Source organism: Herpailurus yagouaroundi, unplaced genomic scaffold (assembly GCF_014898765.1).
Source record: "Herpailurus yagouaroundi ecotype Mexico unplaced genomic scaffold, PumYag 163, whole genome shotgun sequence".
Taxonomy (NCBI): domain Eukaryota; kingdom Metazoa; phylum Chordata; class Mammalia; order Carnivora; family Felidae; genus Herpailurus; species Herpailurus yagouaroundi.
Window position 1 is genome coordinate 23,671,935 of NW_024412404.1, and position 72,089 is coordinate 23,744,023.

The 72,089-nt window shown below is 43.0% G+C and overlaps 2 long non-coding RNA genes across 2 annotated transcripts; both read right to left on the bottom strand.

Annotated features, from left to right (window-relative positions):
* Positions 1 to 27,542: 27,542 nt before the first annotated feature.
* LOC121036885 (uncharacterized) lies at positions 27,543 to 37,340 on the bottom strand. The gene is made up of 3 exons (XR_005793519.1): positions 37,218 to 37,340; positions 30,835 to 31,051; positions 27,543 to 29,542 (listed from the first exon to the last, which is right to left on the bottom strand). It is a non-coding gene; the product is annotated as an uncharacterized LOC121036885 (long non-coding RNA).
* An 11,754-nt stretch (positions 37,341 to 49,094) lies between these two features.
* Positions 49,095 to 53,158, bottom strand: LOC121037519 (uncharacterized). The gene is made up of 2 exons (XR_005793803.1): positions 52,956 to 53,158; positions 49,095 to 50,319 (listed from the first exon to the last, which is right to left on the bottom strand). It is a non-coding gene; the product is annotated as an uncharacterized LOC121037519 (long non-coding RNA).
* Positions 53,159 to 72,089: the final 18,931 nt, after the last annotated feature.

Below are 72,089 nucleotides of genomic sequence, written 5' to 3' on the forward strand. Positions count from 1 at the left end.
CAGCAACGCAAGGAACTGCAGATAGCAGTCCTGTTAGAACACCTGTAGAACTATCTATTAATAACTACTGGGATCTGCAGGAACTATTTAGGTTACAGTAGGTACAGCTGTCAAATAATGAAAGGCTTGAAGAGCAAGTATTCAATAAATGTTAAGTTATTTTTCTCCCTCCTCTCTGTTGCACACTTTTGTCGTTTGATTGGCTACAGTGGTTGTTTTGTGCCCTTCAAGTTGTCCATGCTCTGAGCCACTGTCACTGGGCTTGTTTTCCACCGACAACGTCCAGCGCACTGTCCCGCTTCAGTTGGGGAAACAATTCATGGAGAGCCAGGACTCGATGCTGCAGTGTGGTGATCGGTGGCTTCCTGAAGACTCAGTGAACTGAACTTGTGTGCATTGTCATGTCTCCTTTCAGGCAAACACATAAGAGTTGTATTCCTTCAAGCTCTGGCAGCTACAAGGATCGCCCTTCTTTCTTGCCTTTCAGGACCACCCAAGTGGGCTGCGATGTTGCTGCAGCCTCCTTCTGCGATGGGCAGACCCTGGCCAGTCAGCTGTTGTTTCTCCTCCTCACTCTTCTCTCTTCTCCTCCGGATCGCCTGTTCGCTATGGGAAGGAGTGCCCCTCACATGCACTCTGCGGCTCAGACACGCAGCACAGGGGCAGTGTGGAGAGACCATCTTGAGTGCAGCCAATAAGCATTAATCCTAACCAGTCCCTGAAAGGTCAGTGCCAAGTCCCTAAGTAGAGGTGTCGAATCGTCTAAAATGGAGCCAAATGAAAGAGCTATAAGAAAAAGTGCTCTCGATTGTCCACCTTGACCAAGGAAGAGAAAGTCCAAAGCTGGTGTGTTTAGAACATTTATCCTTGAGTGTAGTGATTAGAAATGAGGAATGAAAGAATCCCAGCTCTGCAGTAGGGTGAAACCAGAAGCTACTCAGTCAGTCAGGAAGGGTGAGGGCCACTAAAGGCCACCCTGGGGGACTGGGGTGGGTGGGGACAGTGAAGGCAGGAGGGTGACAGCTACCCAGGAGCACTACGGGATGCTTGGCACTGAGAGGCAGGATCTTGACTGACGGGGCTTATGGGGATTTCACACCCAGAGCTAAAGTCAGAGACCACATCTCATGGTTTTGGTTTTCCAGCCTGGCTTGAGGGAAGGAACACTATTTCTGGCCCTGTTGGGTGTTGCCCCCTCTAATCCTTGAAGACGCCCCCCACCCATGCTTCAAGTGGTTCACACACCGCGCACGCGCGCACGCGTGCGCGCGCGCACACACACACACACACACAAATGCACACACATTCATGTTGATCAGAAGTCTGCTGAATACCTGGGGGGACCATCTGCACATCTCCAGGACCTCTCCCTGCCCCTCTGTCCTTATCAGCCTTCTGTCCTGTGAACTCCAAGCATCTTGGTCTTCCTTGACTCTCACTACTGTCTCCTAAACTCTAAGAGCCTGATGGGCTCTGTCTGGGCTTTCCTTTGAAGCTCTCTTTAGTCAATAAGCTCACTGTGGTGGTTACCCATCAAGGTACCACTGTCCTTCAGGGACCACTGTCCTTCGCAGTCAGATATCCAACGTCCTGAAAGCTTCTCTTTTGGTTATTTCAGGCAGGAAAGTAAATCTAGTCCATTATTCCACCTTTTTTCAGCAGCAGGAGAAACCAAGTTTGAACCTGAACAAAGTTCAAAGAAATTCTCTCTGGGATACACAGTCTCAAGGCAGGTTGACCAAGTCTGGGGAGCTGCATGTGGAAAAAACAGGGGGACATTTTGTAGAGAAGACTTTGCCTTTTTTCCCAGCTGACGTGTTTTCAAATGGCAAGACACCATCCAGTGAGGTCAGAGTTGTGGCTCATGAAAAAGACCTGCTTTCGTGGCCATCTTCTCCATGGGGGACAGAGAAGTGGAATCAGGCTCAAGGATATTTGGCATGATTCCCAGTGTCCAGGAAAATATTGGGAAATGCATTGCTGATGATGACAGAGCCAAGCTCTGGAGGGGTGAAGGTCGGGGAAAGAAGGCCTGTACGGAGTGGTGTGGACTGGGAGAAAAAAGGAGAGAAAGATGACAATTGTTTGTTTTTAGGCAGGGGCAGTGTAAATCTCGTACTATTTATGACATAGAGGAAAGAGTGTGACTTGTGTGTCAGACATACTTGCGTGTAAAGTGAAGAACATTTGGGCTGATTGCTTCACCACTTGGAGGCTCAGTTTTGCTATATGTTGAATGGGTTGCCTGCATAAGGAAGATGATGATGGGAAACACCAAGCTCAACACCATGTGACTTCTCTTCCTCTTCCCACATCTCCCATCTCCCTTCCATTCACAGAAGATAGGGGGAAAAGGCACCGGATTTATATGGTTTCAGTTCCTTAAGGAAATGATGACATGGGAGGGTATTCTCTCTACCAACCCATCTGGAGCCTTGGGGAATGGATGACTGAGCCAAGGTCTCCCTGTAACTGGCTGGTTTGAGGATGGTCAACCCAGAGGGGTATGAACATGAGCAGTTTTATTTTTCCCCAGTCACTTCTTTTGTCCATGGCCTGTTGAATCTCTTTCCCCTCCTTAACAGCATCTTTGTCAGATTCTGTAACTTTCAGGTCTCTTGCATATTAAAACTTAATCCAAATTTATACCTTCAATCTCAACCTTGATTTAAATCTCATCTCTTTGGAATATAGGAGATATTGTTAGCAGACACTCTAATCACTAATTCCTTGGCAACAGGAAGAATGTCACTCAACAGCGTGTTTGGCCCTTTGTGGTGGAAGGGCAGGGATGGGCTCCTCTGGGGCCCTGAGAGTGACTGCACTTTTCTAGTCACCTTCAGCTGCTGGTGACTGCCCAGGAGGGAGGAGTGGAATCTGTCGGGTGTGGTGGAGAGAGTACTGTCTCTGGCTCTCATGCTTCCTCCCGAGGCCTGTGCTCTCTATCCGGGGATGGGGGAACATCACTTAAAGCTTTTTAAAGTCATCTCTACCCCGTTTTTTAACTAGATAGTTCAGTTGTTCTTTTTTCCAGAGTCACACCTTCTGCAGAACCATCAAGAAATGTACTTACCAGGGCGCCTGGGTGGCTCCATCAGTTAAGCATCTGACTCTTGATTTTAGCTCATGTCATGATTTCATGGTTTGTGAGATTCAGCCCTGTGTTGGGCTCTGTGCTGACAGCATGGAGCCTGTTTGGGATTCTCTCTGCCTCTCTCTGTCTCTGTCTCTGTCTCTCTCTCTCTCTCTCTCTCTGACCCTCCCCCTCCCATGCTGGCATGTGCACATGCTCTCTCTCTCTTTCTCTTTCTCTCTCTCAAAATCAATAAATAAAAGCTTAAAAAATAAATATCCTCTCTCACTACCCCTCTTCCCCACTCACATGCTCTCTTTCTCTCACACACACACAAAAAAAGAAAGAAAAAAAAAGAAAAAGAAAAAAATCAGAAAGAAAAAGAAAAGTACTTGCCAAGTGGAGAGGTGTCTGGTTCATAGACCCACATCCCCTTTTTTTATCTGCTGGTAATTATAGGGGGTCCAGTGCTGGCTCCTAGGAGGCCTTTTGGTTCTCTTTTCTCTACTTCCAAGCACCCACACTCCTTCCTGAGCTTATGTCACCCATCCTGGCTATACAGGGGCTCCTGTCATTGTTCATTGTAGTCTGATCCATTCATCACTCTTGAGATAGTGCCCACTTGTCTGACCACCCCTCACAGGATGGACCCACAGTGGTCAGGGCAGATGCCTGGTCCCTGGGTCCAAAGTGAGTACAGCAGGAGTGTGCTGCATGGATCTAAGGAGGGTGGTTCAAGGGCACAGTGCCACAGGCACCATCTTCCAAGGGCAGGGAAGAAAGTGTCATTCTGGGTAAGGCAGTAGGGAGACTCCAGGGGTATTGGAAAAGGCAAGAAAGCTCAAGAAAATAAAAAGGTACTCTTCTGGTTCTATGCTTCAAGCTGTCTCTGAGACAAGCTGGTGGGGCTGGCTCCCTATAGCTGCCAGGGGATGCTGTTTCCCATTAGACATGTGTCAAGGATCTTTCTGCTCCCCTGGGAGTCCCAGGCCTTGGATAGGAGTGGGGGTCCCATGACTGTGGGCTGGTCTCCAGCCTTGGCTGAGTTCCTATTTCCCTTTGGACCTACTCACAGATACCTGCGCTGCCCAGATATGCAATGACTTCTCTCTAGGTCAGTTCTTAGAGGCTCATTACACTTATTTTTATTCTCAGTGTCTACACCAGACATGAAACAATCTCATTTTTTGTAACTGGAAATGAACATGCTCAGAAGCCCCCATTTCCTTTGAATGCAGGACCACCCCCTCTCACCACCTGCCAACCAACTTTAATATTGGTAGTGCAGTTTCTTCTGGTTCAAGATATCGTATCATAGATTTGGTTAAATATTCAGCCAGACTTGGAACTGACCCCTTCCCCTCGTCTTGTCTTCCTCTCTGGGGTTAAATAAGTTCTCAGTGTGTATTTCTGTGTTGTCCTGGCTTTGGAGGAAGGCTGCAGGTTGGGGCTCAGGGAACTACCAAGAAGGTGGGGTGACATAAGACATCACACAGAGTTGTCTATTTGTGGATGATAGCTGAGGCCTTTTCATCTTGGCCATGGGCATTGCTGCCACCAGACCGCTGGACTTCATTCTACCTCAAGCCACCATGGAGACCAGCTACCTGACCCTGAACCCTTGCCTCACTCAAGAACCAAGACCTTGTGGTAATACCTGATTGGCCACACTCAGGCCACGTGTCCACCCTAAGGGTCTGAAGGTGGGGAAAGGGAGTACCTTCCCCCTTCTCCACCCCGTGGCTTCAGAGGTAGAGCTGCCTCTCTTCTGTCTTGGGATTCCCCCAAACAGGCAAGATGTCTATATTTTGGGTAGCCAAAATGAGAAATATTTTCTGGATCCAGAAAGGGCCTGAGTTAGCCTTTGCCCTCCTGCCCCAGTATCTCTCAGCTCCCACAGAGCCTGGAGAAAATCCACAACAGTTTCTATGCCCCTTCGAGAGAGATGCAGATAGTGGCTGGGGTTTCTGAGACAGTGTGCCTGCCAAAGGTCACTGTGGAATGGCACATGGTCCTATCAGCAAATAAGGAATGGGTTGGGGACGAGGGTGGGCATGGCTGAGTCTCAGAGGGTTGGCAGTACAAGAACGATGGCCTCATCTGCAGAAGAAAATGGGCTAACTTCATGAAGCCAGCATAGACCAGGCAGATACTCAGCCATGATATCTGCAAGGGCAGAGCCCAAAAGGCAGAGATCTTCCAGCTGACCTCTCAGATGAGGCTTGCGTGCTTTGTGTCCCTTCTGTCACTCTGTGGGCACTCTGATACTCTTCTAATCAATGTCTTTTCTGGTTATTTAGCCAGAATTGACTTCTTCGTTTGAACCTGAGAATCCTGATAAATATGTTGACTGAAATTGGCGTACCACCAGCATCTATTCTCCTGGGGTCCCATGTAGCTTCAGAGCATCTAGGTGATAATATTCTAGAATTTCAGGCAGAGAGTGGAGCAGCCTCCTGCCCTCTGCCTTCAGGTGCCCCCCACCCCCGCTGCCAACATTATTCAGCTCTCTCAGTCCCTTCAAAGGAGCACAAATAATGTCCCAGTCCTTTTTTAAAAATTAATTTATTTGTAATTGTTTAAGCATAGTTGGCATATGCTTTATTTTAGTTTCAGGTGTACAACATAGTAATTTGACATTTATATACATTATGAAATGCTAACCACAATAAGGATAGTTACCATCTGTCACCATACAAAGTTATTACAATATTATTGACTATATTCTCTATCTATACTTTACATCCCTGTGACTTACTTATTTCATAACTGGAAGTTTATACCTCTTAATCCCCTTCACCATTTTTTGCCCTTCCTCCCATCCCTTTCCCCTCTGACAACAACCTCTGGCAAACCTATTCGTTTTGATTTTTAGATTTCACATATAAGTGAAATCATGTGATGTTTGTCTTTCTCTGTCTGACTTATTTCACTTAGTGTAATACCTTTTAGGTCCATCCATATTGTTGCAAATTGCAAGATCTCATTCTTGCACATCTTCTTTAGCCATTGTGTGTGTGTGTGTGTGTGTGTGTGTGTGTGTGTGTGTGTATGTATCTTTATCCATTCATCTACTGATGGATACTTAGGTTGCTTCCATATCTCGGCTACTGTAAATAAATACTATTCCATAAATGTAGGGTGTGTGTATATTTCCAAATTAGGTTTTCATTTTCTTTGGGTAAATACCCAGTGGTGGAATTACTGGATCGTATGGTGGTTCTATCTATGTTTAATTTTTTGAGGAACCTCCATACTGTTTTTGACAGTGGGCTGCACCAATTTACATTCCTACCAACATGCATGAGCCTTCCCTTTTCTCCACATCCTCATCAACACCTGTTATTTCTTGTGTTTTTGATTCAACTTTATGCTGCCTTCTCAGAGCTCTGGTTCCTGATTATCCAAGTCAAATGTATCCTTTGAAATTCAAAGGAAAACTGTTCCCTTTTAAGCACTCAGCTCTCAGAATTGGGCTCCAAGGTAAGAATTTAACTCTGTTCTGGTCTAAATTTTACCTCCCTCCCCCACGGCAGTGCTGGGAAAAGCCAAGGTTCCCAGAAAGGGGGGAGAAGGGTCGTTGAACATGACACCTGGGAAAAGTAGCCTTTTTAAATATCTGAAGATGTTATACTATCACATTTTACTTTTTGTTAGGTCACATTTTTATCAATTATCTCTGGAGGGCTTATTAAATTTTGAAGATTATGGTATGAAATTATTAAAGATGACTTTGTAAATGGTAATGCATTTTCTAGTCAGATATTAAACTCAATCAAAGACACTCAATCCCAGATGAAGATGCGTTTGTGGGAACGTCAGCTGGACACTCTACTTGCCTCTGGGGAGCAAACTGCTGGAGCCCAGTATTCCCACCCCTCCCCCGCTCCCTTGCAGCCCCCAAACCAGTGAGCTCATGGCTGCTGTTGTACATTGATAGGGCACTAGTTGCTCAGTATCCCTCCTCTCCCCTCCCCCAGAACCAGCCTCTGGGATTTGCAGAAGTGGATTCAACCTACCCAGCCACAGTGAAGCCACAGTGAGGAAGAGCAGAGCCCCTATCGGGGAGATGGAGGATGGGGCTTGGGCAGCCAGAGCCCATGGACCTGAGGACCCTTATAGGAAGTTTCTAAGCCTGCATCCTGTGCCCTCAAGCCACAAGTAGCTGAGGCCAGAATGACTCTCTGGGGGGAGTTAAGAAGCTTTTGGCGGTGTCCTTCCAGGTCTCCCGTTGAGGAATATGACTTACAGGGATCTAACAGTATGCAAGAGCTGGCATCCTAAACAACGTGAGCTGGCTGAGCCCTTGGTGACCTGGGATGATATGGCTGTGAAAGGCCTGGAACTGGGGTGAGGTGGGCAGAACTGGGCAGAGAGCTGGGGCTGACAGCAGGAGAGACACCTGATCCAGGAAGCAGAAGGGGCGAGTTTTCTAGTGACTGTGTCCAAACAGCTGGTGCTCCCTGCGGGTAGTGATCCCGATCCTGCTTTCCTCCCCACCCTGGCTGGAGGCACAAGAGGTAGGTGCCCAGGTGTGTGATCTCCATGGAGTCTGTGGCAATAGAGCAGATAAGAGGCACTGTGGTGGCTGACCTGACTCACAAGGAACAAGGTCAGAACTGGACAGGGAAAACTGGGCAGACCCTGTCCAGCACCTAGGATTTGGGATAGGACCTTCTGCAGGGTACAGGGCATGGGAAATGGGAAGAGGCGCATGTATTAGGGTCTGGCCAACCTTCTGCTCCCCTGAGAAGGAGCATGTGCAGCAGGCCAGCCCAGGGCCCCCCCATCTTTGCACAGAGGAAGAGGCAGTCACTGGACAGGTGGAGGAATCAAAGGTCGAACCCCTCTCTCCATTCCCCCATCCCTGGTGCCTTCAGAAGGTGGAAGCCCTCAAGAACTGTCCTTGGAAAGACCCAAGCAGGAGCTTCTTGTCTAGTCTTGTATTCATTAAGAATTGTTACAAGTAGTAGAGAGCCACTTGTGCCCATTTAAATGACAAGGGGGAGATATTTAAGAAAAACCTCTCCTAAGGGCCACCATGTCTGTTAACCCAGATGACCTTAGCTAGGAAAAAGGGAGGAGGTATTCTGTAAGACTAAACACTCACTCCTAGGATCTAATCTGAAAAAAGGCTGTTTTCTCTCAAAAGAGATGGACTCACCGTGGGCTGGCAAGCATTACACCCCCTCCCAACTCACCCCTGTGCCGGTGTGGAGACTCAGAGGGAGCTGCATCACTAGTGGGGAGGGAGAGTTCAAGGAAGAAGATGATGGAGATGAAAAATCAGAAGGCCATTTGGTTTTCAAATCTGAGTGGTGGGGCATAATTGTTTACCCTGATACATAAGCAAAGGGAAATTGTTGTTTTTACATAAGGCTGGGCTTAGGAAGGGATGGGGACCATGAGCTGAAAAGCACATGAGAAGAGCCTCCCCCCTGTGCCTCCTTCTACCTGTCAGCTTTATTTTCCTTTTGTAGTTGGTCTTTATTTGCTTCTTGGACCATAGGATGTAAAATATTGGTCAACCACAGTTCTCATTTACTTCTTCTCCATTAAAAGGCCAGACTCTCTTTTTCCTAATTCTGAATTCTCAGAGATAGAATCTCATCAGCTTATCTGACCTTCAATGTCCATACCAGATGCCACGGGCCGTGGACCAGTACGAGCGACGGTGTTCAGCTGATGAGGGGACTAGCGAGGTGGGTCCTGACTTTCATGGCCATCGTCTGTTCTGATTGGCTGGAACCATGTCATACCAGTGGTTAAATGTTTCAGCTGTCACTTTGGGGTGTGACCCTGAGCACACATGTGTGTGTGTGTGTGTGTCTATGTGTCACTGTTACTCTGCACACACTTGGGTCTCCAGAGTTTACCTCTGTGGGGGAGGGCAACTCATGGGATTACAGTGGGTTTTCTGAATTGTTGAAGCCTTGAGAGCCCGGGTAGACACATAGGCCAATCCCAGTGTTGGGAAACTGACAGACTAGGGAGGGAGAATGTAGCATGGATGCAGGACGACTCAGCCGCATTCCCCCTTGGCCCACTGCGTGTGGGTCCCTGCCTCCTGGTGCTGTCTCATAAATCCCTCACCCAGGTGACCCCGTGTCTGACAATAACACAGCACTTGTGGGTGGCTTTGGGAGGCCTGCTGTGGTTGTCCTCACTGTGCCTGGGGCATCCTCCCCACACCCACCCTAGTCTCCAGACAGACAGGCTGGGCTGGTGGAAGGAGCAAAGGCTGGGGCTCCAGAGGCCTGGGTTTTCACTGAGACTCTAGACCTTAAAGGTGTGTGGTCTGGAGATAGTCACCAAGACATGTGAAGCCTCAGTTTTTCAATCTGTACAAAAGGTCCAACACTATTCTCATGCCATGATTATGAGACACAAATGTGATGGCAGTTTAAGTGCTTCTATTACCACATCTGTCACTGCCTGAAAGCCTTTGAACACGTGCTAGTTTCCTCTCCCCTTGCTGGGAGCAGACACCTTTGTCACTTAGAATAAGAAATGGAAGAATACCATTGTGTGCTCACCTGCTCACAGTTGAGGGAGAAGAATGTATTTTTTTTCCTGAATGTCTTACAATGCCGACCTCTTATGGATAATAACGAGGCTTGCTCGTGGCGTCTCAGATTTGTGATTCAAAATGAGCTCCGTGGATCTCGGCCTTGGGGGGCACCCCACTTTCCACTGCTCTGCTCTTGAGCTCAGGTTGGCATCACCAGGGCCCCGTGGGTCAGCTGCTATTGGTGTAACTGCAGTACAGCTGAGCAGAGGGCATTCCTGAAGGGAAATCTGACATTCAGGACCAGAGGGCTAGAACCAGATTGTTTTGAAAGCACCCAGGTCTAAGGGGGAATTGAAATGCTTGAAAGGAAGCCCAAAGAATCAGACAAGGACCCGCTTCGTTCTCCCCAGAGCTGCCCCTAGATGAAAGAGGCTTTTTGTTCTGCATTACCGGCCGCCTGGAACACCAATGCCCCAGAAACCAGTTTCGCTGCATCAGAAAATGATTTATTCTCTGAAGTTAATGATCTGGAACAATAGATTGGCCTTGGTCAAAAATCAATTCTTATTATTTGAAGAAGGGGCTGGATAAAGTCTCCTTTTCATTATCGGACCCGCAGATGACAATCCTAAATTACGATTGTTCAAGGACAAAGCTTCATTTGGATTGTGGTTTGGGCACATTCGCACTTTCTTCCTTTCATTAATTCTTAAAGCTTAAATCCATAGCTGGTGATGACTTGTGTAACTCTCACTTAAAATAAATCACTTCGATTTGGTTTCCACCTAGAGAAGAGTGGCCGGGCACTCTTGGATACAGTCCTGACTGGATGGTTATTAAGCGCGTTGTTTGTTTGCTGGTGGCTGGCCAGAACAAATCAGTCTGGCTCGGGGAGCTCGCAGCAATGAGCTACTCTAGCACTTGGAAAGCACTTAAAAGTAGTCCCGGGACTCATGCAAACCACAATTCACTGGGTCCTTATACCTGGGGTGAGGAGGAGGAGGGGCAGGGTGGTTCCTGCCTACCAGAGGAAGAGATGGGAGCCCAGGAGAAGGTCACACACTGGCCAAAGCCCACAAATACAGAGCCTTTAATTCCCGAGGCTCTGTGTTCCCAGTGCTTCTGACCGAAGACACTTTTCCCCAGAGCCAGGAGTCCCAAAGGCATTCCTGATACTTTCTGCTTCATCAGGGCTCAAAGGTGCCCCTCACCCTTTCTCCCTAGCCCGGCCCCCTAACCCCAAAAATCTTTCATGGACAGACCATCACAACTGGGGGGTTTCTGTTGCTTCTGCGCCTCCTGCTTGAACAGTCCCTGCTCCTTTGCTTTATGCTTGGGACAACTGTCACCTTCTGAAGGCTCCGTGCCTCCCTCCCAACTCAGTGCCATGAATGGCCCTCTCCTGTGCTCCCACAGCCTCCTTTGGGACCTAAATCAGAGAGATTGTCATAAGTCCACAGTCAGTTCTCCCTATAAGGCTCCGAGCCTCCTGAGGGCAGCTCTGACTTTTCTCTGTTTCCCCAGAGCTCGTAAAAATGCCTGGCACACTCCTGGGAGGTGCTCCACCGTCAATGATCAGAGAAAGAAAAAACAAACAACGTTTTTCCTAAAATGCTTCTTGGAATACTGAGCACACATTACCCTTACACTTTTCTGAATTTCAAATTTCTTGCTGTCTGTGCTGTTTATTTGGCCTTAGACTATGGGCTGTTATGTGTGATTGTAGCTGGTCTCCTTGGCCAAATAAAAACTCTGTCTTTCCTGCAAGCAGCTGTGGCTTTGGAACCACAGCTCAGTGCTTAAGATGGTGCCTCTTTTCTTCGAATCTCCTCGAAGTGGTGCTTACCCTGTATGTGTCTGCGATCTGCACAGCCCCGAGGGCCCTCAGTAAGCAATTATAAGGAGAGAACTTGGACATTAACAACCAGAAAGCTGGTGGCTGATTACTCCCATGGCAAAGGTGGGTCTCAGCCTCCTAATTGTGCTGGGAAAGGCCGCAGTCCCTGGGGAGCGTCAGGTGTGCTCTCAACCCAGCCACTCACTTTCTTGTTCTCCGGTATCCTGGTTGGGTCGTTTTTGGCTGTCACTTTAGAGAGGTCCTTTGCCACTGTCTCCCCTCCCTGCCCTTTGTCAGAGCCCAAGTTTTGCTCTGACTCCTGCCTCCCAGGGCTCTCCAAAATCGTCTCTACAGTGTTGCATGTGTTTTATTCTTCCTGAATCAAAATGGGCCCTGTGCCAGGATGAACTGGAGGCCACACTTGGTGCTTCCTTCCCACCTCAGCCCAGCCTGTCTGGAGCCTCACAGGTGCTCATGAAAGCCACTGTCGGCTTTTACTTGTGGTCACTTTGTCCCTGCAGGGTAAGTTAGAAAAAGACATCAATTTAACCTTCATTCTTTCATCTCTACTTTTCTCTTTTGCCTAGAAAGCTGTGTGCCAATTTATGCAAATAGGTCCTAAGGCACAGAAGAGGGAGGAGGGAGCTGGCTTGACCAGGAATATTGGCCCGTGTGTGGTGAGGACCTTGGCTCTGTGTGGATAGTAACCTTCTGAAGCTGATTCCGTGGATCCCTTGGATTTGTTTATCTAAGCATTTTTTCCCTATTGCTTGAGACCCATGGATAAAATCATTAGGCACAAAGGAGGTTGTGCCAGGAAAAAAATGCCAGTTGGAGTCTGCAAGTGGCATAGGGAGGAAGGCCACAGGATGGGTCGCACTGGAGAGGTGGAGCTGGCCAGGAGCTCAACAGCATGGGGTCAGTGCCGGGGTGGCTGGATATGAAGTGAAGGACAGGTGTGTTGTCAGAGCAGGGGGGGCACCGCATCCCCTGGGGCCTGGTGACCTACCTTATGGGTCCACTAAGATTTCCTGTACTCCCTATCTTACCCTGAGTAGCTTTCATTTTGCTGTCACCTAAGATCTCTTTTCCATCACCACTGGAATTCCCATTGTCTTTGTTTTGTCCTCCATTTCCAGGGGGAGGGAATCTTGCCTACCTTGGGCACTTTCCCTGTGTCTGGATCTCTTTTCAATATTTATGTACATCATCTCATTCCTCATGAAATTGCTATGAAAGATAAGAAAGTTGGAATAACCTGCCCAAGGAACACAGCTGGCAAAAGGCAGAGTGAAGACATAGGGGTCGGCCTGATGGCAAAGGTCGCGTGCCATTACCTCCTCCTATTCCTGAGCAGTGATTATCTAAACTTTTATTCAGTGAGGCATAGACTGGCTTCCAGCAATAGTGCTCCTAGACTGAGGATATTAGGAGAAGAGTTGGGGTGCACACAGCAGTTGGCTCCTTTTACAGGATTTGGAAAGACATCTGTAACAGGTATGGGGAAGGAGGTGATAGGAGACACTAATCAAAAAAAGAAATTTAAATACATAGAAATTTTTAGGTTAAGTAATATGAATGGGAAATTTGTCTTGTCGGACATTTGTGTTCAGAAATATTTTGTGTATTATGCTTTTTATTAAGGGGTAGAATTAAGAATGTATTGATTTGCCTGAATCAAATATATCTAGGTCAACAAAACCTTAAGAGAGGCGGACATAAAAAAGTGGAAGAAACTATCTTTTATTTTTAAAAGTTTCTGTTATGAAAAATTTAATACCTACATAAAGCAGAGAGGAGGAACACATCTCCTCTATGTATCTATCACTTAGTTTCTGTAATTATCAACCATGGCCAAACTTGTTTATTCTATTTATGGATTAAAAAAAGTTTTTAATGTTTATTTATTTTTGAGAGAGAGAGAGTGAGAGAGGAAGAGAGAGTGGGGGAGGGGCAGAGAGAGACAGAGACACAGAAGCAGGCCCCAGGCTCTGAGCCGTGAGCCCAGAGCCTGACATGGGGCTCAAACTCATGAGATGTGAGACCGTGACCTGAGCCAAAGTTGGACACTTAACTGACTGGGCCACCCAGGCACCCCTATTTCTGGATTCTTTTGAAGCAAATCTCTGACAAATGATACAGACTTTTAAAAAATATATAATTATTACATCTAATAATTTAATAATTCCTTCAACATAAAAATCCAATTAACATTTAAACTTCTCTTAATGTTTAATAAGTGTGATTTTTTTTAATAGTTCATTTGAAACAGGATCCAAATAAGGTTCATATTTTGAGATTAGCTGCAGTCTTTTAAGCCCTTCATTTTTATTCATTGCTTTTTGTTATTGTCTCTTCTGTACAGTTTCCCCTCAGTCAGTTTGGGTAATGGCATCCTCATGGAATTGATTACTTTTTCCTTTTCCCCTTGCATTGTCTGTAAATAGAGACAGAGGCTTGACCAGATTCAGGGGAGATTTGATGGCAAGGCTGCTTCCTATGTGGCATTGTGACCACTGTTAGAAGGCATGGAGTGACTGGTTGTTTCTTTTTCATGATTAGCAGCCATGATGATCGTAGCCTAGGCCCATTAATTCATTAGGGTTTGCAATGTCATGTCATTATAACTTCATCATTTTCTCCATTTATAAGCTGGAAAACATCTACAAAGAAAAACTTCAATTCATTGGCCTTTGGATTACCCAGAAATCAAGTTTGTATAGGAAAGATAATTATGCTTAAGTCTTCCGTTTTCTTATAAGCTTTCAAAACAGTGATTCTATAACATCCTTCAAAGGTAACCAATGTAGTTTTTCCCTTCTATTGAGCATCATCATGGACTCAATGGATTGAAACATATTTTGTTGTAGCTATTATCCTTATTGATGCTCAAATTGTCTCATCTTTGCCTGTGAAAATCTATTCATATTGGCTTGAGTCCAGTTAATGTGACCCTACAAGTCACTGATAGCTTCCTTACTTTCTGATTGGATAAGATATAATAGAATCATCTTGTTCATGTTCTCATCTGGAGCCTGCCATTTCTCCTTGGGACTCTGACTCCATTCATGGGAAATGCTATTTAGAGACCACCACCTGAGTGCTAGAGATGCTCATTACTATTGGATCAGTTGTTGTTTTTAGACGTTTTCAGTAAACATAGCTGAGTAATGTGTATTTGTTTTTAAATAAAAGACACTGTGAATTCATAGTGCTACCTCCAATTCTAATTCAGGATTATTGAGTTTTTACTTAACCATATCAATCTGATATCTGTATCTCCTTTCTCTTATGCTGAGAATTCCAGGTCTCCTTGAACCAACATAATCTTTTAGCATTTTCCCACAAAATGTGCAACAGAGGCTGAGTTTTTAATTTTCTGGCAATTACAGGAGATATAGAAACTGGTAGAGAGTTTGAGAGGAGTCTATGCAAATATGTATAATGATTCCATATGTATGTAGGCAAGTTTGATTTGAGGGTAAAGGAAAAGGAGCACATTGGGCCTGAGATATTGAAAACTTTTGAGCACTTCCTGTCTATGGTTTATCCCACTGAGTGTTTCTGAATCCACCTGTTCTACCCATCAGCTCCACTTCATGAGGAAACTCTGGCTTGAGAGCAGTAGAGCTCATGTTGGTGGCGACTCTAGTTAGCATGGGTTGCTCATCATGGTGGTAGGTTGGCTGCCTCAATTAATCTTTTACTCCTTGTTTCCGCCAAAGGGAGTTGAATGTATTCATACCTCAGGGGTAGGATTAATAGGATGAACCTCCTTCAGCTACCATACAGACACACTGTCTGTTTCACATTGCCAACTTTTTCCTAGTGAAGCCATACCCTTGTTGCCTCGCTGGGGTCCATTCCAATTTTTACATGTGCCATATGTATTTGGGTCTCTTTTTATTCTATTAAAATAGCCGAATATTAAAGTGGGGTTGGGGAACACACAGTTACCTTCCCATGTGCCAAGGCTTTTCTCTGCTCTTCTTCTTAGGTTTTCTTTGAGGAAGGAGAAGCAAAGATATTGATTTTGCCTGGTTTACTAGGGGGCAGGGTCATCATTCACTACTGGTTATGCGTGGAATTGGAAAATTACCTTTGGCGTTTTCAGATTACACTCCATAAAATCGCCCAGTATCACTGGACTATCCTGATCATAGCTCCACATGATGGCCAGACAATGATAAGATAGTAAGTTTTGCTTTGTGGCATAGGAAAGAATTGAAGGACTAGCTTGTGCTCAACCTTAGTCAAATATTGGAGCCAGATTTATCAGAGCTCTACTCTCTGGGTTCTGGACACTGTCTCTGCCAATAAGAGTGTGATATTTTGGTTGCTGTCTTCTATTGTCATTATCTGGGTCTTCAGGATCCTTGGAGTTGGGCAAGACTTTCACAACTCCTACATCCCAAACATGATATTATTTATCAGTTTTAAAACACGATCTTTATTTTTTTTTTTTAACATTTATTTATTTTTGAGACAGAGAGAGACAGAGCATGAACGGGGGAGGGTCAGAGAGAGAGGGAGACACAGAATCCGAAACAGGCTCCAGGCTCTGAGCGGTCAGCACAGAGCCTGACGCGGGGCTTGAACTCATGGACGGGACCGTGAGATCATGACCTGAGCCGAGGTCGGACGCTCAACCGACTGAGCCACCCAGGCACCCCACGATCTTTATTTTTAAAATAAGAATCTGTAGAGTTTGAATCTTAAAGGAATTGTCTAGTACACATCAAGTCTACTTTATGGGTTAGGACATGATGAGCTATGGAGGTGATACCAGTTTGTCAGTAGGGTGGTTTGAAGTAGGATAGAACGGAGATGGATTCTGACACTGCCACTTACTAGCTGGAAGACCTTGGATAAATCAGCTGACTTCTTCAAGTCCCAGTTCCTTATATATACACAGAAATGTTAGTATCTACTTTATAAGGTCCTGAAAGTTCGAAGAGTCAATGGCATAGTACAATTGCATGCTCAGCAGATGTGGGTTTCCTTTCCCATCTGTATTGCCACCTGAATTATCAAACAAAAATAATAAAATATTGAACAAAATAGTTTCCACTTGTGAGACCACCCAAAGCACACTGACTTTGCCCTGGAAGAATCCAATGAAGGCACTATCAGTCTTGCCTCTTTATCCCTAAAAGTGCCAGGTACCATCAATGTAGCCCCTTTATCCCTAAGAGTTCCGGGCAGGTCTGGGAGAGGAGTTCTTCCACCCACTTCCCTTGCTCTGAAGCAGCCATCTTCCCCTCTATCCCTTCCCTCCTCTCATCTTCCCTGGCTCCTTCTCTTTGACTCAGTTATTTCCCTGGTCCCTTCCTTTCCCTGCCTCTGCCTCCACTGAAGTTGAAACAGGACCATATTACACACCATAATATGGCTCTTGATTAAAGCAATAGTGCTACAAGCTGTGGAAGTGCCCAGCTCCAGGAGTTTTCTGGAACTTCCAAGATGAAATATGATCAGTTTTCATCTGCTGTCTTTCTTTCTTAGAGATTTGATGAATTTTGCAGCATCACAATGCAGGATGTGCAGAAAGACCATATTCTACAACAGATCTACTTAGTTTGTGGCTTGTGTTCCAGACTCCCTTAGCTCTGTGTACAGGGATGGTGGCTGGAGGCCTGGAAAGGTTGCTGCCTAGGTTCTCCTGCCTTATTTCTCCCTCTTCTAGGAAGACAATTTTTTCCTCACCCAGCTTTCTAGGGCAAAAACTCAGAGGCTTATACACAAACAAACTGGGTGAAAACTAAGAAATGAACTCAAATTGATGTCTTCCCAGATTCAAGGAGCAGAAATTTCTTTTTAGTTTCCCACTTTGCCTACATAAGGTGTCTAGAGTCCTGGGCTTCACACTTACACAGGGATGTCTTTTCAAACACTAATTTGGGGCCATGCAAAGCTAAGCTCCATTCTTATTTATTGGACTGAAAGACGACCACATCCATCCATCCATCCATCCATCCACCCACCTACCCAAGTATCTATTTGTCTGTGTACTCACTGAATCATTCATTGATATATTTAATGAATATTTACAATGAATCTGTGTTGTTCAGGACACTTTCCTAGGCACTGAAAGTTAGTATAGAATAAAATTCACACTAAGCCTTTCCTCAAGGAATTTTTAATCCCGTAGGGAAGTGGGGACAAATGTACAGTTCTTTATGAGACAGGACCATGATAAATGTCACAGTGGTATGGACAAACGTAGGTAGAAGTACAGAGAAGGGAGAGATCCCTTCTGTCTGGAGTTAGGATCCAGTTGTGTGTCATAAAATAGGTACCCCTTGAGTTTGAAAAGCTGAGTGGAATTTCAATCGGTGGCAAAGGGATGAAGAGCATTACATACAGGGGAAATGAACTCGCAAAGGTGAAAGTGAGAAAGCACAGTGTATTTTTCAACGTGGTAGATGGTAGATGTTAGTGCAGGGGTGGGTTAGACTAGAGACTCAGGTCAGGATCTGACCCTGGAGAGTTGCAAGCATTCAGCCAGGGATTTTTGACCTGCTGTGGGAAGCAGTCCACAGCAACGTGTTCCTTTATTTCTCTTAATCAGGTTTAATTTGCCCCGAGGCCCCACCTGGCAGGAAGGCAGGAGGCCCAGCAGCAATTATAATGTGACTTTGTCCCCCCTCCCATGGTTTATCAAAGATTCTCCAGCTTATCTGGTATCAGAACATTTGGGAGAGGACCTGGGTCTGTCTTCCCTCTGGTGATCTTGTTCTCCAGCTGCCTAATGCAGCTGTAGAGTTCTTATCCCTGTCTGCGGCTGGAAGTACCTCCTCTCTGCTGGCTTCTGCCTCTTTTTGCAAAGTTTTCGCTTCATCCGCTCCGCTTCCTGGACACACTTAAGACTAATTCTCTTTAATGCACCTACAGTGTGTGTGCGTGTATGCACACGTGTGTGCACACAAACACACACACATACTTACTTGCTCATGTGCATATGCACACACTCACACATTCACACAAAACTCTTACACTGTCCCAAGAGTAGAAAAAGGTAAGGGTAAAGACAGTTTAGACTTTCAGAAACAAGGCTGGGCTCTCTTTCCTGGGGTGGGGATTGGGAAAGGAGATACAGATACTAGTTAGCTTTTTTCTAAATAACTCCCTTAGATACAGAACTACTGCATGAGACAAAGGAAACTGTCTAGAAATTTCGAGTAGGAAAGTAACAGGTTAGTGCTGATCTTTGGTAAGAGCACCCTGGTTTGAGTGGCAGGAGAAGTACCTATCCTCAGGGCCTAGTTCACATGGCTGCAGTCACAGCTCAATGCATGCTTATTCAGTGAATGGGTACATAAAGGAATAGCAAACTAGAGCAACAGTTCAGAAGGAGAGCCAATTCCCGAATCATGGATGTGACTGTGAAAATGGAGACAAGTTGTCCAACAAGGAATTTCAGGAAAGTGAAGAGACTCTGACTGGAAGTGAGGAGTGATGTCCCAAATCTCTGAAATGGGTCCATAGAGACACCCTGTGGCTACCTACCAAAGACTCCTCCTACCTTGGTTTTCTCTCAACATGGAGTCTGTTCTGGGCTTTGAATGATTCAGATGGGAAATTGGGGAGCTGGGAGGAACCAGAGGGAATGGAAGAATATGGAAAGGAAGATTGAGGCATCTTTGCAGGGAGAGGCATACTTGACCTTGCTATCTAAGCTTCAGGCCAGAAGGGTGGGACCGAGGCAGCACTGAGGCTGGTAGACTAAGTGACAAGGGTCAGCTCTGTCTCAGCAATCCCTGTTCCTGGAATCCTGATTCGTAGGGAGCTTAGGGTCAGGGAGGGATGGGCTCTGCAGGCAGTGGCATTGATGGCCACATCTTGGAAGAGCTGAGAATATAAAGGAAATGAGATGGGGTGACCCGTCTCAGAGGTAATGGAGGATTCCATGATCCAGGGAATCCTGACTTCGCCATCTCAGAGGGAATTTTTACTCTCTGCTTCCATTGAGTGCCCTCTTTAAGGTGGCTCCTGGGTTGGGTCTTCGACCAAGAATAGGAAACTTATTACCAGTCTAGAGGGAGTCGGGCTGTTGGCAGAAGCTGTGGCCAAGGCAGTCTGGTCCTCATGTTTATTCACCGGTTTTTAGTTGGAGATTACTGCAGGAGTACACTTTCCTCTCCTTTTTTTTTTTAAATTTTTTTTTCAACGTTTTTTATTTATTTTTGGGACAGAGAGAGACAGAGCATGAACGGGGGAGGGGCAGAGAGAGAGGGAGACACAGAATCGGAAACAGGCTCCAGGCTCCGAGCCATCAGCCCAGAGCCTGACGCGGGGCTCGAACTCACGGACCGCGAGATGGTGACCTGGCTGAAGTCGGACGCTTAACCAACTGCGCCACCCAGGCACCCCTACACTTTCCTCTCCTTTAAAGGAGCCCTTTCAAGCACTCCTGACCAGATCAGGTATCACAGGTGCTTTTAAATTTTTTTTTTTTAACGTTTATTTATTTTTGAGACAGAGAGAGACAGAGCATGAATGGGGGAGGGTCAGAGAGAGGGAGACACAGAATCCGAAACAGGCTCCAGGCTCTGAGCTGTCAACACAGAGCCCGATGTGGGGCTCAAACTCACGGACCGCGAGATCATGACCTGAGCCGAAGTCAGCTGCTTAACCGACTGAGCCACCCAGGTGCCCCAGGTATCACAGGTGCTTTGAGACTACTTTCCTTTGATCCCTACTCAGTTTTGCCATGTTGGGTGTAGGACCAACACTTTCCCATGCAGGGAAGGAGTAGGGTATCAGATGGCAAGAAATACACTGTCTTCATTTCATGCTTGACCAGCTGTCCCCACACCTCCCCTTGGGCCTTCACATCTTCCTGAAGCATAGAGTACTTTCCCGTAGTCATCTGGAGGCCAGGCTGTCATCTACTTGACATGTGGATCTCAGACCTGGGCATGCACTCAGCTTCTGAATGGGCAAGGACCACAAGTAGGTCATTTTGAAAGAGGATGTGTGACCCATCATAGAGATAGAAACCTATGTTGAGGCTTATGAAAAATAACCAGAGAGATTAGCAATCAACAAAGTTGGTAGTGAAGCTAAGGCAGGGGAGGGGCATTTTTTAATCTGCCCCTGGTCTGATGATCTGGCCTTCAAGGAAGTTTCCGGTAATCATGGTTTGTACTCAAGAGCTTTTCTCTCCTCCCTCCCCCCTTTCCTCTGCCTCCTCCTCCTTTCTTTCTTCTTCCTTCCTTCCTCTTCCTTCTTCTTCTCTGTCTGTTTGTCTATCTCTCTGCCTCTGTCTCCATCTCTCCCTCTCTCTAGGTCTTTCTTAATTGCTTTAGAAGTCCTTTATTAATTCCAAGACTTCTCGGCTAAGTACCCAGCCCCAGAGATAAATAACATTTACGTAACTTTGGATTTCAGAAACACAAAGGCAAGCTTGTTTGTGGGGTTGAATATTAAGAATATCCTAGAAGATGATAAATCTCCTGGACAGGATTTCATCAACACCCTCTTCCACTGCCCATCTTGGGCTAGGGGAAGAACAAGGGTCCTGAGTATATGGTGACTGACTGCCCTTCCGTACTTTATTCCAGATAAGAATTTCTATGATATATTGTTTTACTTAATCTGCCCAACAAATCAGCAAATAAGGTGTTTTTAAAGCCTTCCCCCTTTTTATTATGCCAACCTTTAAAGTATAGAGAATTTAAGACACTAGTATAGTGAATACCTATATATCTCTCACCTACATTCAACAATTGTTAGCATTTTGCTGAATCTGCTTCTTGCTCTATCCTTTTTGTTCTGCCCTGAACCATCTCACAGGAAATTGCAAGCCTCATAAAACTTCACCTCTAAATACTTCAGCATCCATCTCCTAAAAATAAAGATTTTCTCCCACAAAACCACTATGCTGTTTTCACACCTCAGAAAATTAATAATACCCCAATATCATTTAAAACCCAGTTCATACTCAAATGTCCCCAATTGTTCCTCAAATGTCTTTTCTGGCCTTTTGTTTTATTTTGTTTTTTAATCAAGATTCAATTAAGTTTCATGCTTCGAAACATTCAATTTTTTTTTTTTTTTTTTTTTTTCAGGATGTGAAACTAATGCTTCCCCAGCCCTCCCCTGGATGCAAATAAGCTTGCCTAAGATCGAGCAAACCCCTGGGCATTTAGCCTGCAGTTCCCCGCCATGGCTGTAGAAATCCAAGTCTGCACATTCCCTATATCAGGAGTCCTCAGATCTGGTTTTCACAGGCTAGTCCCATTTCCAAAAAGAATTTCAACCCAAGATTGTCAACCTTTAATTATGTCAAATGTAATCATTAAAAAACCCTGTCATCTATTACTGCCGTCACTTAACATAAATAATAACACTTAAATGCCCAAATCAAAGACACAGTTTCAGAATAGAGGATGGTCTTTCAGGAGTCCAGTTATCATGGTGGCTGTGGAATCATGGGGCCAGGATGGAGTAGGCTCTACGCTTGCCAGACGGCTGAGCTTGTAGGGGCCTCTGAGGGCGGGAGCTCACTAGTTGGTGGTGGGGACCATGGAGCAGGGGCTGAGGACCTTAGGAGTTGTCACATGAAATGTTGATGCCTTGTTCTCTGCAGATGCAGATGTCCCCCTGCCCTACCAACATTTTAGTGTGACAATTTTTGAATATCTTCCACCACTGCCATTTTATCCAATGTTTTTAGCTGGAGCCTTCTCTGTGTTTCCGCTCAGTTCCTTGTAATCAGCTCCTCAGTTATGGGGAGGCTTTTGAATCCCGATTGTCCTGGTGGTAGGGTGGCCTGCCCTCCTGTTTTCATCCCCCGTGTCTTGGAGGGGTGGTATGGGAACCTGACCACCAGCTCCTACGTCATTCACACACTCCTGGGTGTGCTGGGTGAAGGCTTATTTATTTGCCGGACAGATCAGGGTGAAGCCTGGCCAGCCCCCCCCCCCAGGGCGGGGGCCCCCCCCTGGGGGCCCCCCCCCCCCCCCGCCAGGACACGAATGGTGGCCTGCATCCTGCTGTGGGAACTCAGTCCTCAGTTCCATCTCACCACAGGCCTCGCTTGGGTCAGACCCCGGTAGCACCTGGTAGTCAGTCCTTGAATTCTGTTGTCCATGATGGAAGATATTTGGGAGAGGGAAAGATTTTGGATAGAGTAGAGGCCATGATTATCTGCCCTGCCAGTGCGTCCTAACTTGGTTTGGGCCAAGTGATCCCCCCAGAGAGGCAGGCCCGCCCCGCCCCTCCTTGCCTTCCACACAAGACTGCTTACCCTTCCATCAAGCCCGCAGGGAAGGCGCCGCCTGGAAAGACAGTCCTGCGCTAGGGCAGGCCATCCTTTGCCTGGGGGTCCGGGAAATCTCCGGGGCTTCTGCTTGTTTCCGTCTTGCCACAAGTGCTGAGAGCAGGCTGGACGTGCTGAACTCCGACTCTATTTGTGCATGTGGGTTCATCTCACAGCCACTGCCTCCCAGGAGCGGGTCAAAGGAGTGCGTGCGGAGGAAACATGAGGACCAGCAGGCATCAGCATCCAGGGGTGGAATGAGCACAGACTAGTCTGGGAACCCACCTGGAGGGTACATGGGACGGAACCACAAAATGCAATACAGACTTCCTGCCGGAAGCCGCTCCTAACAGGAACCGGGGAGACTGAAACCACAGCTGTCTGTGGGCAGCAGGCTTCCCCTCCCAATGCAGAGGGAGTGGCCTTGCCGCTGGGAGACTCCTCAGTCCCCCTGAGGCATGAGGACACACCCATCACCAGGTTCTATGTGGAAGCTTGATCCAAGAGAACAGGGACTTTTCTTCGAGAGCACCACACCCTCCATGAGCTCTGGGCGGGCCTGGTGGGTGCTTCAGCTCCCAGGCTGTCCCAGTTATCCTGTGTGTCCAGCCTCAGCACTGAAGCCTCTGCCCAGGACATGGTACCCACCAGACAGTGAGACACACAGCGGCTGGCCTGCCTGCCGGGCAGCTTCCAGGACGCCTGCTTCAAGGTGAGCTAATCAGAATACGGTGCCAGACAACAGCTTTCCACATGCAGCGTGAAGGTTATTAGCTCTGTTTCTTCCAGAGTAGAGAGTACGTGTCAGAGAACTTACACACACACACACACACACACACACACAGCCACCCCCACATACATTACACACACGTACACACCACACACTACACATAGACCACACACAGGCCACAGATACATAGACCACACTCTACACACAGCCTGGCTCTCCGTGGCCACTGCCCCTCCCAGGTTGTGTTCCTGGATGGATGGTGCTCGCTCCACGGGTCCCCCTGTGCCGATGTGGCAGAGAGAGGCCCTGGTGCCTCCTTAGTGTCTAGTGGAGGAAGGCAGGGAAACAGAGAGGACCCCATGGACGTATTGAGGGATCTCAGTGCCTTGGCCTCCCTCTCCCTTGGCAGGCCCGGCCTGCCCTTCAGGTGCATGGGTGTTGGAGTGGGACCTGCCATGGGGCAGAGGAGAGGTGTAGCACCTGGAGAGCGTGAGGAGCCTCCATACGTCTTCTTGGGGAAGAAGCTTCTAGCAGGAGTTGTTGTGGGGACAGCCCTGGGGCTGGAAGGAAGGCTGGTTCCCAGCAGGAAAGGTGCTTGGAGCCAGTCTCAAGGTCTGGCCACATTCCTCAGTGTCTCTTTCCTGGCTGGTTGTGGCTTGACCCCACAAAGCTGACCATTTGGCTGCCTCTGGACCAAAACCAGACACGATATTCATCATGTGTACCTGTTCTGGTGTGGCATTCTTCAGTGCAGGTGTTTGAAGGGCAGAGAATTTGAGTCCTGAAAATGCTTGACTGCTTTGAAGTGGAAGAGGAATCAACGTCATAAAAGTTGGAATGAAGAGGGTATCTGGAACGTACTAAGTGCTCAGCAAACATTTGGTGAAGGCCCGGTGGAGAGTGCTTCATCGGAAGAGATGAAAAGGATGTTGCCCTGTTTGCAGCATACAACCACCCCGAGAGGCTCTGCACACGCCCACGGACGACACGAGGTGGACGGTTTCACAAGTAGAAGAGGCCATCTTCATGGGGCTGACAGAGCCTCCTCTGCCCCTGCAGTCTTGGCAGCTGTGTGGACCCCTCCAGGGCCTTCACTTCCACTCTGAACATGGAGGCTGCTTCTGTAGAAAGGTTTGGGGGCATTAATTAGAAAAGGATTTGGAGGTCCAGGCAGGGAAGGAATTCCTGCACAAACCAGGAGAACTGGCCTCATAGATTAACCCACCTGAAACCAGAGAGGAAAGAAAACAAGTTTTCTCTTCCATTCTACAAGAACAGAAGGGAGACTTTTCAGCTCCTTTCAGTGGAAGGACATTTATGTTGAAATATTTTCGGAAGCTCTGGGATGTGTCTAAAGGAGAAAATCTGCTGCGAACCCATCATCTGATTTTGTGAGTGGAGGTAGGCCTTTGTCTTGGCTGAAATAGAGACACTTCAGTTTGAAGTCCAGAGGATGGAGGGGTTTGGGGCTACAGCAAGCTGTTGCAGAGAACAAATGGGCCTCTTCCAATGCACACATCTTCCTGTTCATCCAGCATACCTGGGCTGCAGATTTGGATCAGAATTGGCAGAACTCCATCCACCTGGGAAAGGCTACACCTTTTCTTGGGTTTGGAGCCTGTTTCTAGAAGGTGCCAATGCCAAACTGTGTCAGGCTGAAGCTTGGCTGAGCCCTCTTCCTGTTCTCTTAAATGGGACCAACCAATATGCTGTGGTACTGAAGTCTGAAAATCTGGAACAGGTGAAAAATCTGGGTGAGATTTTTTTCTTTTTAAGATCGAACACTTCCCAAAATCAAACTGCTGAACTTGGTAGATAAAATGTGAATACAGAGGTTTCTAACTGAAGGAATAAATGACTTCCGAGTGGCATTTAGAAACATAGGAAGAGAGGGAGGAGACTGGATGTCTTTAGATCAGCCATGGATCTCTCTCCTGCCCTGGAGCAGCCGCCATAATTCCTTCCATCTCTGGCAGCAGTGGTACCCGAGTTCTCATTAGCTTGCTGCAGGCAACTTGTTACCCCACTAGGGCTATAATGGCATCTTATCCCCACGTCTCGGAGAGCTCAGTCTAGAGTGGTTCTACGGTGCCAGTTACCCTCTTAGTGGGTGCAGGGGTCAAGGTGATCATTAAATGACGAGGACCCCCTGCCCTTTCTGATGCAGAGGATTCTCTGCTTGTCTTTCCTGATTGGTACTTGCTTGTGGATGGGTGGTTTCTACGTAGTTAGAGCCAATGCATTCCCTTTTTGAAGTTTATACAAGCCTTGGGAGGATATGCAAGGGGGACCATCTGTAAGTGACTGAGCTTGGCTACTTGACAAAACAGCCAGTCTTCTGTCTGTTGCTTCATAATCTAAATAGCTTTCAAATAATCCCAGTTCTCTTCAGCCCCACTACGCTGCCTTAGTTCATGCTCAAACTTTTAAATAAAGCTTTATTATGACTTTTTTTGGTTACAAGTAACAGAAATGAAACCTCGGACTTAACAAACAAAATAAGACTTTCCTTCCAACCTGGTGAAATGCAGAGGAAGCTGGGCTTCAGAAATGGGTCAGAGCCTGGACAGCCTGCAATCATGATCTCTCTCTTTTGTTTCTCCTGCATTGTTTGCCTCATTTCTTTTTCTTTTTCTTTCTTTTCCTTTTTCTTTTTTTTTTAATGTTTATTCTTTTTTTCTTTTTTGAGAGAGAGAGAGAGAGAGCACAAGGTGGGCGGGGGGGGGGTGCAGCGAGAGAGGGGACACAGAATCCGAAGCGGGCTCCAACCTCATTTGTTTTTCTAACTTTAATTTAAGTATAGTTAACATACAGTGTAATATTAGTTTTTGGTGTACAATATAATAATTCACTACTTCCATATGGCATCCAGTGCTCATCACAACGAGTGCACTCTTTAATCCACCCCCCTGCCCCGCCCCCAATTACCATTAGTGTGTTCTCTTTAGTTAAGAGTCTGTTTCTTGGCCTATCTCTCTCCCTCTCTTTTTTCCCCTTGCTCATTTGTTTTGTTTCTTAAATTTCATGTGAGTAAAATAATATGGTATTTGTCTTTCTCTGGCTGATTTATTTCACCTAGCATTATAATCTCTAGCTCCATCCATGTCATTGCAATTGGCAAGATTTCATTAATTTTTGTGGCTGAATAATATTCCATTGTATGTATTTGTTCTTTATCTGTTTGCCAGTCAATGGACACTTGGGCTGTTTCCATACTTTGGCTATTATAAATAATGCTACTATAAACATAGGGGTGCATGTATCCCTTTGAATTAGTGATTGTGTATCTTTTGGGTAAATACTCAGTAGTATGATTACTGGATTATAGGGTAGTTCTATTTTTAACTTTTTGAGGAACTGCCATACTATTTTCCACAGTGGCTACACCAGTTTTCATTCCCACCAACCGTGCAAGAGGGCTCCCCTTTCTCCACATCCTCATCAACACCTGTTACTTCCTGTGTTTTTGATTTTAGCCATTCTGACAGGTGCAAGGTGGCATCTCACTGTAGTTTTGATTTGCATTTCCCTGATGATGAGGGATGTTGAGCATCTTTTCATGTATGTTGGCCAGTCATGAATGTCTGGATGTCATCTTTGGGAAAATGTCTATCCATATCTTCTGCTCATTTTTTAATTGGATCCTTTGTTTTTTGGGTGTTGATTTATATAAGTTCTTTATATATTTTGGATGCTAACCCTTTATCAGGTATGTCATTTGCAAATATCTTCTCCCATTCTGTGGGTTGCCTTTTAGTTTTATTGATTGTTTCCTTCACTGTGCAGAAGGTTTTCTTTTTGATGTAATCCCAATAGTTTAGTTTTGCTTTTATTTCCCTTGCCTCAAGAGACATAGCTAGAAAAAAGTTGCTACGCTTGATGTCAGAAATCTTATTGCCTGTGCTCTTTTCTAGGATTTTTATGGGTTCTGGTTTCATATTTAGGTCTCTAATCCATTTTAAATTTATTTTTTGTGATATGGTGTGAGAGAGTGTCCAGTTTCATTCTTTTGCATGTAGCTGACCAGTTTTCCCAACACCATTTATTGAAGAGACTGTCTTTTTCCCATTGGCTACTCTTTCCTGCTTTGTTAAAGATTAATTGGCCATATAATTGTGGGTTTATTTCTGGGTTTTCTATTCTGTTCTATTGATCTTTATGTCTATTTTTGTGCCCGTACCATACTGTTTTGATTACTACAGCTTTGCCTCATTTCTTGCAGAAGAGCTCCCTCTATAGTCTGTCTGACAAATAAGACTGCCAGCTTCTTCCAGGTTCATAGTCACAGGCTAGGGCCTCCAGGGATGGGAGTAACCTTCTCTGGTTCCCAATGGCAAGGCTGCAGGCATGGGAGGACTGTGAAAGGCTGAGGTTCCTCGTTTAAAGACCAGAGCTGAATAAATATGTGGCTCTTATTCCAGGCTGGATTTCCAGGGCAGCGTAGGGGGCAGGGCGGTAGAAGGCCTGCCACCCCTTCCCCCTCCTTGCTCCATGGATGTCCTGCTTTGGCTCTGTCTCCTGTGTGGCTACAGTCTCCCATCTAACGGCAGGTCTGCTCCTGGCTCCTCTGCCAGAAGGAGCTCCTACCTCCTCGGCTCTGCAGGCAGGACTGACAGTGCAGTTCTAACCACCTTACCTCCTGCCAGACGCCTCACACGCTCTCATTTGTGTGTCTGCTCCTTTGCTCATGCCGCTGCCTTTGCACAAAACGCTCACCTAGCTCTCTTCTGTCTGATCACCCCTCATCTATCAGGCATCCAGCCCGGACCCCCTGTTCCTGGCCAGCCTTTCCCAGACATAGGATCTGCCGCTCACCCAGCCACCCCCTGGAAGTGGCATCGACCCTCCTGCTAATCCAGGGTGTTGTCTGGAGTCTCTCCCAGTGGACCTGACCCCTCCAGGCAGGGACTACTCAACTTCCTCCTCAGGAAGCCCTGATTAAATGCACGTCAAAGGAAGAAGGGCGTGGACAGAAGCAGTTGCTGAAGCCTCCTATGTGGTCCTGGGTGACAGCAATGAGAGGGAGGCGATAGTTCCTTTTACATTCTGGGTTCCTGGGTGCCTTTCTGGTTCTTACTGTCTTATGAGAAGTCTGCACACATAGCGACACAGGGCTAGGGGAGTTTTCTGAGGCCCCCAGAATAGAAGTTGTCACCCGGCAGGCTCTCGTCTTGGGCAGTCAGGGCAGGGTGTCTGGTTTGGGGCTGCAGAGCTGAAGATGCAGACCGGCTGGGGAGGGACGGGCTGGATTCAGGCTGCAGCCTGTGCCTTCTGCAGGGGATATTCAGGTGAAGCGAGAAAGGAGAACAGGAGGGTGGAGAAATCAAACCCAGATGCCCACCCCCGCGGAAGGGCCTGTTTTCCCAGGCGCAGCTGCCTGCTGGGAGGCTCTGGCAGGCTCCGCACATGGAGCCGCTCCAGCCTGGGTCTTGGAAGTGCCTGGGAAAAGGATGTCACACAGTTCTCAAGCCACAGTCAGGTGCTAAATATTCTACCCTCCTCCTCTCCCCATTGTAGAGCCATGCATGTCTATTGTGGAAAATTGTGAGATATGGAAAAGTCAAAAGAAGGAGAAATAGGCACCCGTAAGTCCATCATCTAGAAATAACCACTGTTAGCATTTGGTGACTTTCCTTTCTGGCTTTTCCTCTAGGAAATTTTTTTTTTTTCTATTGGTGATCTCATGCTATGAATACAGGTATTTGTCTATTATTATTAGTTTTATATACAAGCATTTCTTTTCATGGCCATAAAAACCCTCTAAATATACTTTTTAAGGGCTCCATAGTATTCTGTTGCTGGATGACTCACAATTCGCTGAATGATTTCAGGCCAGGATTTTAAGAGTATGTTTTCAGCACTGTGGAGAAAGGGCAGCGGCCACACCCGGTGGCAGAGTCAGGCTTGGGGCACTGCAGAGGTTGTGTAGAGGCCGGGACCTGGGTCCAGGCGGCCTCTGGTCACAGCCTAGTTGTGACGGAGAACGACAACTCCAAGAGCTGACACAGAGGAAAAGGCGCAATCCCGTGTCACAGGAAGAGGTCGATTTTGCATTCTGTTTTTCACTTACTCGTTGCAGGACTTTAGATAAGTTATCCAATCCTGCCGGGCTTCAGTTTTCTCATCTGAAAAATGAGGTGGTAAATGACTCATTCAAATGACTGTATAGAATATAAAGAAAACATACAATAGGCAACATGGGGAACCCATAATATTTAAATATATAAAAATTAAATGAGACTGTAATAGGTCATGTACGACACATTTCCATTCTATACAACATGGGATATGGAAATACTAGACTCTAGGAAACAGGCACGGCTTAATTAAGGGCAAGAATGTGTGAAATCCTCAACAGTGTCTGGCATAGGAAACAAGTGCTAATATTTGTTGGAAGGAGATGCAGGGATGTGTTCAGTTCTAGTCATCAGTTTAATGAACTAGATTTAACAGCAGAGGCAGGGCAGTCAGTGAGCCTAGCAACGACTGACCTCTTCTGGATGCTTCTGTGCAGAGTGAAACCAAGCTCTCAGAGGCCCCGTTGAGCAGGGGAGGATCTGAGGGTCCTTCCCAGCTTCCTCAAGCCCTTGACCTCCTGCTTGATTTCCTAACTGACTGCTCAAAAAGATGGAAACCCAGGTTTGGGTGTTATTGTTGGCTCTCTGAATTAATTGCCAGAAAAGCTTTGTAGGAAGTGTTAGCCTGAGCCTCAGTGACCGAGGTGTGGAGTTGCCCTGGAACATACTGGAGGGACTATCTGGAAAACGAACAATATCTTCTGAGGTTCTCAGCATAATGTTGGGCATTCAGGGATGCAGTGACATTCCACTGGAGAGGTGGGTATATGGGGAGAGCTGGGCTTTGTTCAGACCTTCCGGTAGCCCAATCTCTGGTCCCCGTGGTTGACAATGTTTAGAGGTGTGCCCTGAATTAGAGCTTTGTCACCTATGGACGGTATGTCCTTTGGTAGTGCAACCAATCCTTTGTGTAAAATGGATGAGATAACACGTGGGTGCAAGGCAGGGGTGAGAACTGGATAAAATAGCATGTGTAGCACGTCTGGCACAGCCCGCTCTCCTCCCACCTCCTCCTCTCTCTCCCAGGAGACACTCCTGCCTCATCATCGCCATGCTTACACACTGACACACATGTGGACACGTGTGCCACAGCACATACGCATTCAAGGGACACACATGGTCCCATGTCCACATGCATGCATGCGCTCAGACACACACATACTTATGCACACACACACACGCAGCCATACACACACGCTCACACAATGCCACATTCACACAATGCACATCTGAACACACACATGCAAGCTGTAGTCTGCCCGCATCGATCTGTTCACTTCCTCATGCATGTGGTGGTGCATTTTCACATCTGTGTGCCTTTGAAGGGATGCTTCTCTCACCGAGAAAATATCTTTGGCTCTTCACCCTGTACACTCCTCCTCATCTTGTATGATCCATGTCAAATGTCACAGCTTCTGTGAAACATTTCCTGGCTTTCCCAGACAGAACCATTAGCTCCTTCTTCATTTCCTTGGGAACTATGAGCAGCCGAGGGAGCATGTCCTACTCTTTGGATCCTCCACATCTGACATGGACTTGGCTGTCCCGAAATGATTGCTGAATAATGAAAAGGTGGGTTTGAACCTTAATCTGTCCAGTTCCTCAGTCTGGGATCCCCTTAAAGAGGTCTGGGGGCCAACTGCCAGGAAGAAGTGCAGTTCAGAAGCAGTTGGAAGGACAGGTAGCTTGCAGGCTGCAGACTCAAAGGCTGCTACGGGTGGCAGGAGAGCAGGAGAGACGGAAGAAAGACACTCTGTGCCCAGAATACCATCAGCCTAGCCTTGCCTGGGGCCAAGAGCACCGTGTGGGGTAGGGGAGATGGGTGAGGGAGGAAGAGGGGGCAGGAGGGAGAGGGGCAGGGGAGAGTGGGAGGGGGAGAAAGAGAAAGGGAGAAAGGGAGAACCGGTTGGAAGTGTGTTAGGTGTACCTCCATAAATAAAGGGATGACAGAGGAAGACCGTCCCCTGTAGGTGGAGGAAACTGGCAGGTGACCCTGTCAGGCAGGGAAGGGTAGAGTGAAAAACTGGAAAGTCACATTAGAGGTTCTTAAATTTTTTGGTCTCGGGCTCTCTTCATGCTCATAAAAATTAATGGCAATCGCAAAAAATTTTAGTTTCTGTGGGTTATATCAACAACATTTACGATATTATAAATCAGGAATGAGAAATTATATATACACTTATTCGTGAACTTATTAAAAATAAAACAAGCTGTGAACATAATGACATTTAAAATACCTATATTTCCTAATGCAAAAACTTAGAACAAAAAAATGAGAAGAGTGGCATTGTTTTCTATCTTTGCAACTTTCTCTAATGTCAAGCTGGAGAGAAGACCGCTGGGTTTCTCATCTCTACTTTTGCATTCAGTCGAGGAGATCAATAGAATCAAGCTCACATCTTCATTTTCATCATTCATTTGACAATCATTTCAGAAGCTTTACTCAATGTGTGGCTACATCACACATCTGGTTGCCTTTAGGAAGTTCCTCTGTATGCTCAGGCAGGAATGAGAGTAAAGAAACTGACTATACCTTAGTATGAATAAGGAAACAGTTTGGACTTCGCAGACTGGGTCTGTGGGACCTCCCAGTACCATGTTTGAGAAGTATTGGATGAAATCGTACAAAAGTCCTGGTGTTCACTTGTTTCCTTTTTCTTTAAAATTTTTTTAAAGTTTATTTATTTGCTTTTGAGAGAGAGAGCATCAGCAGGGGAAGGGATGAGAGAGAGAGAGAGAGAGAGAGAGAGAGAGAGAGAGAGAGAGAGGATCCCAAGCATGCTCTGCACTGTGTGCATGGAGCCCAATGCAGGGCTCGAACTCACTAACTGCAAGATCATGACCTGAGCCGAAACCAAGAGTCGGACGCTTAACTGACTGAGCCACCCAAGTGCCCCAACTGTTTACTTTTTCAAGTGGAGCTTTACCATATGTCTTAGTGTGATAGAGGGACAGGAAGAGCCGCCAACACCTCCTGAGCTTGGCTGCTCCCTGCCTGTGGGCCTCGTGGAACTTTGGGCATGGCAAGCATCTGGCCGCATGGCGATGGGAGGTGGAGAGCAGCAGGGGGAAAGGTCAGGGCCCTGAGTGGGCAGCAGGAGATGAGCTTGAACCCTGAGGTCCAGGCGGGGCTGTGCATCCTTGGGTGAGCCCCTGCCCCTACAATAGATCTCGCTTCCCTGGTCTGGAGCATGAGGTTGGGTAGATTGCCAAGGTCCTTCTGGTGTCATGGATGCTGAGTCTCTGATCCTGAGTCTTACATGATTCCCTGGCCTACCGCTGTGGAGAGGAGCTTCCCCGTGCAGGAGACTGACCCTCAGCAGTGAGGGCCGGTGGGCAGCTTCCTGACCCCACCGTTCAGAGGCTTCATATAATAACTTGCATGGTTCTCTCTTTCATTACAAAGGTAGTACAAATTCATTAAAATAGAAAGATAAGAAAAGCACAAAAAGCACATGCAGTCCTTTCCCTGGAGATCAACCACTGCTAACATTATGCTGAGTATCTATTCAGTTGTTTGTCTATGCATATAGTTCATGCTTTATCTTTGCTGCATTATTTCTTCTTAAATACAACTTTATCATGTGATTTCCAGCAATCTAATACAGATTGAACTCTTTATTCTGGCATTCAGAGCTCTCTCTTTTTCAGATTTGTCTTCTGCTCTTTTTCCGTCTGTGTCCTCCCGCTTTTGCCTCTCCTCGAATACACCATGAGCATGTCCCCTCCACACTTAGTACTCCATCTCTAAATTGAATCTATTCTGCAAGACTCAGACTTGCTCATTCCTCACCTTGCTTCCTTGATGACTCTAAAGTATTCTTCAAGAATCTGACCCAGTGTCACTTATGAAGTCTTACCTTAGCCTCAGGCTGTTTGTCCCTCCCTTCTCTGAGCTCCCACAGCTATCGTACAGGCCTTAATTGGCACTTTTCTCACTGGGTTGTAATTGTTTGCATGCCTCTTATTACCACCTGGTTCTGGAGTATTGCACACTGATTATTTGTTGACTGGGTGGAAACCCCTGTGTATGGCAGGTCTGAGGCTGTTACAGACTCTATCACCCAGTGTATGTATGTTGTGGGTTACTTGGGTGTCCTGCTGGACCGTGAACCTGCTGCAGGCAGGGTGCTCACAGGACTGTCCCACTCCCACCTGCGGGGCTGAGAAGGGCTCCTCTTGGTGAGCCTGGGGCGGCTTTGGCGGCAGGCAGAATTTGTGACCACAAGATGGCAGTGTTGTCTCAGTTACTGGGGAATGGCCAGGGCCTTGACTCCCACCCTGGCCTGGTAATGGCAATGCTGGGGGAACTAAGAGTTCCCTTCCCAAGCTTTGGCCTGATCTGGAGTAAGGTGAACTATCGTCTGAAGGTGGAAGTCTGTCAAGGGGAAGGCACTATACAGGGGCAAGCTAGTGAGTGGTCTCGGGCTGCGTTTGATGTGGGAGATGGTTAGTGAAGTTGGAACAGAGGTAGAAGGCCACCTATTATCCTGCCCTGTGTACAGTTGAGAGTGCTATAGGGTCAAAAAGGGTCATTCAGTGACTTGGCAGAGCTAGATTTAAACAAAATGTGAGTGCATGTGTATACTCTTTCCCCGTCTTCAAATCTGGAAGGCAGCAGAGAAGGAGCTCCCGGAATTCACTGAATCTACAGAGACAACTTGTATTTTGCGGGGAGCTCAAGGGGCCGATGGGCTCAGTCCTGAGCTTGAGTGACACACAGAGTCAGTGTGTCCCAGGGGGCTGCCCTGAGCAGTCTCCCTACCACTGGCTGGTGGATGAAGGAGCTTCTGAGTTTTACCTTTAGCCTAGAATATGGAAAGGGTACTGGGCAGCAAATCAAGAGGGCTGGCTCTGTCCTGTCTCTGTTCCCTGATGCTTAAAAACTTTGTGAGGGGCACTTAGGTGGCTCAGTCAGTTAAGCAACTGACTTTGGCTCAGGTCATGATCTCACAGTTCATGGGTTTGAGTCCCACATTGGGTGAGCTCAAGCCCCCCTTTGGGTGAGCACAGCCCTGCTTCTGGTCAAAACATGAGCCCTGCATTGGGCATACCCCTTTTCTCATTCTCTCTTCTCTCTCTCTCTCTCTCTTTCTGACTCGTGGGATTCTCTCTCTCTCTCTCTCCCAGCACCCCAAGCACTTCTTCCCTTTCTCTCTCAAAAGCAAAAACAAAGACAAAAACAACTTCGGTGAGACACCTGCTTCTTCAAGCCTCTAAGCCTCGGACTTGCTTCCCCCACCCCCACCCCCAACCCAGCTCCCAGCTCCCTAGAGGAGCTGCCTGCCTTTCAGGCACTTCAGGCTGCTAACATTGCCAGTGATTAGACAGCCACCTTCCCACTGTCTCTTCTCACACTGCCTAGATACAAATATTTTAGTGGCCAAAAGCAACATGTTTTCTAATTGATGTTCTGCTATTCAGTAAATAGTAGGTAAAGTTAGGATTATTCCAAAGCTATTTCAAAAGGTATTCTTATTTTGGATGGAAAAAAGTAATTTCCAGTAAATCTGTTAATTTATCTTGACTTCATTCTCTTGCTAACATTTGACGACCTGGATGTTCTCCCTAGGCCCTTCCAATTCCATTCTGGATCTTAATGAGAAGCTTTCTAGAAAGCCCAGCACCTCCAGGTCTTACAAATCCTGTGATTTTGTGCAGCCACTGTTGAAAATATCTTCATAATAAAATCCAAGTTGATTGTGTTATTTAATATCTTTTAAAGGCATCGCAGATTACTTATTGATTTTTAAAATTAAAATTAAGAGGAAAAAGAAACCCACACAATTGTTTGTAATTCACCAGATGTTAGGATCTGGGATCCGCTGAAGCAAGAGTCTCATTTTAAAATGTTGAAAACATATTTCAATGCAAAATCAATAAAATACATGACAGTAATGAAAAGATGAATAATGATCAGAAACAGGCCTTTAACCCCTGAGTCAATGTTATACAAAAGCATTGAAAGCATCCAAAATTTTACTTGCCCATAAGGTTAGGGCTGGGATTGGGAATGGGTAGGACAGGGATGGCCAAAGGAAGATGGAATACCTTCCGTGCTAGGCACTGTCTTGGGCACTCGGGGCACCCAACTCTTTATGATGTTGGACGTGGTACTATCTGGTCTTATCTCTATTGCTGCTGGAGTAACTCATATTATTATCATTCCCATTTTTCAAATGCTCTCCTAGTAATCCATTTGATTCTTACAGTAGCCTATGAAGACATAGCTATACTATTATCAGTATTTCCACTCCACAGAGGGGGAAACTGCAGCTCGGAGAAGTTAAGTAACTTGTTTAAGTTTGCACAGCTATTAAGCAATGGGCCAGGACTTGAACCTGGGGAGTCCAGTTCTATATATGTTACACACCACTCTCCTATGCTGAATAGCATGAGTTGATCACCTCTGTGGAAGAAAAGTCCCCATCCGACCCACCATTTGGAGTACAACCAAGTACATATTTGGGTTCTGAGGAGTGGAGATTTCCCAGAAGCATTTCTGTTTTCTACCAGGTCCCTAATGGTTGAGGAGGAGCTGTGTTACTCTGTTCACGTGAGGTAAATAGATTCTGGCCTGAAGAAGTGACAGGGCAAAGATTGAAATGAACTTGGTGGGTCCTCTGAATGCAAGATGACACGTGTGGCAGGAGTGCAGAGGTGAGGGACTGAACTGAAGGAGCAGTAGGAAGGGAGGGTATATGTGGTCCTATGGTTGGGATTCTTTTCAGAGCGTGATGCTGTTTAATCTGGGAAAGGACATGACCTGATTTCTGTTTTCCAGCTTATCATTTTGACTGCTGTGTGGAGTGTGGATTATGGAATACAGCAAGAGAAGACCTAATGGGGTTGATGTGGGTGGTCTTGGGGAAGACTATTGTGTTATTTCCTGTGGGAGATAAGGAGCCTACACCACAGTGTTAGCATGACCAGATTCTTAGTTTTGAAACTTCACTTTGGTACCTGAGGGTGGAGGCCTAGGGAGGAGTGAGGCTGGAGTTAAGGAATTACTTAGGAGTTCAGAGGGTGACTTCACAGTAAGTGTGGGGAGAAAGGAATAGATTAGAATGATATTTGGGGCGTTAAAGGAAATAATTCACAAGCTGCTCCTATGGACACTTTTGTTATCAGAGGGAGCCTCATTTCTATAGGCAAAGCCCAGCCACAGGTGTGACTAACCTCTCTTCCAGACCTGGTTCTCCCTGGTTCTTCCCTCTCTCTGTCCAGTCTGCCTGCCCCTCTGTGTCGAGTGGAAGGTACCCTCGAGGGAATATGAGGGGAGGTTGGGTCAGCACCCCATTAGACGACACCCTTTCTGCTATTCCAGGCCTCTCCTGAGGCCTTGGAGGGCCATGCAGAGGTTAAGGCACAGTTTGGCAAGAACTTATCCCCGTGTAATGATCTTACAGGCACTTCCTATGGTAGCAGTGGCTGAATGTGTTGGGTAACCCATGAGTGATAAGGGAGAAGAGGGGCCCAGACATTTTAAGTCCATTCCTCCTGGAGCCATGCTGTTTTAGGGCCCCACGGTCAATCAACAGTGGGGTGGGCATTCTCTTCCAGGTCTCTGTCTCTCAAGCCCATGCTTCACCACCACTCCGACCAGAAGACAGGGACCAAGCCCTCCATGGGGAGAAGTGGGGGTGGCTGCTTACAATTCCATTTTGCAGTAAACTGTCAACCCTGAAGTCCCAGGGGCTCATTCAGGCAGGTTCCCGCATACCTTCTCCTTGAGTTTTCCTTCTGATGGGAGTTTTCAAACATGAGTCTTAGGTCAGGAAGTGCTATTTCCCCATTCCAGAGCAAGATGAGCATGCTGTGGTGAGCTCAGCAGCTCTCTGCAGGCATGAAAATGCCAGGACTTGAGAAGCACAGGAGAGCCTGGAACAGTTCTAAGTAACAAGGAAAATTAATTGTTAATTTCCAAGTTCGAGTCTCTCTGGGTAATCACTCACAGTGTTACAACCTCCAAGATCAAAGGGTGACTCTTTGGATCTGGGTTGCAAACTAGTTACTGCACTTTGCAAGCTAACTGACTACTTCCCAGTCCTGTCGTGAGATGGGGCAGGTGTGCCAGGACACCTGGCCGCAGAAGAATGACACACAAGGCCAGTAAGGCAAGAGGCGCAGCTTTAAAACTGATTGGTGGGGAGAAGGAGGGCTTGAGAGTGACACGGGACACCATCACTGAGCACAGAAAAATCCCAAGAAGCAAGGCGGTTTTCAGGAACATTGAGCGTGGAAGCTGTTGTCTTATATCAGAGGTGGAGCGTCAACAGCCCTGGTCCTCTGACCCGATGTAGCAGCCAAGAGGAGAAGGTGTTCTGTCTCTGGTATTTGCAGAGTGATTTGGAAGGAAGTGTTGTTCCTGAAGTTCCAGTAATTGCAGGCATCTGTCACTAACAAATGGAAAATGGAAATAGCTCAAGAAATAGACTTCCACTTGCTGCACATAGTGCTTGCAAGGCTAAACTTGAAGCAATTTTAAACAGTTTGAAGAATCTCCTCAATGAGTATATCGACCCTGATAGAGGGGAGAGGCCGATTCAGTATAGATCAGTGTGTGTGTGTGTGTGTGTGTGTGTGTGTGTGTGAGAGAGAGAGAGAGAGATTGAGAGAGAGAGAGAGAGAGAGAGAGAGAGAGAGAGAGAGAGAAAGGGGATGGGGAATATTCTTGTGGTCCAGGCCATGCCAAGTATGTTAAAACTTATGTAGCGTGATGCTCATTTGACCATCAAGGAATCTGATGCCTGGAGAAGTTAGTGGATCTGTCCTGTCACAGTGGTTTGAATCCATGTCTGTACAGTCTAAGCCTCCCTGCCCATTCATGGGTGGGGCAGCTCTGAGGTGAGTGTTGGTGGGGCAGGCCGACCAGAAAGTGAGCGCATGAGTGGAACAGGAGCGTTGCTCAGCCTCTCCTGGCCTACTGTGATTTACACCATTAAGCACATCAGCAAGTATCAGCCTTTCTCAAACTGTGTCTGTAATTTATTACCATGTAACTAGTGGTCAATGAAATGTTAACATGTGTCCTATGAAAGGTTTCTGTGTTCAAAGAAATTTGGGTTAAAAAATGGCCCTTTAATGGAAAGACTATTCAAAGCCTAAGGCTCTTATGCACTGTGAACAAGAGAGAGTATGTTCTGTTTGCCAAATTTATTTGATCTCGGGAGCTCTCCTTGTTTTGGATGGTCTCTATTTCTATAGCTGTATTCATTATTAGTCTCCTTCATTTGGTAAATTGTATACGTAGTTCATTTCTGGGAGAGAGGTTAGGTCTTTTAATCTTTTCCTTGAAATGTTCTGTGTTACGAGAACTTCTATATATTTTACAGCTCAGAACTTTGTTGGGGTACGTGGAGAACAAAAAGGAGAGGTCAGGGGCAAGGGTCTAGACCCTGAGGGTCAGCAGATCTGGCTCAATGGGAGGAGTTACACAGCCTGGAGAAAGAGTGGGTTATGCAGAGAAAATGGTGAAGTGGGTGGCTGTCCACACAAGGGCGATGTGAAAAGGCAAGCCAGAGACATGAGACTCTTGCAGTAAAGCAGAGTCAAGGTGGAAGAGGAGAAAAAAGACAAAAGGTGAAAGTGCTGTTCCATGAGCGTGCTTGGCCCTGTGAAGGGTGGAGGGGGGGGTGGTACGGTGCCTGTATGGACTCTCACTGCCAAGCGTCACTTAGGCTGTCACCACTGAGACTGAGGCAGAAATAAGCTGGGCGGGAGAGGCAGTGGAACAGATTTGCATTCAACTCCTGCTCCCTGGTTCCTGGATTGTGGCTTAGAGTAAGTGCCTTCAACTCTGTCTCATCTCTTGACCACTCAGAGCAGGTAGGAGGTTTAATGAGATAACGAGAGCAAGCCTTCCCCGTCATTGTGGACACACCCAAGGCACGATCCTCAGCCTCTTACTCTTACCTTGGTGTGGGGCTCAGAGTCCCTTTATCTGTCTTGGATTTCACCTTCCACCCATCTGACTTCATCTTCCCCTCCACACGTCTTCCTTTCCCTATATTGGGCTCAGGGCGGTTCACCCTCGGGGATTCTGGACAAAGAGTTTCCCAATAACTGGGGCTTTGCTGCTCTGAGAACTGACTGACCCCTAGCCTGGAGATGGAATCTAAAATTGGAAGCTGGATGAGCGGAGCAGCTCCCCACACCTAATGACCCTGTCTCCTGGTGGCCGGTTCAGACTGAGAGATCCCTCTGGGGATCGATGGCTGCCTGTTCACTCTATTTCTGTGTCGCATTAAATCTCTGCCAAACAGATTTAAAAAGAATTCTTAACTCCAATATGACGGGCCTGTTGGCAGTGTGAAATTAAGAGATTTTTTAATGGTGTGTTTTTTTAGTTTGCCACTTGACTCTATTCATTACATATTCTTTTTCGAAATGTGAATCCAAACTTCCATTGTATACTTTTTTTCCTGCCATTATTGTACATGATGATCTCTGTCTATTACATCTGAAAGAAAGAACACTGGAAGGTCTGAAATGGCTGTTGTCAGCTTTCAGAATTCCAGACAGATGACTTCAATCTATCTGAAGGAACAATGGATTATTTAGGAGAGTTGCTAAGATGCTAACCTTGCAGAACATTGTGCTTTTAAAAGTGTTGAATGAGGGGCGCCTGGGTGGTGCAGTCGGTTAAGCGTCCGACTTCAGCCAGGTCACAATCTTGCGGTCCGTGAGTTCGAGCCCCGCGTCGGGCTCTGGGCTGATGGCTCAGAGCCTGGAGCCTGTTTCCGATTCTGTGTCTCCCTCTCTCTCTGCCCCTCCCCCGTTCATGCTCTGTCTCTCTCTGTCCCAAAAATAAATAAAAACGTTGAAAAAGAAAAAAAAAGTGTTGAATGAGTAAATTTAGAAAATTTCTTATTTCCCCTCTGATTTATAAATGTAATAGAAGTTCATTGTAAAAACTAGAAATGCAGAAAACTATCATCAAAATTAAAATTATAGCATATTCTTTCATTTTCTAAGTCTCTCTCTCATAAACTAATTAGTGATCATACTGCATGCATGGGTTGTCTTCATTTATTTAATACTGTATTATGAAGAATTTCTTACCTCATTAAATAATCTTCCATTCATGATTTTAATAGCTACTTTGCTATGTAGACGTGCCACAGATTATTTAGCCTATCTCTTATTGCTACATTCCCCTATTGTTGGGTATTTAGGTTGCTGCTAATTATTTTTTGAATGATAAATATCGCCATGATGAACATCGTTGTACAAATATCTCTGTGTGCATCTCTAATTTCCTTAGAGTTATTTCTGAAAAAGCATACCCTAATGAAAGACCCTGGATCTGTGATTCCAAATGGACTTCTGGAACCACAGAACCAATTTGCATTCTCATCAGAGACTGATGGCCATTCTGCAGCACTTCACTGACCTAGGTACAAAACAACCCAACACAAAGCAAAAGCAAATGAAGCAACATTGCCGATTTACTATGTGAACGATATCATCTCATCATTGCATTATGTTACATTTCTCTGAATTCACAGGAGGTCGACTGTTTTATCTACTGTTTTCAGTAGCCCCTTCATCTGTGGTTTCGCTCTCCTCAGTTTCAGTTACGCTCGGTCAACCGCAGTCTGCAAGTTGATCCTCCTGATGAATCAATCACATCGCCAGAAGGTCAGTAGTATCTTAACACTACGTCACAGACCCATGTCATTCAGCTCACTTCATCTTGTCATGTAGGCATTTTATCATTTCACGTCGTCACAGGAAGGGTGAGTACAGTACGGTAAGATATTTTGAGAGAGAGAGGAGACAGACCACGTTCACGTAACTTTTTTTATAGTATATTGTTAAAACTTTTCTATTTTATTGTTGGTCGTTGTGTTAGTATCTTACTGTGCCTCATTTATAAATTGAACTTTATCATAGATACCTATGTGTAGGGAACCATCTGTGAATTTGGGTATCCATTGGGGGTCTTCGAATATGTCTCTATGGATAAGGGAGGGACTAACTGTATTTTCCATTGCTTTTCTTATTTTATGAATTGACTTAGGTTCTTTCCGCATTTGTCTATTGGAGCATTTGCTGACCTATGGGAGCTCTCTCTCACTCTGTTATATATGAAACGTACTAACTCTTGATCTAGTGTGTAGTGTAAGTTACCCATATCTTTCCTATTTTGTTAGAGGTCTTTTAATTTTGTTCATGGTATTTTTAGATGTACAGATGTTTAAAACTCCTATGTGGTAAAATCAATCAGACTTTCCATTCATTGTTTCTTCATTTGCTCTTATGATTACAAAGACCTTCCTTATTCTAACATCAGATAACTATTCACTTCTATTTTCTTCAATGATTTAATTTTGTAGATTTAGCTGATTAATTGTTTGGAATTTATTTTAGTGTGTGGTATGAGGTAGGAGTCTAATTTATTTATGAGGAACCTAATTTATTACTTTTAAATGTTTAAATAATTTTCTCATTATTTATGAAATAGAACTCTTGTTTTGTGCCGGCTGTCTGGTTCCAAATCCCCCTCTTATATAAACAGTATTTATAAACATTTGGGTCATTTTCTGAGTTTGTCAGTTTTTCCCCTCATTAATAACTTAATTCTTCACTAGTGCCACAGTTTTGTGACTGGAAATACATACCTCTCTTCTTTAAGAAATGTTTCTTTCTTTAATATAGTAAAATATATTTATTTTGGCGAGATACTAAAAAGCTTCGTTGCAATTTTGATTAGCATCCCATTAAAATTAAAAATAATTTTGCCCTTTGGGGCTCCTGGCTGGCTCGGTTAGAAGAACACATGACTCTTGATCTGAGGAATGAGTTCAAGCCCCACCTTGGGTGTAGAGATTGCTAAAAATAATAGTAATAATAATACATTTTTAAAAAATCTTGCAATTTTACTTTTAATTCTTCATGTATGTTTATGCTATAGCTTTCTTTTATTTTTACAAATATATTTATAAATTTCTCCACATTTGGTTAATCAAATATCAAGTGTTTTACACTGTTTGTTATGATTATGAAATAATTTTTTTTCCACATTAAATTATTAGGTGTTTTCCCCTGGTTAAAAACCTAATGGCTTATGCATATTTGTTTGTAATAATCTGTCTTACTGAGCTCTCTTATTGGTTCTAATAGGTTTTTGTTGATCTTTGAAAATAATAAAAATTATATATGTTTATATATTTATCAATGATGCTTTATTTTATTTTTGTTTTTACTTATTATATTTATTTTTATTTTATTTTTTCCTTTTTCTTATTCTGCTGAATACAGATTCCTAAACAGTGGCAAAATAATGGTGATCATGGCAAACATTCTTTTCTTGCTACTGAATTTAATGGAAATTCTTTTAAATTGACTCATAAAGAGGGGCGCCTGAGTGGCTCAGTTGGTTGTGTCCGACTTCAGCTTAGGTCATGATCTCGGGATTCATGGGTTTGAGCCCTGGAGCCTACTTCGGATTCTGTGTCTCCCTCGCTGTCTGCCCCTCCTTACTCACGCTCTGTCTCTCTCTGTCTCAAAAATAAATAAACATTAAAAAAAATTTAAAAAATAAAATAAAATAAATTGAATCATAAAGAACAGTGCCTGGTGTTGACTTAACATACTTATTATCATTTTTGACACATTAAAGAAATACGCTCTAATTTTTTATTTTACTAAGAGGGTATCCACACCGCACCCGCAGCATAAACAAGATATTAATTTAATCAAACACTTTTCCTACTTCTGTCTAGGTAATAATGCAGATTTTAGAAAATAACTTATTAATGTGCCACAGTATTTTAATAAGTTTCCAAATATTAAGCATTCCTTGTATTCATGGATGCTTCTTTACATAGTTATGTTGTATATTTATTTGAATATTTTGTGGATTTAATTTCACAGATAATTGCATTTCAATATATATTAAACAATTTTTTTTAATGTTTATTTATTTTTGAGAGAGAAAGAGAGAGACAGAGCATGAATGGGGGAGGGGCAGAGAGAGCGGGAGACACAGGATCCAAAGCAGGCTCCAGGCTGTGAGCTGTCAACCCAGAGCCATTGAGGGGCTCCAATTCATGAACCTCGAGATCACAATCTGAGCCGAAGTCAGGTGTCTAACCAACTAAGCCACCCAGGTGCCCTTAAATATATATATATATATATTATATAATATATATATAATATTATCTATCTATCTATCTATCTATCTAAAGATTATTTTTGAGAGAGAGAGAGAGAGAGAGAGAGAGAGAGCAGAGAGGGGAACAGAGGATCCAAAGCAGGCTCCACACGGACAGCATTGAGCCTGATGTGGGGATGGAACCCATGAACCATGAGACCATGACTTGAGCTGAAGTCTGATGCTCAACCAACTGAGCCACCCAGGTGCCCCTGCATTTATATATGTAATTGACTTATGCTTTTCCTTTACTTTGTGCTCTTTTTCCAGGCATTTAGAAAGTAGTTGAAGTATCTCTTAAGAGATTTGAAGGAACTCACTTGGAAAATTATCTGTGCCTTGATCAGTTTTGGACTTAATTCTTTGACAATTCTTTGATGTTTTCAAATTTTTTCCTGTCTGAAAATTTTCAAAGTTCTCATATAATTTTGGGCTAGTTTTGATAATTTGTATCTGTTTATTAAAGTGTCCCATTCCTTTAAGATTTTACATCCATGTATGTGGACTTTAAAAGTATATATATATATATATATATATATATATATATATATATAGTATTTATTTTGAGAAAGAGAGACAGAAGGAGAGGGAGAGAGAGAATCCCAAGCAGGCTCCACACTGTCAGCATAGAGCTCAACATGGGGCCCCAACCCAGGAACCATGAGATCATGATCTGGCCACCTAACTTACTGAGCCACCCAGGTGCCCCTATCCCTTCTTTTATAAAGCAGTAAATTTGAATGATAGATTTGACCACATTCCTTGTGTATGTATGTGTAGTAATATTCTCCATTGTATTGTTTTAAAAAAATAGCTTATACTGGGGATTTTGATTTTCTTTTTGACCTCATATAATTATTTCAAAAAGTTCTTTTTAAAATGATCAAGTCTTTTGTTTATTTTTATTTTTTGTTTTTTTTTTCAAACATTTTTAACATTTATTTTTGAGAGAGAGAGAGAGAGAGAGAGAGAGAACATGCACGCAGAAGTGGGGCAGGAGCAGAGAGAGGGGATAGAGGATTCGAAGGAGGCTCGGCACTGTGAGGAATGAGCCTGATGCGGTTTGAACTCACAGGCTGAGAGATCATGACCTGAGCTGAAATCAAGAGTTGGCTGCTTAACTGACTGAGCCACCAAAGCACCCCTTTTTGTTTTTATTTAAAAAAAATTTTTTTAACGTTTTATTTATTTTTGAGACAGAGAGAGACAGAGCATGAACGGGGGAGGGGCAGAGAGAGAGGGAGACACAGAATCGGAAGCAGCCTCCAGGCTCTGAGCCATCAGCCCAGAGCCCAACGCCGGGCTCGAACTCACGGACTGCGAGATCGTGACCCGAGCTGAAGTCGTACGCTTAACCGACTGAGCCACCCAGGTGCCCCATCTTTTTGTTTTTAAAAGGAATACTATTAATTTTCAGTTCCTTCTTTTGTGGCTAGGGTATGTGGTCTATAAATTTTTATTCTTTAGCATTTATTGAAATCTCATTCGCGGTCTTAAAAGTATGAAGGATTGTCAGTAGGGAAAAAAATAAATCAATAGCTAGTAAATCATTAAATTATTTAGGCCCTTGAGAACCAATAATATCAGAAGTGGTTTGTACATATTTCAGAGTATATGCAGATTTTAGAAAGTAAATAATAAAACATTTATTTGTTTTTATTTTAATAAAACAAATTAAGTTTTATTAATGTTTACTGTACTCTTGATATGGCCACTCTGATTGTGGTAGATTGATTATAAGAATAGTCCAACTCTTCACCCCTCCCTACATCCACACCGCTGGTACTCTTCCACTCTGATTCTGAGCTCAGCCATATGACTTGCTTTACCCAATGGGATGGAAGCAAGCATAATGTAAGCAGAATCTTACAGGACTGGATTTGCTTACTCTTGCTCTCTGGGCATGACCGTGAGCATACCTGCCTGAAGATGAGAAGTGGAAAAGATCCAAGCTGTTCCAGTAATCCCAGCCACCCTAGACCAGCTGACAGTCAGCCAACCTTCAGACACTAGAGCAAGCCCAGTCAAGATCAGCAGAACCCCCTAGCTGAGCCATAGCTGATCTCAGAGGCATGAAGTAGTGAGCCCAGCAGCAAATCAGCTGAGGCTCTCAGATTTCTGAGTGAAAAAGTGTTTGTTGTTGTATGTCATTAGGGTTTTGTTACATAGTTTTATTTGGGCCATAGATAACTGATGCCAGAAAGTTACCTGCCATGTGTTATAAGTAAGTTTTCCTAAAAGATCTGTGGACATTTCCAAACAGGAGCATTGATGGCATCTTCAACCTGTTTTTATTAGCTTTTAGCATATTGTGATGCATTACAATTTACCTGTTTCCAGCTAGGTAGGTTTAAAGATAATTTTCTAGTTTCAACAAAACTAATTCTCCGCCCCCCATGGAAAGTGGATTATAAAGTTTCTTGCAAAATAACACTAATACAAGTAAACAAGAGTAAAAAATGAACCAAACTTCCAAAGTGGTTGAGCAACATTTCTTTTACTCCTACTATAAGTCTTCATCAGTCACACCAAGAGGTCAAAGCAACCATGATGTAATCAGATCTTGCAAGAAGTCTAAATATATACTAGACTGTGAAATGCTATCTACAAGTCACGTGAAGCCCTCCCAGTAGCAAGGCATTTAAAACTAAGCATTCAGAGCCTGAAGACAAGTGTCTGTATTTTTAAGCCATATTTAAGTTATACAATATTCAATTCAAATGTATTAAAACACGTAAAATCTGTTTTGAGATTTCTGTTTGAAAGACAAGAAGCCACACGTCACAGGGTATACACTTGTTCTTCCTTTCTGGGTAAAAGCCACTGAGATTATACCCAGAAAACCACGTCACAACAATGTAAAAGTATTTTCCTTTATTAGCAAAACATGTTTGAAAACAGGTAAATCCATTGTTATACATCTGAAAAAACAAGGTTTAGCCCAAATTGTTCGGTATAGGAGGTTTTATAAATACAGTTGGATGAAAGTACAGATGTCTTGGTTGAGAATGTCTCCAAGATGATCTTTCAGTAATTAAATGCACAAAGCACATTGTGCATGTACAGTGAGCCAGTCTAGTACATTCTTTAAGTGTGCTAGAAAAGAGTTTTTCAACAGTACATTACTTCTTTAATAACAATTTTTAAAACCCCACTGTTTTATGGTGGAGATGAATGGAAAACAGAGTGTGTGTAGTTACAGATGGAATGGCTGATTCTACTGGAATAAAACAGGTCCTAGGGTGAGTCATGGATTGCATCCTTAGTGAAATTTATCCATTGTCTCCATCATGGATCAGGAAATACACCAAACTGAAGCCAGAGGTGTTTTTGATATAGCTTACAACAAAAGTGGGAGAATCTTTATAACATACTCAGAAGAGAAGGGCCGTGACCATGGGTATTATTTGTCCCTCACAGAGGAGAGGTGGTTATCTCATGGTAAAATGTGTCAAAGATTCATCAAATTTAAAGATAGAGTGAAACACATTTTTTCTCATGCAGAAAGATAAGCATTCTAAAATTTGATGATTTGTTTTCCCTCTGGTGACCAGGCAGACATTTTTGAAGAAACTAACCCATTTAATGTGTCCGTTCAAGGTTGAGGTGATGTTTTAACAAGTTGAGAAACAGGTTTTTGACAGAAACGTGTGCTAAGGAAAGAGCATTTTGAAAGCAGGTGTCTGGAATGTTTCATCCTTATGTGATTTTGTAGCTGAAGACAATATGTGTCACATGTAATACTTCTCAAATATGCATACCTAGAAACCTCAGAATTCAAAAAAAATCTAACTTGCTTTAAAAACCATTCAAAGAATTTTGTTGTTTTTGAGTTTACTTGGTTAAAATAAAACAAACTGCACCTTCCAAATATTTGACATGAATAACTGATTGACAGCTGAGATAATGGAAATTTACTAACAGAATTTTAGCGAAAAAAAACACACCCCTTTGCATAATAGATTCAAAGAGTGAAGGCAACGTTCGGTTTAATTCTTTGATGTAGTTCTGTGGGCTTTTGTAAGTAGCATTTTGACCATGGAAGCCATTAAAATTAAATACTGACATACACTGAATTAGAACCTGACTTTTGAATCCGTGTCATGGTGATTTTTAAAAACAACGAAACATGTTCGACCCCACTGCCTTCTCAAGGCTATGTTTTTCAAATGCAAGGTCTTGTGGAATGCTGGTAGATGCAGGATGGATGGTCCAAACTGCCTTTTCAATATCTTTTATTGTCCCTGACCATACACACTGTGGAGACAGTTTGAAAACCACTACTTTAAGCCATATTTGTTTCATTTCTATTTTGTCTTCTAGAGACTCTAAGTCATGTAGGACCTAACATAATGTAATACAGTGTTTTTTGTTTTGGGGTTTATTTTGACATCTTTTATTTCCAACAGATTTTACTTCTTTATATTTAATTCTGTGTTACCTGGCATATAAACTGTTTTTCTTTTTATATCAGAATGTCATTGTAGGATGTACCTTCACCAAAAGTAATACAATCCTATTTGTTCAGCTTAGCATTTTTTTGTTGGTTTGAAATTTACATTGTCTGACATGAGCACTGTGGCTCTACTTTTGTTGTCTGGTTTACCTTTGTTCAGTCTTTCACAATTAAACTTTCTGTGTTACTTTGTTTTAGATTTTCGAAGATAGGGTGTAGGTGCACTTTCATTTTGATATGAATTAGGTAGTCGTTTTGTTTTAGAAGGGTATTTAACTGATTTACAGTTATTGTCAAACTGCCATCTTAATCTCATTTCTTCATCTTGTTTTTTGTTTTGCCAAAAACTTACTCATATCTCTGATGTGGAGAACAAAGGCCAAAGAAAAATTTTAAACTTCCCTACAATTTAAAGCCCATTGACAAGTCCTTGAGACAGACAGAGTGACCTTCTTCCAGGAACTCAACTGCTTTGATATTAATACTTTGCTAAGGGCAAAAAGCAACCTTAGCTTGACCTTATCATAACCTCCAGGATCCTGTAAGTCTTCTTTAATATACAAAAAAAATCCCTTTGAAAACTTTCTTTATCTCTACCCCCCAAGGTATATGTTAGCAATCATCCTCTAAGCATATGGCCCATTGATGTACACCTGAAGGGTCTCATGACTAAGGTTTTACTACACAGTAGTAAATGACCTTATCCTAACAACAGCTAGCCCCTCAATGTCCTGGAAATCTTGCTTCCAAATTCCTTAGGAACTTATGCTATCCCTAACCCCCTCCCAATTTAAAAGTATATGATCAGCCACTCCTCACAACCTCAGTGCAGCTCTTTCTGTCCACAGGTCCTGTCTCTGTGCTTTAATAAAATCACCCTTTTTGCACCAAAGATGCCTCAAGAATTCTTTCTTGACCATTCACTCCCAAACCCCAACATTTAATATCAGCTCCCATCAAAAAGAAGTAAAACCAGTTGATCATTGAAGTAGTAATTAGTAAAAGTTTATTGTGCACACCGCAAAAAGACAGTTTGCAGACCAGGAGTACTCAAACCAAAACATGAAGTGGGGCTCAGGGGAATATTGTTATAAGAAGCTTATATAGTGAGAAAGCACTGACTGTTTATTCTTCACAAGGGTTATAATATTAGAATTTTCTTAAGTGATAAATAATTGGTCAGTGGTTACTTCATATCAACCTTGGGGAACAGATCAAGTTTTGCTTATGATTTCCAGAAGCAAAAGCAAGAAATGACCTAGGTCAAGTTAGTCTTGCAAAATAAGCTGACTTCAGCTCTGTTTGTATGACTAACCTGGTTTTGTCTGCTCAGGGAATTTTCAAGGCTCATCTCTAGTTTGGTTTTCGTTTCGAGAATTCCCTCCCTTTTGGTCATTCTCTCAGCAGGTTGAGAGTATCACGTTATTCTCCTTACCACTGTTGATGTAATCAGGCCAAAGAATCATATATCTGCTGTTTCCATTAGTTGAGTAGTCAGGCCAGAGGGCCATGTAGTCACTATCTTCATCATTTGTGTAGTTATTGTTGATTCCATCCAGTTGCCTAATCCTTTGTGAATACCATGTGGCATGTGAGTGGGGACTGACAGGTGTTTAAAACCTGAGAGAGTATACGATACGCTAGTGAGATTAATATGATGACTATAGGAAGAACAATAGCCACAGATTGAGAAATTCCCCAGAGCTGAGACTGTAGACACCGAGATTTAACCAGTTAAATAACTCAAACGGGTTATAGGCATAACACGATGTCTCGGCAAACACATATCCTCATGATTACTTAGGACAGGATGAATATGAGGATGTTTTATTTCAGGAGGCAGTGTTGCAGGTGAATTTTCACCTGCTTTAGGTCTCATTCTGATGTGAGCAATCAGGTAATTTAATGAGAGGCATTTCTATGGAAACAGAAGAAAAACAAAGGTTAATAGTTTAAGCAAATTATAAATTCAGTTTCTGTGTTTGGAGAGCAGCCAGTTGAGAAGATTTCTAGACGTCGGGTTCTAAGCATCTTTAGATGGAGTGAAGGCAGGCAGCAGCAATCTGACACATTCCTGGTTTGCAGTGTGAATGTCTCTGGTGAGCTCTGAGTGGCTGCATAGCAGTAGGCATGGAGATTGTCCACACATGAGCTGTTGTGCTGATTTCTTTGAAGTGTATATCAAGTTATCCAGCTTTAGTTGCATGGCTTCCAGAAAAGGGCAGTTTTAGTTGTATAGTGATTGCAAGTGAAACGAGTGAGAGAAAATGGAAAATGTTAGTTTGGAGAGTTCTAGCCAAATGTTGGAGAAAACTTTGAAGTATTCAGGATCTAGTCCAGTTTATAGGTGGAAAACAAAATCTCAATTAACAACACTGGAATCTGGTATCTACAAAGGTACATGACTGAAACATAATTTTTCTCTTTATAATCATCCCCATTTCTATGAAAAGAAACCACAGTAAGACTAATTTGTTTGCAAATTAAGTCTCGTTTTAATAAACTTGGCCTGGATATTTATAGAGGTGCAGCAAGAATAGTGATTGACCATATAGGCTGTTTTAAATCTGCTTTGGGGCGCCTGGGTGGCTTAGTTGGTTAAGCATCCGACTTCACCTCAGGTTACGATCTCACCGTTCATGAGTTTAAGCCTTGCGTGGGGCTCTGTGCTGACAGCTCAGAGCCTGGAGCCTGCTTCGGATTCTGTGTCTCCCTCCTCTCTCTGCCCCTCCTCCGCTTGCGCTCTCTCTCTCAAAAATAAATAAACACTAAGATATTAAAAACAAGTATATCTTTTTCATAAGGAATTTTTCATAAGGACTTTTTCATAAGGAATTTCAGATTGGACTTTCAAAACCCTCTTGAAGCTAGGAAGCTAAGCCTAGGATTTACCCAGTTGGTCCCTTTACAAGGAGAAAAGATTCTTACTGAACTCATGCAAATTAATACATTGTCATGAAAAACAAGAGTATTCAGTAAGAGTTTCCAAATTATGCAGGGGACAGATAGGGAGCAAAAGATAAATGTTTCAACCTTTGTTGCAAATATGTACCGTCAAATTGTTGTAAGTTATAGATTAAACTAGATGAAAAAAAGAATTCTTTATATCTGGAAAACAAAACATTAAAGAATTAACAACAGTTTCGTGTGTGTGTGTGTGTGTGTGTGTTTTGTTTTGTTTTGTTTGTTTTGTTTGCTTGTTTTCCCCTCCTTCAGAGTTTCTTATCCTCATGGAGCTCAGTACAGATCTGTGGAAAGGTTCTCATCACAGAGAACTGGCAATTGTTTTAAATGAAGTAGTAAAAATTATAATCATCTTCATCAGTTCATTCAGTGTTACACACTTAATTATTGTTTTGCTTCATCTTGGGTTAGCAGCTTTATGAATCAATCAGTTTTCCATTGAAGTTTTAAAATTCTTACTCAGTTTAATGTTATAGTCTTAAAGTCACCAGAAACCTGCATTTTAAATTACTTGGTAGGGTCCTTTCTGTGAATCTCTTTGAGGATAAAACACTTTTGTTTGTAATTGATCAGAATGCTTTTAGAGAAGAATTGAGAGTAAAAAATAATTGTGAATGACAAAAACCTTAAAAATAGCCATGGTTAAAGATCCAAACCAAGATGCAATTGACTTAGTTATCCATTCAACCAAAGTGACAATTAAAAGACTTCAAAGGCAAGTAAAACCTTGGCTCTAATAGAGATGACTCCGTTATTTTTTGAAGTAATCAGAGACTTGAAAGAGACAATGTAAAGCACAGGAAATAATTTCATAAGACACAGAATCTTTATTTCCTAGGCAGATTACATTGTAGGTAAAGAAACTTTGTTTATAATTCCTTATAAAAAGCAGACCACCAATCTAAAAAAATAAAAAACACATTATCCTTTTAACAGAGAGAAAACCAAGTTCTAACACTGCATCAGTATACTTTTGATATTAAAATTGTCTCTTTTTAAAAAATAAATCCATTCCAATCTTAGCTTGACCATGCATAAAATTCCTTTCAGAAGATTCATTTTCCATAAACCTTTTACAACTTCCTATATCCATTTAGTTTTGTCCTTTTTCTTTTCTTAATTTCAAACAATCATTTATATCTTTCCTTACCCAGCCCCCCTCCTCCCACACCATATTCTATTTTCCTTACTTAGTTTTCATACAGAGTCATTTTTTAACCCTTTTTTTAAACCTAGTAGTTTTATTTTTACATATCAGTTATAAATTTTTACTATTGGTAATCTTTTCTTTCCAGTGAAAACTAGGAATTAGGCAATAGTGAACTATCATATTTAGTATCCTGTACTGGATTAGCAATTTTAAATATATTTCATAATTCCTAGAAGTATTTTCTCCCTTGTAGTAAGTATTTCAGTGTGGCACAGAACATGTTTATCAATACTCAAATACCTTTTGTCTCTGTAAAAAATTAAAAAGCCCAAAGTAGATAAACTTATGCTTAGCATTTAATGTTTATTTTGTTTGGAGATGATTTAGAAATTCAATGAATATCCATGGACTTCGTGTAAACTTTTATCTTACCTATATTTATTTAAATTACTTTCTTTTTTTTTTTTTAATTTTTTTTTTCAACGTTTATTTATTTATTTTTGGGACAGAGAGAGACAGAGCATGAAGGGGGGAGGGGCAGAGAGAGAGGGAGTCACAGAATCGGAAGCAGGCTCCAGGCTCTGAGCCATCAGCCCAGAGCCTGACGCGGGGCTCGAACTCACGGACCGCGAGATCGTGACCTGGCCGAAGTCGGACGCTTAACCGACTGCGCCACCCAGGCGCCTCTAAATTACTTTCTTTAAACAAGTACCAGCACCTGCTTACTCACCAGCCTGAGTCATTGGCGGGTTTCTTTGGATCTCACTTCTGATCCTGTGGAATGTCAAAAGTTCAGAAATAAGAGAAGTGAAACAGATGAATCACCAAAGCAGTAATTAGTAAAAGTGTATTGTGCTCACCCAACAAGACAGTTGGCAGAATGGAAGCACTTAAACCAAAATATGAAGCGAGGCTCAGGGGTGCATTGTTATAAAGAAGCGTATGTAGCGAGAAAGCAGTGACTATTCTTCATGATGATTGGTTAGAATATTGGAATTTCTTTAAATGATAGGGAATTGGTTAGTGGTTCCTTCATATAACCTTGGGAAGCAGTTCAAATTTTGCTTATGATTTCTAGAAGCAAAAGCAAGAAGTGACCCGGGTCAAGTTAGTCTTAACAAAATAAGCTGACTTCAGCTTTGTTTACCCGACCAAACTGGTTTTATCTGCTCAAGGAATTTTCAAGGTTGGTCTCAGCTTGTTTTTGATTTTAACACTCCTATTTCCAATCCTTCCGATCCTATGTGTACTGTTTTATTTAAAATTTTCTTTCTCTTATAATGATTCATACAACATGGTTTAAATTCTATGAATAACTACATTTAATTAAAAATACCTCATTATTAGGGGAGTCTGGGTGGTTCAGTTGGTAAAGCTCTAGTCATGATCTCACAGTTGTGAGTTTGAGCCCTGCATTGGGCTCTGTGCTGACAGCTCGGAGCCTGGAGCCTGTTTCAGATTCTGTCTCCCTCTCTTTTAGCCCCTCGCCTGCTCACTCTCTGTCTGTCTCTCTCTCTCAAAAATGAATAAACATTTTAAAAAAGATTGTCATTATTAGTTTTGTTAATTTTTATCTTTTCTTTTAGAATAAATTCTGATATGCATTTTATTCACTTAAAGAAATTTATTTACTTATTTAAGTAATCTCTACACCCAATGTGGGGCTCGGAACTCATGACCCCAAGGTCAAGGGTCATATTCTTTACTGACTGAGGCAGCCAGGTGCCCCTCATTTTATTCTTTTAACCATGTTTACAACAAGTATTTATGCAAACCTATGATTATGGAATTTCATTGCTCACTACCAATATTTTATATTTTAGTTTATCTAGTTTTAAATTTATTAGTGTGATTTTTTAAAATAATTTATTTATTTTAAAATTTATATCCAAGTTAGTTATCATATAGTACGACAATGATTTCAGGAGTAGATTCCTTAATGCCCCTTACCCATTTAACTCATCCCACCCCCACAACCCTTCCAGCAACTCTCTACTTGTTCTCTGTACTTAAGAGTTTCTTATGTTTTGTCCCCCTCCATATTTTTATATTATTTTTGCTTCCATTCCCTTATGTTCATCTATTTTGTATCTTAAAGTCATCATATGCGTGAAGTCATATGATATTTATCTTTCTCTGACTAATTTTGCTCAGTGTGATACCCTCTAGTTCTATCCACACAGTTGCAAATGGCAATATTTCATTCTTTTTGATTGCTGAGTAGTACTCCATATATATATATATATATACCACATCTTCTTTATCCATTCATCTGTTGATGGACATTTGGGCTCTTTCCATACTTTGGCTATTGTCGGTAGTGCTGCTATAAATGTTGGGGTGCATGTGCTCCTTCGAAACAACACACCTGTATCCCTTGGATAAATACCCAGTAGAGCCATTGCCGGGTCATAGGGTAGTTCTATTTTTAATTTTTTGAGGAACCTCCATACTGTTTTCCAGAGTATTTGCACCAGTTTGCATTCCCACCAGCAGTGCAAGAGAGATCCTCTCTCTCCACATCCTCACCAACATCTGTCATTGCCTGAGTTGTTAATGTTAGCCATTCTGATAGGTGTGAGGTGGTATCTCATTGTGGTTTTGATTTGTATTTCCCTGATGATGGGTGATGTTGAGCATTTTTTCATGTGTTGGGTGGCATCTGGATGTCTTCTTTGGAGAAGTGTCTATTCATGTCTTTTGCCCATTTCTTCACTGGATTATTTGTTTTTTAGGTATTGAGTTTGAGAAGTTCTTTATAGATTCTGGATACTAACCCTTTATCTGATATGTCATTTGCAAGTATCTTCTCCAATTTTGTCAGTTGCCTTTTAGTTTTGCTGATTGCTTCCTTCACTGTGCAGAAACTTTTTATTTTGATGAGGTCCCAATAGTTCATTTTTGCTTTTGTGTCCTTTGACTCTGGAGACGTGTTGAGTAAGAAGTTGCTGTGGCCAAGGTCAAAGAGGCTTTTGCCTGCTTTCTTTTCCAGGATTTTAATGGCTTCCTGTCTTACCTTTAGGTCTTTTATTCATTTTGAGTTTTATTTTTGTGTATGGTGTAAGAAAGTGATCCAGGTTCATTCTTCTGCATGTCACTACCAGTTTTCCCAGCACCGTTTACTGAAGAGACTATATTCCATTGGATATTCTTTTCTGCTTTGTCAAAGATTAGTTGGTCATATGTTTATGGGTCCATTTCTGGGTTCTCTATTCTGTTCCATTGATTTGAGTGTCTGTTTTTGTGCCAGTACCATACTGTCTTGATGATTACAGCTTTGTAATACAGCTTGAAGTCCAGGATTGTGATGCCTCCAGCTTTGGTTTTCTTCTTCAGGATTGCTTTGGCTATTCAGTGTCTTTTCTGGTTCCATACACATTTTAGGATTGTTTGTTCTAGCTCTGTGAAGAATGCTGCTGTTATTTTGATAGAGATTACATTGAATGTGTAGATTGCTTTGGGTAGTATTGACATTTTAACAATATTTGTTCTTCCTATTGAGGATAATGGAATCTTTTTCCATTTTTTTGTGTTTTCTTCAATTTCTTTCATAAGCTTTCCATAGTTTTCAGTGTATAGATTTTTCACCTCTTTGGTGAGATTTATTCCTAGGTATTTTATGGTTTTTGGTGCAATTGTAAATGGGATCGATTCCTTGATTTCTCTTTCTGTTTCTTCATTGTTGGTGTATAGGAATGCAACTGATTTCTGTGCATTGATTTTATATCCTGCAACTTTGCTGAATTCATGAATCAATTCTAGCAGTTTTTTTGTGGAAGCTTTTGGGTTTTCCATATAGAGTATCATGTCATCTTCAAAGAGTGAAAGGTTGACCTCCTCCTGACTTTTGTTCCTTTGTGTTGTCTGATTGCTGAGGCTAAAACTTCCAATACTATGTTGGCTAACAGTGGCAAGAGTAGATATCCCTGTCTTGTTCCTGATCTTGGGGGAAAGGCTCTCAGGTTTTCCCCACTGAGGGTGATATTAGCATTGAGTCTTACAATTATAGCTTTTATGATCTTGAGGTATGATCCTTCTATCCCTACTTTCTTGAGGGTTTTTATCAAGAAAGGATGCTGTATTTTGTCAAATGCTTTCTCTGCATCTATTGAGAGGATCCTATGGTTCTTGTCCTTTCTTTTATTGATGTGATGTATCACTTTGATTACTTTGTGGATATTTAACCAGCCCTGCATCCCACGTATAAATCCCACTTGGTCATGGTGAATAATTTTTAATGTATTTTTGGATCCAGTTGGCTATTATCTTGTTGAGGATTTTTGCATCCGTGATCATCAGAGAAATTGGTCTGTAATTCTCCTTTTTACAGCATCATAGAAGCTTCATAGAAAGAGTTTGGAAGTTTTCCTTCCATTTCTATTTTTTTGGAACAGCTTCAAGAGAATAGGTATTAACTCTTATTTAAATGTTTGGTAAAATTCCTGTGGAAAGCCATCTGGCGCTGGACTCTGTTTTTTGGGGGAGATTTTTGATTACTAATTCGATTTCTTTTGTGGTTATGGGTCGTTCAAATTTTCTATTTCTTCTGGTTTCAGTTTTGGTAGTTTATATGTTTCTAGAAATTTGTCCATATCTTCCAGATTGCCCATTTTATTGGTGTATAACTGATTATAATATTCTGTTATTATTGTTTGTATTTCTGCTGTGTTGGTTGTGATCTGTCCTCTTTCCTTCTTGATTTTATTTATTTGGGTCCTTTCCTTTTTCTTTTTGATCAAACTGGCTAGGGGCTTATCACTTTTGTTAATTCTTTCAAAGAATCAGCTTCTGGTTTCATTGATCTGTTCTACTGTTTTTGTTTTTGTTTTGGTTTCGATAGCATTGATTTCTGCTCTAATATTTATTCTTTCCTGTCCTCTGCTGGTTTTGGGTTTTATTTGCTGTTGTTTTTCAAGCTTTTTAAGGTGTGAGGTAGGTTGTGTATCTGAGACATGTCTTCCTTCTTTAGGAAGGCCTGAGTTGCTATATACTTTCCTCTTAGACCACCTTTGCTGTGTCCCAGAGATATTGGGCTGTGGTGTTAGCATTTTCACTGGCTTCCACGTACTTTTTAATTTCCTCTTTAACTTCTTGGTTAGCCCATTCGTTCTTTAGTAGGATGTTCTTCAGTCTCCAAGTATTTGTTACTTTCCGAGTTTTTTCTTGTGTTTGATTTCGAGTTTCATAGCGTTGTGGTCTGAAAATATACACAGTATGATCTCAATCTTTTTGTACTTGTGTCCCTGTATGTGGTCTGTTCTGGACACTGTTCCATGTGCATTGGAGAAGAATGTATATTCCACTGCTTTAGGATGAAATGTTTTGAATATATCTGTTAAATCCATCTGGTCCAGTGTGCCATACAGAGCCATTGTTTCCTTGAGTTTCTGTTTAGATGATATGTCCATTGTTGTAAGTGGGGTGTTGAAGTCCCCTACTATTATTGTATTATTATCAATGAGTTTCTGTATGTTTGTGATTAATTGATTTATATATTTGGGTTCTTCCATATTTGGAGCATAAATGTGTACAATTATTAGATCTTCTTGGTGGATAGACCCCTTATTTATGATATTATGCCCTTCTTCATCTCTTGATACAGTCTTTATTTTAAAATCTAGATTGTATGATAATATAATTATGGCTCCTCTGGCTTTCTTTTGTTGACCATTAGCATGATAGATGGTTCTCCATCCCCTTACTTTCAATCTGAAGGTGTCTTTAGATCTAAAGTGGGTCTCTTGTAAGCAGCATATAGATAGATCTTGTTTTCTTATCCATTCTGTTACCCTATGTCTTTTGATTGGAATATTTAATCCATTGACATTTAGAATGAGTACTGAAAGATAGGAATTTATTGCTATTATGTTGCCTGTAGAGTCGGAGTTTCTGGTGGTGTTCTCTGGTCCTTTCTAGTCTTTGTTGCTTTTGGTCTTTTTTTTTTTTTTTTTTTTGTCTTTTCTCTCTCAGAGAGTCCCCCTTAAAATTTCTTGCATGGATGGTTTAGTGGTCACAAACTCCTTTAATTTTTGTTTGTCTGGGAAACATTTTACCTCTCCTGCTATTTTGAATGACAGCCTTGCTGGATAAAGAATTCTTGGCTGCATATTGTTCTTATTCAGCACATTGAATATATACTGGCACTCCTCTCTGGCCTGCCAAGTTTTTGTGGATAGGTCTGCTGTGAACCTGATCTGTCTTCCCTTGTAGGTTAAGAACTATTTTTCATTTGCTGCTTTCATGATACTTTGCTTGCCTGAGTATTTTGTGAATATGACTATGATATGCCTTGTTGATGGTCAGTTTTTGTTGAATCTACTGGGAGTCCTCTGTGCTTCCTGGTTTTTGATGTCTGTGTCTTTCCCCAGGTTAGGAAACTTTCCCGCTATGATTTGCTCACATAAACCTTCTACCCCTTTTTCTCTCTCTTCATCTTTTGGGACTTCTATGATTGTGATGTCATTCCTTTTTAATGAGTCACTAATTTCTCTAATTCTTTAAAAAATTTTTTTTTTACATTTATTTATTTTTGAGAGACAGAGAGAGACAGAGTGTGAGCAGGGGAGGGGCAGAGACAGAGGGAGACGCAGAATCTGAAACAGGTTCCAGGCTCCAAGCTGTCAGCACAGAGCCCGATGCGGGGCTTGAACGCACAAACTGTGAGATCATGACCTGAGCCGAAGTTGGATACTTAATCGACTGAGCCACCCAGGTGCCCCTGATTTCTCTAATTCTTAAATCATGCTCTTTTGCCTTAGTTCCCCTCTTTTTTCTGCTTTATTGTTTGCCTTAAGTTTGTCCTCTATATCACTGATTCGCAAGGATTCATCCATCCTTGCCGTCATGACATCCATTCGAGATTGCAGCTCAGTTATAGCATTTTTATTTCATCCTGATTAGCTTTTACTTCTAAAAAAGGGACTCTAATCTATTTTCAACCCCAGCTAGTATTCTTATTATTGTGATTCTAAATTCTGTTTCAGACATCTTGCTTGTGTCTGTGTTGATCAAGTCTCTGGCTGTCATTTCTTCTTGTTCTTCCTTCTAGGGTGAATTCCTTCGTTTCGTCATTTTGAAGGAAGAAAATGAATTAATAGGGTAAAAAAAATTAAAATTAAAAAGTAAAAAAAAATACAAAAAATCCAATAAAAGATGCTGGATCCTAGGTGTGTTTTGGTCTGATTGTTGAAAGGAGCTTGATAGATTAGAGAAAAAAGGGAAATATAAGAAATGAAAAAAAAGGCAAAAAGAAAAAAAAAGGAAAGAAGCAGAAAAAAAGGGAGAATGTTTGAAAACTTGAAAAATGAATATAATAAGATAGAATAAAATGAAATGATAGAAGGAAAATAGGATTTAAATAATTTACAAAAAAGCAAAAAATATAGTAGAAAAAATTAAAGAAAATATTTTTAATAAAAATGAAAAATAAAAATAATTTTTTTCTCTTTCTGTATTCAAGAGTAAGAAAAGAAAAAGAAAAAAAAATTGAATAGATGGACCAGCAAACAGACTGAAATACGACTGAAATTACATCAGTTTCTGCTAGAAGTCAAACTATGAAGCACTTTATAGTAAACTAAGTAGGTGGAGAGACTTGTGGTGCTCCCGAACAGCACGGTTGGCCCAGTTGGGTGGGGCTTAGTGTAATGGCTCTGTTCTCTGCTAGATGGTGCTATTTAGCTACTGGGGTGGATTTTAGTGGTGCATGTAGGGGTGTATGCACATGCTCAGGAGCGGTGAAAATGGCATCACCCAGCTTCCCAGTCTCTAGTATCAGAACTCTGTGCTCTTCCTGACCGAGCACCCCTCCTTTGTCTCTGGCTTCTGTCCATTCCCCCTTTTACACTGTCTGTGACCAAGCTGTCAGACTGCCAGGTGGCACCTCCCTCCCGAATTCTGTCTCAGATGCAGCAGCTGTGTTTCCCAGCTTTCTTAGGGACTGTGTTTCCCAGTTTCTTAGGGACTGCAGCTTTGACCTGTTCTGACCCTTGGGAGGGTCTCACCAAGTAGTGGCTGAGTGCCCGCCCATCCCCAGGAATGCTTGTGGGACCCTGTTGCCTCTGATGCCCAGAGACCCCAGCTGGGTGCCAGCCCACCCTAGAAAAAGTTCACGTGATTGTGTAGCAGCAGTGTTTCAGGGATTATGGAAAAATTACAACACACATCTGGCACCAGCCTTCCCCATTAACATCTTTATTCCAGCACCAATGAATGTGGTTGTTCTCCAGGGTCTGCTGGGACTTTTGCCTGTAGGGTGGCTGCACAGCCTCTACCAAATGTCCTCCCAGCAGGGGAACCGCCTCTCCCCATGTGTCCCTCGGACCCCTTGGACCTTGTTTCTGCTCCTGAGGATTTGCCCTTCCCACCAGAGCACAACCAGGTTATCTAGCTACAGAGTTTCAGACTCTGTGCTCCCCCTGTTTATAGAGTCTTAAGGGAATTTAAACCCTCTCCTTTCTCCTTTTCCCTTTTTTGTTCAGTCCCTTTTGTACTCTTTCTTTTCTCTCCAGCTGCTTTAGAGGCGGGGGATGCTTTCCACACACTCCCCCTGTCTCCATCTTCTCTCTACAAGCAAAAACAGTACTCTGCCCTCTGTGGCTTCTCTCTCCCCCAGTTCACCTCTGCATGCCACATACCTACCACGTTCTGTGGTTCGGGTTGTGTAGATTATTGTGTTAATACTCAAATCAGTTTTCTAGGTGTGCAAGATGGTGCGTTTCAGGGATGAGAGATGCCAAAAAACTTGCATGCTGTTCCATCATCTTGGCCCCTCCTCTAACGTGAATTTTATTTAGATGGGCTCCAGTGCATGTAAAGCAAATGTTCTGGCAAGGATAGGGAAGTCATCTGGTATGATTGAAAGGAAAAGTCTGAATCTAGCTTGATATTTTATTCTATTTTCTTGTGCCATCAGTTTTTCCCTGTCTTCATGTTCATAGGGATTTTTCTTTATTCTTGTAATTTTGAAAGTCACTGGGATATATGTATGTGTTGTTCCTTTTTAGAAAAGTTTTTATTTATTTATTATTCACTTATTTATTTTGAGAGAGAGAGAGAGAGAGAGAGAGAGAGAGAGAGCTCATGGAGCAGGGGCAGAGAGAGAGAGAGAGAGAGAGGGAGAGAGAGAATCCCAAGCAGGCTGTAAGCACAGAGGCTGATGTGGGGCTTGATCTCATGAACTGTGGGATCATGACCTGAACTGAAATCAAGAGTCAGACACTTAACTGACTGAGCTACCCAGGTGCCTCTAGTTTTTATTTTAATTCCAGTTAGTTAACATACAGTGCTATATTAGTGTCAGGTGTATGATATAGTGATTCAACATTTCCATACATCACTCTGTGCTCATCACGACAAGTGCCCTCCTTAATCCCCATCACCTATTTACGTGTTGTTCCTTTTTATTAATTATGTTTGCTTCTTTGAGAACAGCTTTAATCTGTTATCTCTCTTAAGAGAAGTTTTCTTTTATTATATCTGTGATGATTATTTTCAATGTCTTATGTTCCCTTTCATGTGCATCGCTCATGTTTCTGTGGTTCTTCATTTCAAGAGCACCTGTAGACTTCAGCTTTTTATTTCTTTGCTCTTCTGTGCACTAAGGGAAAGATTTTCAAGCTTTTCCTCCTCTTCACTGGCTTCTCTTCAGCAACCTCTAAAACAACATTAAATTCAACTACTGCTTATTAATCCTTTTTGTATTATTTCCTTAACCAGGTCCTTGCTCTCTTTATCTTTTGGTTGATAGACTCCATGTTTTACCTAAATGAAAAACCAAAGCATGTGGTTTAAAAAATATTTTCCTAAAACATAAAAATAAATCCCTTCCTGAATTTTAGGTGCTATATTCTCTTTTCAATGTGACCCTATTTATTGCTTGCCTTTTTCTTTGGAAGCCTGAAGGTCTGATGCTCCCTCTGTCTCTTCCTCTGGCAGACAGGACTTGGTTCCAAATGGTTTTTAGATGCAGGGGCAGTAGCAGTGGTGTCCAAGGGTGACAATATTGGTGTTCAGCAGGAGTGGCAATGATGTCCTTCCCAGAACATTCGAGTTAGGGTGTTGATGGAGTCGTCATTTGTCATTTCCTTCACTGTCCAGTGTACATAGTCTTGTTGGGGATGCTGAGTCAGTCTACCATAATGGAAGCTAAAGAGCCAAATATGAAGTGTCAAGTCCTGCCAGAAGCCAGGAGCTAGACACAGGACGTGAGATGGACTTACCTGAGATTCTGAAGCTAGTGATGCTAAGACCTGGGCCAGTAGAGAATTCACTGGTTGTCTGTAGTGGTGACAGCCATGGCCATTTTCCAGGGGCAGAAGTGATGGTGCCAGGGCAGCTTTGGGTTGTTGTCACTTGGGGCTGGTGCAACACTTAGGCACCCAGCGTTTAGCTTCTGAGGCAGATGCAGTATCTTCAGACTCATCCTGTGGGAAGAGTTCGCATGTCTGGTATCACCTTTTCTCCTGGACTCTGACCATTTTCTGAGCCAGATTCTCCAGGCTTTCAGTAAATTTTGGGACTCCTCAAGATGCTTCCAACAAAGTTGTTTTCACTTCAATAAGCCAGGCAATTTGTGTAGCATTTAAATAAGAGTCTAACTGATGCATTCTGCTCTTTAGGTCTCTGCATTTTGTGGTTTCTGCCTTTTCTCAACCCTTATACCCTAGCCATCTGTTATGTCTAAGTTTTCTGTTTTGCTTAAGGTAATTACAATTGCTTTCCATTTAACACAACCAAGATCCTTGACCAATACCATACATCTTCCTATAAACTCTGATGTTTCCCCAGCTTACTTAGAAGGTAAAAGGTGTATCCAGCTCTGCTTTTCCTCATTAGCTTGTGGATCAATTTGCATTGACTGTTTCACATTTATTTTGTTGCCATTAGAATCATCATCCCAAACCTTAAGCAATGGGATGGCTGACAGGCACATCCCCCAACTACATTTGCTGGGGTTTAGCAATTATTCATGATGTGCAAATCTATTGACCTAAGGAGAACTGTCTTGGTTCCATTTCTTTGGTATTTACTCTCAAGAGGAAAAAATCAAAATGTAGCTTTGTTTCTAGAAAGTAGGACTGAAGATCTCATGTTTACCACTTCCCATCTCTACCTCCTAAGTATATACCATCTGTATCCTACCCACCATGCTTTCCAAAGCTCAGCCCTTGCCTATTGCTATCCTCTTTACCATGGGTAGAGACTTAACACCAAACCCATTTACACCTCTGGTTTATGTGTTTGAGAAATTGTGTCATTGAACTAAACTGTCTGGAACTCTGTGGGGGGAAAAAGCTACAAATGTGGAGAGGAAATCTATAGATTCACATATTGTAGCCTCAGAGAGTGGCTCTTGTCCTGTCTGGTTGTACCTTCCCATCTGGTCAAGGAAAGCCTCTTTTTGAGGAAGAGATATGCATGGGGGTGAGTGGACAGGTACTTTTCTTTGCCTTCTATTGGCTAGTGGATAATGCTTTGCACATCTGGCAGGTGTTTACCTAAATTACAATCTCAATACCTATTGAAATTTTACAAATCCTTTCATATTGTGTATTTTAGAAATAGTTAATAAAAAAGGTGGAATAGAGCATTAGATGTCTCTAGCTTTCTGTTGGCATAATCTGTGTTTTTGCTGAGGGAAATTGTAAGCATTTTGAAAGTCTAGTATTACTAACTCTGTAAAAGAGCTTAAAACAGTGCCTTGTGGTAGAGTATGAAAGCTTTTATTATCAAGGCACTGACTTAGGTAATAATCTGGAAAAGATAAAGTTGGATTTCTACCTCACTCTTTATATCAAAATAAAATTCTGGATGTACTGAATACTAAAAAAAGGGAAAAATAAAAGAACTAGAAGGAAACATGAAATAAAACTTTATAAACTTAAAATTAAATAGGCCTTTGAAAGGAGTTTATAAAATCCACAAGTTTTAAGAGACAAGATGGATATGCAGAACTATGAAAATGAAATGATTGTCCATGGTAAAAAAGTACTATAAACATGGTCAGAAGACAAATAAAAAACTGAAAAAAAAAATATTGCAACACGTATGATAAAGTGACCCACCCTGTAACATATAAAGAGTATTTATAAATCAAGAATATAAACATTACCTCTCTAGTAGGCAAAGAACATGATAGACAGTTCATAAAAGTGGATAAAAAATAGTCTTTGAACTTGTAGGAAAAATGCTCACCCTTACTGATAATAAAATAAGTGTAAATTTAAACCACTGATTTGTGCACCTGCATAGATTCATGAGTTATGGTAGGCTCTAATACTGAGGTCACTTGGATTCTGAAGGGCTGCGGGGGACAAGTCACATAGCTGCACACATCTTCATCTCCTCAGAAGCCCAAGCAACTTCCCAGGGATGCAAGCATCAAGGTTTGTGTGGGGTTTAGCAACCTGACACTCTCTTTTATGCCTTTGTATTCATGGTGGCCTGAGGTTGTGTGCTGGTTCACAGGTCCCCCAAGCCAAGAGCGGTGCCACACTGCAGATGAGGCAGACACATATTCCACATTAACTTAATTTTGTACTTTCTGGAGAAACAGGACTCTGAGGTCCTCGTCCCAGGCATTCCTGGATCAGCCCAGTCTGAGGTTAACCCTTTATCTCCCACATTATAACATCAATTCTCAAAGAGCAAAAGCACCATGACTCATTTTGATGGGCGAGAGTGTCATGTAACTGTCACTCTCATGAATTGTTGGTAGACTTGGGAGGACAGTTTGAGCATACCTACCAAAATTGTAAGCACACATTCCCTTTAATTTAGCAGTTTCAATTATAGGGATTTGTCCTATATGTCTGCTCAAAGAAAGAACACTTATTACATCCCTGATTATATTTGAAAAATAATAGAAACAACCTAAAAGTTCATCCATAGAGGTCTAATAAAATAAAATATGGTAACTCAATCCAAGGAAATACCGCACGGCCATTTCAAAAAGAGAGGCTGACACATATGCACATATATGGAACAATCTTAGAGGTATGTGAAGTAGACAAAGCAAGGCAAGGATCAGTGTCCATAGATGTCAAAAGGGAATGCGTATATCTGTACTGCTTCTTTTTTTTTAAGTTGTCTTGTCTTTTTTATTTTAGCCAAGGTGACAGTTATAAGGTGATATCTCATTGTAGTTTCGATTTGCATTTCCCTGATGAGTGATGCTGAGCATCTTCTTATGTGTCTTTGGTCATTTGTATGTCTTTTTTTGAAAAATGTATCTTTAGATCCACTGCCCATTTTCCAATTGGATTGCTTGTAATTTTGGAATTGAGTTGTATAAGTTCTTTATATACTTTGGATATCTTAACCTTTTATCGGATATATCATTTGCAAATATCTTCTTCTGTTCAGTAGGTTTCTTTTTCATTTTGTCGATGGTGTCCTTCTCTGTGCAGAAGCTCTTTATTTTGGTGTAGTTCCAAAAGTTTATTTTTGCTTTTGTTTCCCTTGCCTGAGGAGATGTATCTAGAAAAATGTTTCTAGGGCTGATGTCAAAGAAATTACTGCCTATGTTTCCTCCTGTGAATTTTATAGTTTCAGGTCTCACATTTAGGTCTTTAATCCATTTTGAGTTTGTGTGTGTGTGTGTGTGTGTGTGTGTGTGTGTGTGTAGTGTAAGAAAGTGGTCTAGTTTCATTCTTTTATATGCTCATGCACTGTTGGGAGTGCAAATTGGTACAGACACTGTGGAAAACAGTGTAGAGGTTCCTGAAAAAATTGAAAATAAAAATACTTAGGATCCACTACTGGGCATTTACCCAAAGTAAACCAATTTTAAAAGATTTGTGCACCCCTATGCTTATTGCAGAATTATTTACAATAGCCAAATTATGGGAGCAGACCAAGTGTCTATCAATAGATGAATGGATAAAGATGTGATATATATACAATAAAATATTATTCAACACAAAAAGAATGAGATCTTGTCATTTACAACAACATGGATGGACCCAGAGAGTATAATACTAAGTAAATAAGTCAAAGAAAGACAAATACCACATGATTTTATTCATATGTGGAATGTAAGAAACAAAACAAATGACCAAACAAAGGAGAAAGAGACAAACAGAACAACAGACATTTAAATACAGAGAAGAAATTGGTGATTGCCAGAGGGGAGATGGGGGACATAGATGAAACTGATAAAGGGAATTAAGAGGTATGCACGCACAAAATAATTAAGTCGTGGAGATGAAAAGTACAGCATCGGAAACATTATCAAGAAGATTGTAGTAACATTGGTGACAGAGAGTGACTACAATTATGATGAGCACTGAGTAATAGATAGAATTGTTGAATCATTATGTTGTCCACCTGAAGCTAATATAACACTGTCCATCCATTACATTTCAATAAAAATAAAGTTATTGTTTTTTCTTCATTGTATTATTTTCCTTGTTGTATAGTTGACGCACAATGTTACATTAGTTTCGGGTGCCCAGTATAGTGATTCTACAACGTTATATGTTATGCTGTGCTCATCACAAGTGTAGCTACCATCTGTCACCATACAACATTATCACAGTACCGTTGACTATATTCCCTCTGCTGGACCTTTTGTCCTTGTGACTTATTCATTCTCCAACTGGAAGCCTGTACCTCCCCCCGCTCCTCTTCCCCCACGTCCTCCCCCCTCCCCTCTGGCAACCACCCCTATACCTATATTGGGCATACACTACCTCTGGAAATATTGGCAAGGGACTGGTAACTGCTTTTAATGGGAAGGTGTGCGAGACAAAGAGATTCACATTTTACTTCGTACTCTTCTATACTTTATGAACTTTTAAGAAGTCGTGTGCACGTGTTAAATATTCAAAAAATAAAAACATAATAAATATGTACATCAAGAAAAGATTTATTAGCTTAAGGTTATTGTGGCTGATGGGAAAAAAGCACATTTTTCTTTGAATGAAATAAAATATTAACTTATTTTAAAAAATAGAAGTAGGAGACATAAAACTGCTGTCAAAAAGTAGAATAATTTCACTTCCATCAAATTGAATTATCATGACAACATTGGAGACCAGAATTATAGGATGAAAATACTACTGGTTGATGCTTTTAGTGGACTTGAAGCTGAGTAAATAATCATTTTTTAAGTTCCTTTCTTCACATTTCCTACTTAACCCATTGCTGTCTAGTTAGGAGTTTCTGAATTGCCAAATCAGATCACTGCTTTCCAATATTTATCTCGTTTGATCCCTTGGTCCTCCTTTTTGGGGGGATATCACTATGATTTTTTTCCTTAAAATAATCTTTTTCCTTGGCTTTCATGACATCATTTCAGAATCTTGTACTTCTTCATCTTCCACCTGACACTTTGATTTCCACTGCGGAAACATCTCTAGAATATTCCCTCTTCCCTTTATCCTAGTGCAGTTGCCTTAAGCTGTGTCTCAGCCATGTTCTGCCATTATGGAAAACCTCTTGGTTACCCGTGGAAAAATCCAGCTGGAGCTTGGTTAATCAAAGATGAGACTTTACTGGAAGAATTCTGTGGCATCTCCTGAATGACCAAATCTCAGAGCAGGTCATGGTAGCAGTGGCCTCAGGAATCACCAGGGCCAGGACCTGAATGTGGTTGGGGCCCCTCCCTCCACCTCTTATTAGAGCTCTTTCCTGGGGATGACTCCTTGCTTCCATTTTTATCTTATAGCTTCAGCTATAAGAGTCTTTCTGTCCCAAGACCAAATATCCCAGGAAGTTCAATGGCTCAGCCTGGCCTAGGAGGGAAGAATCTGGAAAGACCATGCAGTCTCTTCCAAAACTGCCTGATAGAGCTGGGGAAGTGTAATTCTTAGTGTGATTGGCTCTTAATAACCAAATGCTCCAGATATCCAGACCCCTCAGCATGAACCTCCCAAACTGTGCTTGTCAGCACATTCCTTCTCCCTTCTGCTTCCATGCAGTCTAAGTAACACTCCTCTCCCCAAAATGCACAAATGCAAAGGTGTTTACCATTTTCCCTGAAATTTCATTGCCCCTTGTATCATTTTTAGTATGTAACCACATTGTCTTCTAAAATATTAGTTTATAAGTCTTCCTGTACCAGCAGACCACCAACCCTTTCTGGCATCTCTCTGTCTCCTGTGCACCACACTGTCATCATTTAATAGAGATCTGCTGAATGAAGGAGGAGGGAGGGAAAAGAGGACCCCTCACCCCCCAGAGCATTATCCTCAGGTCTGCTCTCCCTTCTCTCTTCCCCTTGGCTGTCTGGGTGAACTCGCTTGGTGCACTGGGGACTGGAAGCAGAGCTGGGGACTTGCTGTCCCTCTGCAGGGCTGCTATCACAAGGACCCCAGTCTCTGTTATTCCTGAGTGCTAAGAACAACATGCACTCCCAGCAGAGGGGGCCCAGTGGCACAGCAGATGGATGTGGAGATGCTGAACAGAAACCCAGCTCTCCTGGGAAGAGCTGAGCGAATCTGAAGCCCTCAGAACTTCTCTAGTGTTTCCTTTGCTGGGATCTGATTTCCAATAAAGTTACACCCGGTTCCCAGGAATTGGGCTTTTGAGAGAAGAATTTCCCTCTCCTCCTTCACAGGGAAGATTTGATGCTAAATGTGCAGCCAGCTTAGCTATGGCTGTTGTAAAGAGGCTCTCCTTCAGTCGTTGTCATCACAGCTCATTCTGGAGGTGGTTCGCTTGCTCCAGGGTGTTCTCTGTTGTCTTGTTGGGGCCAGGTGACATTTAGGTATTTATTAGATCCTTGTTCAGGTGTGCCCCCTATTTTTGCTTAAAACATTTTTTTTAAGTTTATTTACTTTGACAGTGAGAGAAAGAGCATGCGTGAGCACGTGAGTTGGGGAGAGGAAGAGAGAGAGGTACAGAGGATTCAGAGTGGTCTCTGAGCTGTCAGCCCAGAGCCTGATGTGGGGCTCAAACTCACAAACCACGAGAATCATGACCTGAGCTGAAGTCGGACGCTTAACCAATTGAGCCACCCAGGTGCCCCCTTATTTTTAAATAAGCACACTTTTAAGGCTAAAAGCGATTGTGAAAATAAGACCCTGTGGCACCCACTGAGTTCTTGCCCAAAGCAGAAGAGACCCTGGGGGAGAGCTGAGGAACAGGGTGACTTTCACCTCCCAAAGTGTCTTATGACTCCAGAGAGGGCTGGGTCCAAAAGGAAGTTTAGGATCAAGCTGTTAGACCATGGCCCATTCATGGAAGCCCCAGCAATTGGGAGATCTGGAGGAAACTGATCAGAAGTCGTGTGGGCAGAAAAGTCATACCTATGTGGGGTTTCAAAGCCCCTCTGGCTCCTGATCAGGCTCCTTGCTCTCCTGGTCATCTGAATTCAATGTGCCCATCTTTTTCTGAATGAATGCCAGGGACAGGGATCTGAAAGCTCACTGGGGCTCAGGTTGTGAGCTGCAGCCCCCCAAATCTTGGTCAGAGGCCATGCCCCAGGGACCAGTATTCAGGATACTTTCAGCTCATCATTTACCTAACTGATGGGTCTTTCTGGCTGTCCCCCTACCGTCTTCCCAGTACTGCCCATCGCAGTGAGTGATACCCTGTTGCCCAAGCCAGACACCCAAGAGACAGCCTCCTCATCCCCTTTTCTAGGTAGATCGTATTCTTCATGAAGTTAATTCACTTTGACCTAAAAATGTCTCTGGAATCCATTTCTTTGAGGCCTCAGCTCAAATCCTACTCATTTCTCATCACCAGCTAGTGCAATAAAAGCCTTTCCTACTCCCCCACCCCTACACTGCCACCCCTAGCACTCTACCCTCTTACTGTCCCTAGAGGTGATCACTGAACTATATATCTGGCACATTGCTCCCCTCCTGGGAACACTTTTGCTGCCTCTGTACCAGAATGTTAGGAGTTTGAGGTGGCTATGCATTTCTTTCTTTCTTTCTTTCTTTCTTTCTTTCTTTCTTTCTTTCTTTCTTTCTTTTCTCTGAGTGTCTATATATTTCTCTGGGCTCTGTGGGCCCAAGTGTGATGTGCCCAGGACTGTCTGGGTGTGTGGTATGCCTGGGTCTAGAACTGAACATCTGTGTGTTTGAGGTTGCATAGGTCCAAATGAATGAATGCTGGTTTGTTTCTGTGCATATCTGAGTGTCTCTGTGAACAAGTGCTTGAGGATTTGTATGTACTGAGTGTGTGCTCACCTGGGCATTTATGTTTGAATTTCTGGGTGTGCATAGTGTGTTTATGTGTCCTTGTGCAGTCCTGCATATTCTCTATCCTTTGTTGTTTCTCTGAGCCTGTCTCTTTGGGAGGGTGAGTGATTGCTGTCGATGGGGAATGTTCCAACAAGGCAGTGTGAAAGAAATCATTTCACACTCCCCATAGCGTAGACCATGTGCTTCATTCTTGGCGACTGAGTGGTTGCTGAGTTACTGAAAGTCAGCTCCTTTCCACTCCTGCTATGAAGCGTCGACTGGTTGCTAGCTGTTTTTAATGCCAGCTTCCCTCCCTTTGTACAATTTCTCTGAGTTTGGGATTGCAGAGCTGGGCAGGCCTTCATCTGTTTCTGAGATTTACGAATCAGGGAAAATGCAGGGCAGACATGCAGGGAAGGCTGAATATGCCAGGCTCCTGAAGGAGAACCCAGGCACCGAACAGGATTTGGGGCTGAGAGGGACTTCTCATTGCTGTGGTTCTTCCTGCTGTAGGGCCATTTGTAACAGGGAAGACAAAAGTGAAATCTTTATAGGAAAGTGTTTATTTGAAAAGAGCTCGTTGAGAGGAAGTGAGGAGTGAACAAGTTCAAGGGAGGTAAGTCTGGCAGGTGAGGAGTCCAATGGAGTTACGAGCATCAGGGCAAACAGGGCAGAACCTGCATCTCAGGCCCATATTTTTCCTTCAGGGCTTCCTTGTCCTGGGTTCATCCTTAGATGAGACAAATACTGCTTGTTCTCTATTCCTCTTCTCATTCCTTAACCTATCATCTTGTCAACCTCTACCTGCTTTGAGGCCACTCTAACAACCAAGCCTTGTCACTGTCATGCTTGTGATGATGCCAGGTAAGCTCTAAACAAAGAAGGTCTTTGAGATGTCGGACAATATGGCTGCCATCCCAGCTTTCCCCACTTGGTCATTGTGTGAATGAGAATAGAGCCCTAGTGAGACAGTGCCTTGGTCTTGATTGTAGATCAGCCACAGAGCAGTGACTGTCACTTGAGTGTCCTGACACCCCATTGAGTGTCCTCTCTATCACACAAAGATGGTTTTCGACTTTTGGGTGTTGGATGACTTTTATTTTATTTAAAACCAGAAAATATCTCTACTTATGAGACCTTACGAGTGAAGTGGAAACTCGTGTAACAAGAGTTAGGAAAAGAGCTTGTGACAGTGGAATAGAAGACTTTCATCTGGAAGGAATGTTCCTGCCTTTGAAGAGGCAGTTGCAGCAAGGTTTGATGTAGGCCAGAGATGGAGAGTTCTGAGAATGAACGGCATAGTGGCCAACTTAGTTCAGTTCAACTCAGATTTACTCAACACCTAGCATAGGCCAAGGCTGGACAAGCACCAGGTATTTAGAGAAGGCTAAGACATAGCCCTGGGAGCTCACCGGCTGGTCTGGGAGCTGGAAAGTAAAGAATATTCCCAAATATAATATGTGGCAAAAGCTTGGATGTCAGTATGTGAGCGTTGCTAAGAGAACACAGAAAAGGAGATGTATTCCATCTGCTAGGACTCAGAGGATGCACAGATTATAGGTGCAGCGTACAATGTAAAGATGGAGATTAATGTACAAAGTAAGGAGTAGAAGGAGGAAAATCTCAATTTTCTGAAAACCAGATAGCGTGAGTCCTTGAATCTGATAAGGTGCTTGAAAATGGGAAGCATTAAAAACTTTTGAGCAGGCTGATAACTGGATCATGTT